Genomic DNA, 71,378 nt, shown 5'->3' on the forward strand with positions numbered 1-71,378 from the left:
GGTTGTCCTGACCTGAAGAGGTCGGTCGCTTTGTCTGTCGAACATCCCGGGTCGGACACCTCGACCCACGGTATGAACAGTTGCCAATTCAATTCGTAGTGGACAGGGTAGGGTGGGAGTTGAGTCTCAACCCTATCCGATCAACCTGCATTCTATATATGTATATGTTATATACTTATATAAAAATATGTTTCAAGTGGATATTAAACCAAATACCTCTCGCTAAATACAAAAGATCCTTAGTCACTAAAGAGAAGATAATTAATTGATAATTTAGTACTTTTTTTTATATAAAATTCATTTCTATTTTAAATTATAATTAAGTTATATAATAATGTTGCCTTTTTTGGTAACCCAAGAGTAGGATCGGATATTTGTGGGTTAAGAACGGTAGGATTAGGGTGAATCCAAATCCTACCCTACCCATTGCTACTCCTAAAGTTGGCAAGTCGACCTGTTAGTCCGATTAATTTGAAAAAATTAATAATTAAAAAATTAAATAAAAATAAAAAATAGTCAAATTATAATATAATTTTTTGATTTTTTTTAATTTTAACTTCAATAAAATTATTTAAAATAATATCTATTAATAGAATAATATTTATTTTAAAAAACAAATCACATAATTTTAGCATATATAAGTGTAAAATAAATAAAATCTATAACAAAAAGAATAATATATATATATATTTAAAAATTATAGCATTGTTAATTTTTGTAATACTAATAACTCTTTTATTTAAAAAAATTGGTCTAATGAACTGTTCCATCCCATCATACCAAAATTTGCAAGTTTGGATGTACAGATTTGACGAAAATTTTTTTATTTGATAAATTTTAAATTTTAGTTTGGATTTTTCTTTTATTTGGGTGAATTTAGCAAATTAATTTGATAAATGATTGAATTTGATTCGTTTTACCATTTCTATAAATAATATTAGGTTGTTAACATTTTTAACTAATAATCTAATATTATTTAATTTTTTAAAATTATTTTATTAATTTTATATTTTTATTTTAAATAACAATAAAAAGATTATTTATACATATATAAAAAGTAATTATTAAAATTAATATATTTTTTATATAATTAATGTATATTATTTAATTTATTTTTAACAAGTATTTTATATTTTATCATTAATTGGTTGTTAGAGTTTAAGACTCTTGAAATGACGAACACTCAACTGAACCCTAACTAGATCCATTTTCTCCTATTCAGTTTGTAATCTCCGGCCACCGTCCCCGTCTTCTCACAGCCAGCCACCGTCCTCATCTTCTTCGGTTCTTCCTCTCTTCCAGCAAGTCGTCCGTTCCCATCGTCTTCCAGCAAGCAGCAACTCATTCTTCCACTCCCTGAAGTCGCTTTCAACTCTCCAATCCGCCAAGCTTTCCCGTCGCATTCCCATCGTCTTCCTCTTCTCGTCGCCGTCAGATTCACATCTTCCTCTCCTTCACGTTGTCCTCGCTTCCAGCCGTCGCCTTCCAATTTAGAGAAAGATAGAGATGGAGACAGAGACAGGAGAGAAGAGGGACACCACAACAATCAACAACGTCATGTGCCTCTTGAAGCACCCAGATGGAGCTCCTCTTGGTGCTCCCATGTACCTTCCTCAGAATGCTGGTCCACAACAACTTCAACTCATTGTCAATAAGATTCTGGACAACGTAAACCCGTCATTTTTCATATCCTACCAACAAAATATAAAAAATTGATTTGTTATTAAAATAATGTTCTCTTTGGTTAATTATTGTGTCTTTTATCCCCCTCCCCTTCCCTGATTTAGGAGGAGAAATTACCATATGCTTTCTATATTTCTGATGAAGAGCTCCTTGTGCCACTTGAAACCTACTTGCACAAAAACAAAGGCTAGTATCTACTCTCTCCTTTGGTTATCTTGCAACAAACTACTCTTTATTTAGGTTGATAGATTAGTTTGTTTTTTGTTTCTTATAATATGTGGTGTTGATGTAACATTCATTTTCAGTCTCGGTGGAGAAGGCATTGCCTATAGTTTGTCAGCCTCAAGCTATTTTCAGGATTCGCCCTGTTAATCGTTGTTCCGCCACTATTTCTGGTATGAATCATAGAATTTTATGTTATTTACAGCCTATAATGTTCTAGGTGAAATGTTTATTCACAAACAGATGTCTTGTGTTAATTCTATACAAAACTACCGTGATTTGGAACATGGTGATGTTTTGTGTGTCTTCTCTTTTTTATGTTTTGGTTCTTGATAATGATTTAGCTTAGTGTTCTAGTTGTCATATCCTCTGTTATACATGTTGCTGGAACTGTTTTTAGGTCATGCAGAAGCTGTACTTACAGTTGCTTTCAGTCCCGATGGGAGGCACCTAGCAAGTGGTTCTGGCGACACAACTGTTCGTCTTTGGGACCTTAACACGCAGACACCATTGTACACATGCACAGGTGTGATAATAAGTATGATATACCAAACATTCCTTGTTTGTACTTAGTTGTAAACTAGACATAATTAGATGATGTTTAAGCATCTTTCTCTCAGTATGAACAGAAGTAACCAGTTTAACTCAGAAAGAGAATGTAATGAAATTAAATTTAGAAGGTGGAATTGGAGTTAGCATACAATTGTATTCTTAGAAAGGAATTCTTGAAGCATTGTGTAGGCTAAATCTGAAAATGCTGCTGTTCTGTTTTTCATTTGTTGTAATTCAAAAAGTTGATATATTTTTTTATTATTTATTTATTTTTTAAAATAAGAAATTGCCATGTATCTATTGATAGTTGTTTTCATTGTACGCAGGGCACAAGAATTGGGTCCTTTGTATTGCGTGGTCACCAGATGGCAAGTATCTTGTGAGTGGGAGCAAGTCTGGAGAACTTCAATGTTGGGATCCAGAAACTGGGAAGTTGTCTGGCAATCCATTATCTGTAAACTCTTTAACTGAGTATGCTATTTACTATCAGAAAGCTTGCTTCATTTCTTTTCTTTGGTCTAAAATTTTCACTAAAAACATATTGAGATTGTGTTATTGAAGGTATATGTTATAAATTCTGGTACCATTCCTTTTGCTTCCTAACATGATACTGTTCTTGCTCATGTATAAGCTTATTTATGACTACTGCAACAGTTTACTCAATTATTTTTGTTTCTCCTGGTTAATTGAGAACATGATTCAAAACCTTGTCAAACTTTTGGAGAGAAAAACCTTTTACATTGTATTTAAATTAGAAGTATTAAGATATTCATCCTGATTATGATTTGTGGCACCCCATCCTCCCCGAAATAGCAAAAGACACAAGCAAAGGAAAAAAAGGAAAGCAAAATAGAATGTAAAAGAACATCATGCATTATTACTTCATGATTTCCCGAGAAAAATTGAAAAATAGAACTGGTAAGGACTAAGGAGATACTACAGATGCAATGGTTTTTTAGTTGGTGACAAATTTTGTTCCCTGCGTAGTACTATACTTATATAATGTTTCTTGGACAATGATATTTGAAGTATATATTAATGCAGGGCCACAAGAAATGGATTACTGGGATCTCTTGGGAACCCGTCCATCTTAGTGCTCCTTGCCGTCGTTTTGTAAGTGCCAGCAAAGATGGGGATGCTCGTATATGGGATGTCACATTGAGGAAATGTGTTATATGTCTCAGTGGCCACACACTCGCCATAACATGTGTAAAATGGGGTGGAGATGGCATGATTTATACAGGGTACTCTCTCTCTCTCTCTCACACACACACACTATTTCCAAGCTTTTATCTATATTCAAACTTTTAAATTGTACAGATTTGTACATTACTACAGTACTTTTAACAATACCCAAAGATCATTTAGTCAGAGGTTTTAGTATTTGTTCTTTTGAAAAAAATTATGCACTTTGGTAAAAGACTACGTCATTACTGTCCCCAACCTTCAGGGGCATATCTTTCAGACTTCCAGCTCTGCACTAGCATATGTTACAAGATTTCTCGTTTTTCTTTTATTTATTGGATGATATTTAGTTAGTTACTCTACATTACTAGTCTGCTGTTTGGAGCATAGCTATATTATTTTTATTATTGCAGTTCTCAGGACTGTACAATCAAAGTTTGGGAAACTACACAAGGGAAGCTAATTCGTGAATTGAAGGTGTTTAATCCCCTTGAGCTTCAGTACTTTGCAATGCACCTGAACTTGTTATATGCTTAGACTTGGCTATTATTATGCATCATCATTGGTTCTCATCTCATGTCAAAATTATTTTTCATGTGTTTTTTTTCTGCATATTAGAGTTAGCTGGTTGTTATTTTTACTTTTTTTGTTTCAATTAAAAGTTTGTTGATTGTATTAAAAGCTTGCCATCCCTTTTTTTTATTTTAGTGAATGAATTTGTGACCCACATTCCCTTTTTCGTATGAGTGGTTGATCTATGAAGCCTAAAAAGATGGGCTTTTAGACAATGTGATTGAATTGATTATTAGTCTAGTTTAGTCTCTTACGGCAAGTTCACCACTGTCATTTTTGTTGAAGTATTTATTGTAAAAGTTTAAATCTAATCCATTTTTAGTGTATATTTGTTTACTCAATTTAGAAGATAGACTTTTCATTTCAAGTAACTTATCCCTGTAGAATTCTTCACATGTTGGTATCTATTTTAGGGACATGGGCATTGGGTTAATTCGTTAGCATTGAGCACTGAGTATGTTCTTCGTACTGGAGCTTTTGATCATACTGGGAAACAATACTCATCTCCAGAGGAAATGAAGAAGGTGAGCACCTTTTGGGTTAATAATCATCCTAGCACATCAAACCATATTTTACTAATATGTCCACACCTGTCTGCTGCTGATGAATGTAGGTTGCTCTTGAAAGGTATAATAAGATGAGAGGCAATGCCCCTGAAAGGTTGGTTTCTGGATCTGACGATTTTACCATGTTCCTTTGGGAACCATTCGTCAGCAAGCACCCAAAAACTCGTATGACAGGTCATCAGCAGGTACAAATCTTTTCCTATGTATCAAGGAGAATTAAGCAAAATGAGCTTTTGTGCAACTGCTTTTTTTTCTTCTTTCCAAATTATAATTCTAATTTAATAAATATTTGCCGAAATCCATCCCTAATTATTTGTAGTATGTTAGTTGAATACTTGAAATTAGGTTTACCATTATGCAGGTTTAATGACAAACTCTCTATCTGTGTATATGCTTTCCAATTTTTCAGCTTAATGAAAATTGAACTTGTTTGCTGACAGCTTGTGAACCATGTGTATTTTTCACCTGATGGGCAATGGGTGGCAAGTGCATCTTTTGATAAATCCGTGAAGTTATGGAATGGCACAACAGGGAAATTTATAGCAGCTTTCCGTGGTCATGTTGGGCCTGTTTACCAAATCAGGTAAAACACAAGTGTATCCATCTTACTTTTACCTTGACAGTCTCCGAAGATATTTCCTTTTCAATTCAGTGTATTTGGGTTTTGTTCTACAGCTGGTCTGCGGATAGCAGACTACTTTTAAGTGGCAGCAAAGATTCTACGTTGAAGGTTAGTGAGATTTTCCTTGATATGGACATTATTTGTTAATTAAATGCATGAAACTACGTTTCAAATGAAATTTAACCTTCCATTATGTTTGGTGATCAAGGTTTGGGATATTCGGACTCGGAAGTTGAAGCAGGATCTTCCTGGCCATTCTGATGAAGTATGCATCCCGTTTCACATGCTTTATCTCAAGTTTATTTGTTTGTTTGTCTATTTATTATTATTATTATTATTATTATTATTATTATTATTATTATGGTGACTAGCATAGTTCTATCTTTTTGCTGCAAAGGTTTTTTCTGTTGATTGGAGTCCGGATGGAGAGAAAGTAGCCTCTGGTGGCAAGGATAAAGTGTTGAAGTTGTGGATGGGCTAAGGCCAACCTGGGATGAACATTTCTTGCGTGGATTTCTTGGAAATCAAGCCTGAATGTTAATACTTTGGAGTAGGGGCGTTTATGGCCTGGTCCGGCATGGCCTCGAATATTTAGGGGCTAATTTGGTGTGATTTCACCGGGTCTAGGATCGGATAAGGGTCTCAAAAATAGATCCAATCATTATTTTGGGCTGGCTCCGGGTCAAGGCAAACCTGGCTTCACTCGACTCATGTGTACCTTAAGAGAACTAAAAAAGATATATATATTTTTAATTAATTTCAATATTATATGATATCAATTATAAGCTTATTGTTTTATTTTCTATCACACTTGTTGAATTAGAAAATAGATAAAAAAAAAGCATCAAATTAGAATTTATGGACAAATTCAAGTTTAAATAAGTGTATCATAAATAATTTTTTTTATAAATAAGTGTATCATAAATAAATTTTTTTATAAATTATTGTTAAAACTTTAAAAATCCGGTTTTCATTCAGTTTGGATTTGATATAGTTGTGATTCAAAAATGTTCGGATTTTATCAGGTTTAGGGTCGGGTTAAGGTCTAAAAAGTAGACCTGGCGTATATTTAGGGTCTGTCTGAGTCGAGATAAATTCGGTTTTACCCAGTCTATGAACAACTCTACTTTGGAGACAGTTTTTACATTAGATTGACAACTTAGACAACTTGTATGATATGGATAGTTTAGAATTTAATGAAATTAAGTTGTATCAATTCAGTTTTGTTTATCTTTGAGACTCCTTTGTTTGGATTGTGAATTCCAAGATATTTTCAATTGGATACCTACGTTTCTAACGTAAGATAGCTTTGAAGAATCCGATTTTTTTTTTAATGTACAAAATACTTATTTGAAAGTGGATTAATTAAGTTTGGTTTGGTAAAATTTTTTAAAAAGGTGTTGTTACGGTGGGTAACCGGAGATGGATTGGACGGATGGTGTTAATTGGCCCAGATGTGTGGAGGAGGAAGTTTCCGTCTGAGTATGCAGCTCGGGAGGTTCCGTCCGACTTGTGCTCGCAAGTGAATGGGGGGTGGTACCTGCAAAGACACTCCGATGCCTAAGTTAGCAAGGGTGTGAGCAGGTCTAGAGAGTATTGGGCTTAGAAATACCTGAGGAGTGTCAGTGTACTTATAGTGGTGAGCCAATAACCACCGTTGGAGTAGTGCCGTATCTTTAGGATGTTAACCGTCCCATTATCTTAGGGAGGTTAAGATATGGCTTTGTGAAGTGGTTAGAGAGATTTTAGGGGCGGTTACTCATTTAAATGAGTGTTTATCTGCCAGCTAATCTCATGTCCGACTTCTTTAGAGCAAGTCGTAGTGAACACCGACTTCTTGTGTGAAGGTCGGCGCTTAGAGAGGCCTAATCTATTGGATTGGGCCTTTTAGTTGGACCTGGGCCCTTAACATTGGGCCAGGGTATGAACAGTCCCCCTACTTGAGCCCAAGATCTTTTTTAAGGCTTGGGTTCAAGTATTTAACTCGGGTCCGTAGCCGACTTTCACGGGTTTCGAAACCGACGTGATTTTCGCGACCTTTTGTTTCTGACAGTTACGTCAATTCAAGCGTCGTGTCCGTTGAGGAAGCATTTAGGGATTGAGGGCTTTGGTAACGGTGCAATCTCATTAATGACTGCCTCGTTTTTACCATTATGCCCCTTAGTATGTTTATAAATACTTTCCCTCTCTTTCCTTCTTCCGTTTCTGCAATCTTTCAAACTTCTTATCTCCTTGTTCGTGCTGTATTCTTGTGCTTGAAGATTTCTGCCTTTCCCAACCTTCATTTCTCGGATAAAGGTTAGTGTTCACTTTCTTCATGTTATGCCTTATGTTTGCATGCTTTTGGTTTTTGCGGGTGGATAGGTTGATCTGTAGATTTTCGGTTTCGCATCCCTTCCCTTTAGGGACCGTATTTTTTGATTTTCTTTTTCTTTTTCCTTTTTGTAGGTTTCTGTCATTTTTCATTATATAAAGAAAAATGGCCTCTGTAGATGTTCTTTCTCTGTGGGTTGATGACACTGTCCTTGGGGAGGAACCCTTGGTCGATGCTGAGTTTATCACTCATCTTCGTACTCATCACCGGCTTTGTACTTCGGAGGAGGACGAGCCAAAGTATGAGTTGATAGTCCCGGGTCCGGAAGACCGGGTTTGTTTTGGGAGGGCCGATGAGGCGGCCCCTCATTTTTTCTTTATGTATGAATGTATGATCACCCGCTTGGGTGTTTTTCTTCCCTTTTCTGATTTTGAAATATCTGTCCTGCACCACTGTCGAGTTGCACCTACCCAACTTCACCCCAATTCTTGGGGTTTTCTGAAAATCTATCAGTTTGTTAGCCATGCCTTGGACTTTCCGACCTCCTTGAGGATTTTCTTTTTTCTTTTTCATATGACTAAGCCCTTTAGTGGGCTAAATAACAAACAACAATGGGTGTCTTTCCGAGCCATACAAGGTCGGAGAATTTTCACCCTTTTTGACGAATCTTTTCATGATTTCAAGAATTATTTCTTCAAAGTGCAAGCTGTAGAGGGTCACCACCCTTTTTTTCTGGATGAGCATTCCTCCCCTCGCTTTCCCCTTTATTGGTTGGCGGCCTCCCCTTGTGAGAAGTATGGTCTTGATGACCTTGACGAGGTGGAGGCGGCTATTGTGGGGTTTTTCCGAGAAGCGTGGGGGCGGGCCCCGTATTTAGATACGAGGAAATTTCTCCAGGGGACGCCGACTTTTATTCGGTCACAACTAGGTAGTGCATGCATCTCTCATTCCGACTTGTTTCTGCCGGTTTGAGTTTTTACCGACTTGTAATTTTTGCTAGTTGTTTCTTTTGCAGATATGGCAAGGAAGAATGCTCAGGAATCTTACCAACGAGTTCAGGAGGCTAAGGCAAAGTCCCGGGCCAGGTCTGGTGGTGCCAGGGCGATCGCCTCTCCTCCTCCTCCTCCTCCTTCTCCTAAGAACGTGGGTACTCCCTCTCGGCCCATTATAATTTCCTCTTCAACTTTGTCCCGGCCACTCCCTTCTGCCCAACTTCTTCCTGAGCCGGAGAAGAAGAAGCGCAAGACTTCAGAGTCTGGCTCTTCTTCTTTTGATGGTGGGGTTAAGGCGGATGCTCTTGCATTCGTCCGAAAGAACATCTATCCTTTTATAAGTATGGATGATGTTTCTGTTCGAAACCACCTCACCACCATGGCCGAGGAGAGTTTTAGGGCTGCAGGTGTTTGTGGCAAACTTTTAGATCTTTTTGAGAAGACTCCCCTCAGCTCTTTGGGGGTAACCTCGAAGGTTGAGGAGTTGGAGGGGAGGCTTCTTGCTTTCCAAGATCAAGAGAGGGAGTTAAAGGAGGAGGTGGCCAAGTTAAGGGAGGAGAGGGATAGCCTCCGGGAGAAGGAAAGTAAGCTGCGGGCCCAATGTACTATGGAGGCAAATTTAAGGAAGACAGCACAGGATAGTTACCAAAGTTTATTTCAGGATCTTGTGGCTGTGAGGAAGGATTTGTTGAATTCTCGGAACGCATACGCCGAGTTGGAGGACTCTATCGCTGATGGGGCCGAGGAGTCTTGGAGAATTTTCCTGGAGCAAGTCAGAGTTATCGCTCCCGACTTGGACCTTTCTCCTTTACATCCTGATAAGGTCGTCATTGACGGTGTTATCGTGGATCCTCCTGCCCCCAAGGTTGTTTCCGAGTCAGATTTGAAGACTCGGGGGCAGAGGATTATCGAGTCTCCTCCTCGTCCCAAAGACGCTCCGAGTTCTTCAGTTGTTCCTCCGACTTCCTCTTCAGCTTCTCTTCCTGGTCCTGGTGGCGCTCCTCCTGGCTCTGGTGGTGATGATTCGTCTACTCCTCTGCAGAAGTAAATTATTTTTTATGGCTATATGGGGGCTCGGCCTGTGAGTCCCCCCTTTTTTTAAACTTATTTATATGTTGCTTGATGATGTTTGAACAATCTTTTTTGGCCTTTTAAGGCCGTTAACAAAATATTTTGTCACGTGCCCTTTTTGAATAAGGGTTTAGATTAACAAAATAAATACCTTTTTTTGGATAAGGGTTTAAGTTACCTTGTGCGTGTATGCTTTTCTAATTTTCTGAATTCCCTTTGACTTTTTCTTGAAAACCTTTTGGCTTGTTTGTCTTTCGGACTTTTTCGTTTAAGGACTTTTTGGGACATCCTTTAAACTTCTTCCTAGGTTTTTATATCTCTTTTGTTATTCCTCGTACTCAACTTTTGTTTTAGCGAGTTCCTATGACTTAGGTTATTTTTGCGATGCGTTTTTCTTCTACTCGGTTCTACGCTCCGATTTAGGGATCGGTGTGTTTCCGAGCTTTCCTACTCGGAATATCGTTCCGACTTATGAGTCGGATTTGTTTCCGAGTTTTTACGATCGACTCATATAACCTCTTTACACCGACTTGTACCTCGTCGTTTTATCCTGACGACCATCTAGGTCGGTTCATGGGATTTTCACGTTTTGTCGAGCTTAAGTCGGCGCGTTTCGTAAAATGACTTAGAAAAATAAAGAAGGGTATTATAAGAGATATTATGAATGAAAAAGATCTTTATTAATTGGGGAGGTACCTTCTTTTGCTACTAAGGGTCTTGATAGCCTATTTTTCCCTTAGTCTCTACTATGATGCCTCGTTAAAAACCCTTCTCCAGAAAAAACCCTTTTTGGGAAAAAAATCATGAAGTTGGGAAAAGAGTACATCAGGGAGTAGAGTTCGCTTTTAACTGTAGTACCTTTTCATATTACAAGCATGCCACGACCTTGGTAGTTCAGTGCCGTTTAGGTCGGTTACTTTATAATAACCTTTTCCTAGGACTTCATTGACTTTGTATGGTCCCTTCCAATTTGCGGCGAGCTTTCCTTCTCCCGATTTGTTGACTCCAATGTCATTTCTGATTAAGACCAAATCATCTGGAGCAAACGTTCTTCGAATGACTTTTTTGTTGTACCTTGTAGTCATTCTTTGTTTCAACGCAGCTTCTCTTATCTGGGCACCTTCTCGGACTTCGGGGAGTAAGTCGAGCTTTTCTTTGTGTCCCTGTATATTTCCGACCTCGTCATGGAGAATTACCCTTGGGCTTTGCTCATTGATTTCTATTGGAATCATGGCTTCCACGCCGTAGACTAGTCGGAAGGGTGCTCCCGTGGCGGATTGGGGTGTTGTCCTGTAGGCCCATAGCACTTGAGGGAGCTCTTCAGCCCAAGCCCCTTTTGCTTCTTGCAATCTCTTCTTTAGCCCCGCTAGTATGACTTTGTTAGCTGCCTCGGCTTGCCCATTGGCTTGTGGGTGTTCTACCGAGGTAAACTGATGCTTGATTTTCATACTGGCCACTAAGCTTCTGAAGGTAGCATCGGTGAATTGGGTTCCATTATCCGTAGTGATGGAATAAGGTATCCCATATCTTGTGATGATATTTTTGTAGAGAAACCTGCGACTTCTCTGAGCGGTAATGGTGGCTAATGGTTCTGCTTCTATCCACTTTGTGAAGTAATCTATTCCCACGATCAAGTATTTAACTTGTCCTGGCGCTTGGGGAAAAGGACCTAATAAGTCCATTCCCCATTTTGCAAAAGGCCATGGAGAAGTGATACTAATGAGCTCTTCTGGTGGAGTCACGTGGAAATTTGCATGCATCTGACACGGTTGACATTTTTTCACAAATTCTGTGGCATCTTTCTGCAAGGTCGGCCAGTAGAATCCAGCTCGGATAACTTTTCTGGCTAGTGACCTTGCTCCGAGATGATTTCCGCAGATCCCGCTATGTACTTCCTCCAATACCTCAGTGGTTCTTGAGGTCGGTTCGCATTTTAACAATGGTGTCGATATCCCTCTTCGGTAAAGGACATTTCTTACCAAAGTGTAATGCTGTGCTTCCCTTCGGATTCTTTTGGCTTCCTTTTCCTCTTTAGGGAGGATGTCGAATTTCAGATATTCGACTAAGGGATTCATCCACCCGAGGTTCAAACCGACTACTTCAAGTACCTCTTGCTTATCTTTTATTACTGAGGGTTCCTGGAGGGTTTCTTGGATCAGGCTTCTATTGTTTCCTCCCGGTTTGGTGCTTGCTAACTTGGATAGGGCATCTGCTCTGCTGTTCAGATCCCGAGTTATGTGTTTTACCTCGGTTTCTGCAAAGCGCCCAAGGTGCTCCAAAGTTTTTTCCAAGTACCTCTTCATATTAGGGTCCTTTGCCTGATACTCTCCGCTTATTTGGGAGGTCACCACCTGTGAGTCGCTGTATATCATCACTTTTGTAGCACCGACTTCTTCTGCTAATTTTAGCCCAGCAATCAAGGCTTCATATTCTGCCTGATTATTTGAGGCTGGGAATTCAAATTTTAGAGAAACCTCAATCTGGGTTCCTCTTTCATCTACTAATATTATGCCTGCGCCGCTTCCCGTTTTGTTAGAGGATCCGTCTACATAGAGTTCCCATGTAGTCGGCTTTTCCTCTTGGTCTCCTGCGTATTCTGCTACGAAGTCGGCGAGACATTGAGCTTTGATTGCTGTCCGAGTTTCATATTTTAGATCGAATTCGGAGAGCTCTATTGCCCATTGAACCATTCTCCCTGCAACATCCATCTTTTGGAGGATTTGCTTCATGGGTTGGTTTGTGCGGACTCTTATTGTGTGAGCCTGAAAGTAAGGTCGTAGTCTTCGTGAGGCTATCACTAAGGAGTAGGCAAACTTTTCAAGTTTGTGGTACCTTAGTTCAGGGCCTTGTAGGACCTTACTGATGAAATAGACCGGGTGCTGTCCGACCTCGTCTTCTTTTATCAGGGCTGACGAGACAGCTCTATTTGCTACGGATAAGTACAAGACGAGGTCTTTCCCTGGTACTGGTCGGGTTAAGATAGGAGGTTGGCTTAGAAATTTTTTGAACTCTTGGAACGCCTCCTCACATTCCGGAGTCCATTCAAATTGGCATCCCTTTCTTAATAAGGAGAATAATGGAAGGGATTTTAGTGCCGATCCTGCCAAGAATCTGGAGAGGGCTGCAAGTCGGCCATTGAGCTGTTGGACTTCTCTCAAACAAGTCGGGCTTTTCATTTCTAGGATGGCTCTACATTTATCGGGATTGGCCTCAATCCCTCTTTGTGTTAGCATAAATCCTAGAAATTTTCCTGCCTCTACTGCAAAGGCGCATTTTGCCGGATTTAGTCTCATCCCATGCAGCCTTATGGTGTCGAAGACTTGTGAGAGATCGGATAAGAGGTCGACTTCTTCCTTGGTTTTTACTAGCGTGTCGTCGACGTATACTTCCATTAAAGTCCCCAGGTGAGAGGAAAACACTTTATTCATCAACCTTTGATATGTGGCTCCTGCATTCTTTAATCCGAATGGCATGACCACGTAGCAGTAGTTGGCTCGGGGTGTGATGAATGATGTTTTTTCCTGGTCGGGCCCATACATCGGGATTTGATTATATCCCGAGTAGGCGTCCATGAATGATAAGTATTGGTACCCCGAGCTGGAGTCCACTAGGGTATCAATACTTGGTAGGGGAAAAGGGTCCTTAGGACATGCCTTATTTAGGTCGGTATAGTCGACGCACATTCTCCATTTACCATTCTGTTTTTTGACTAGCACTACATTGGCTAGCCATGTTGGGTACTTGACCTCTCTAATAAAGCCGGCTTCCAGGAGCGCCTGTACTTGCTCTTCTACTATTAGGGCTCGTTCTGGGCCGAGCTTGCGTCTTCTTTGCTGTACAGGTCGGGACCCTGGATAAACCGAGAGCTTGTGGGACATGAGCTCGGGGTCAATCCCGGGCATGTCGGAGGCCTTCCAGGCGAAGAGATTGGAATTATCTCTTAGGAGCTTAGTCAACCCTTGTTTTAGAGTTTCCCCTAGGCTGGCTCCTATGTGAGTGTTTTTCCCTTCCTCTTCACCAACCTGAATCTCCTCGGTTTTTCCTCCCGGTTGTGGTCGCAGCTCTTCTTTAGCCTTTGTACCGCCGAGTTCTATTGTGTTAACTTCTCTGCCCTTTCCCCTTAGGTTTAGGCTTTCGTTGTAGCACTTCCTTGCTAGTTTTTTATCTCCCCTTACCGTTGCTATTCCTGCTGAGGTCGGGAATTTCATGCAGAGGTGAGGGGTAGATACCACTGCTCCGAGTCGATTGAGGGTAGCTCTGCCGATTAGAGCATTATAAGCTGACCCCACATCGATGACTATGAAGTCTATGCTCAGAGTTTTTGATTTTTTCCCTTTTCCAAAAGTAGTGTGAAGGGGTAAAAATCCTAGTGGTTTTATTGGCGTGTCCCCTAATCCATATAGGGTGTCGGGGTAGGCTCTTAGTTCTTTCTCATCTAACCCTAGCTTGTCGAAAGCAGGCTTGAAGAGAATGTCCGCCGAGCTTCCTTGGTCTACTAGGGTTCTGTGGAGATGGGCATTTGCTAGGATCATAGTTATTACCACTGGATCATCGTGTCCAGGGATTATTCCTTGCCCATCTTCTTTTGTGAATGAAATGGTGGGGAGGTCGGGTGACTCTTCCCCGACCTGGTAGACTCTCTTGAGATGTCTTTTGCGAGAGGATTTGGTGAGTCCTCCTCCCGCAAATCCCCCTGAGATCATATGGATATGTCTTTCTGGGGTTTGCGGTGGTGGGTCTCTTCTGTCCATATCATCTCGCTTTCTCTTTCCGTGACCGTCCGACCTCTCTATGAGATATCTATCAAGCCGACCTTCTCTAGCCAGCTTTTCTATCACATTCTTAAGGTCGTAACAGTCGTTAGTGGAGTGACCATATATTTTATGGTACTCGCAGTAGTCGCTGCGGCTTCTCCCTTTTTTATTTTTAATGGGTCTAGGGGGTGGCAGTCTTTCAGTGTTGCAAATCTCTCTATATACATCCACTATAGAAACTTTCAGGGGAGTATAAGAGTGGTATTTTCTTGGCCTTTCGAGACTGAGCTCTTCTCTTTTCTTGGTTTCCCTTTCCCTCTCTTTTGTTGAGGGGGGAGCCCAGGTCGTCCGCTCAGGTCTCTCAGTTTGGCGTTTTCCTCCATGTTGATGTACTTTTCAGCTCTCTCTTGTACATCACTTAGAGAAACGGGGTGTCTTTTAGATATGGACTGTGAGAAGGGACCTTCTTTGAGTCCATTGACTAGCCCCATTATGACTGCCTCTGTGGGCAGGTCCTGGATCTCCAAACATGCTTTGTTGAATCTTTCCATATAGGCTCGTAAAGATTCTCCGACCTCCTGCTTTACTCCCAGGAGGCTCGGTGCATGTTTCACCTTGTCTTTTTGAATTGAGAACCTCATCAAAAACTTCCTTGAGAGGTCTTCAAAACTGGTGATCGATCTTGGGGGAAGGCTGTCGAACCACTTCATCGCTGCTTTCGATAAGGTGGTCGGAAAAGCCTTGCATCGAGTAGCGTCGGAAGCATCAGCTAGGTACATCCGACTTTTGAAGTTGCTTAGGTGATGCTTTGGATCCGTGGTTCCATCGTAGAGGTCCATATCAGGGCTTTTAAAGTTTCTCGGAACTTTTGCCCTCATTATGTCCTCGCTAAAAGGATCTTCTTCACCTAAGAGAGACTCTTCTTGGTCGTCGCGGGAGTTGTGACTCTTGAGGGAGGATTCCAGCTTTGAGAGTTTCCTTTCTAACTCTTTCCGCCGTTCCATCTCCTCTTTTAGGTACTTCTCTGTTTCCCTTTGTTTCTCCCGCTCTTGTTCTAACTGCTCCAGACGGCTGTGGACTAACCCCATTAGCTCGGTTATGTGGGATGGTCCGCCTTTTTCCGATTCTCGCTCGTCTGAGGGGTTTGCCTTCGGGTTTTTTACCCCGGAGGTGCCTTCTCTCGGCTGATCGTTAACCTCTTGGTGGAGGGTTAAGTCCGCATTGTTATTACCTGCGTCCAGATTCTCTTCTTCGGAATCTGTTTCCGCATGGACTTCTTCGTGGGATCTATTCGCCATCAATGAATGATCTCTCGGGTCCCCGGCAACGGCGCCAATGTTACGGTGGGTAACCGGAGATGGATTGGACGGATGGTGTTAATTGGCCTAGATGTGTGGAGGAGGAAGTTTCCGTCTGAGTATGCAGCTCGGGAGGTTCCGTCCGACTTGTGCTCGCAAGTGAATGGGGGGTGGTACCTGCAAAGACACTCCGATGCCTAAGTTAGCAAGGGTGTGAGCAGGTCTAGAGAGTATTGGGCTTAGAAATACCTGAGGAGTATCAGTGTACTTATAGTGGTGAGCCAATAACCACCGTTGGAGTAGTACCGTATCTTTAGGATGTTAACCGTCCCATTATCTTAGGGAGGTTAAGATATGGCTTTGTGAAGTGGTTAGAGAGATTTTAGGGGCGGTTACTCATTTAAATGAGTGTTTATCTACCAGCTAATCTCATGTCTGACTTCTTTAGAGCAAGTCGTAGTGAACACCGACTTCTTGTGTGAAGGTCGGCGCTTAGAGAGGCCTAATCTATTGGATTGGGCCTTTTAGTTGGACCTGGGCCCTTAACATTGGGCCAGGGTATGAACAGGTGTCTTGTTTTGTATTTGATAAATTAAAAAATTTATGTGCTTGTGCTTACTATTTTTGAAAACTATTTTATAGATAATGACTTTTGTGAACAATGTGAATAATGGGTTCAAGAATTGACCTAATAAAGTAAAAAAATACTCTATCCCAAATTACCTTATAAACCCTAGCATTAGGATTTGCACACCTAGTGAATTGAACATCTAACTAATTGTATATGAGTAAATCGAATCAAAAGGAATAACAACCAAACAACTAAGAATTAATACAATCATATACATACCTATTGAATTGAACATCCGATATATCTATTATTTCACATTATTTAGTATTTTCATTGTTTTTCTATACTTTTCCTTTTGAAAATTAAGAATGTTTTTGAAAGTATTTAAAGGGAAAATTTTTAAAAAATTGATTTGTGTTTACCAAAATAAATATAAAATTTACAAAAATACATAAAATACAACGTAATTATATAAATACACAATTAGTCACATCTTTGATATTGAGAAAGATTCTAAAATTTGAATACATCTTAAATACTGAGTTTTCAATTTGTGTTCGAAGAGTTAAATAGGATTTCAATATCCGAGATACATGCAAAAATAGAATATAAATTTAGTACCCGAGATACGTGAAGAATACCTTATTGAAGTCTCAGTATCCAAAATATGCTCATGCAATTTATTCAAATAATTTTAAATTTTAAAATTATACAAATATACCTGTTTATACCTGACCCAAAACATAAGTCAGGCCCAATAAAGCTGGAAGGCCCAATAAAAAGAATGACCTCAACCGACCATCCGACCTCCTTAAGGAGATCGGATCTGGCGAAAACAGGCGGCTTACACTCATCCAAGTAAGTAACTGTCTCCCTAAATCTCTCACATTCTTCTAGAAGAGAGATCTCAACATACCCTAAGATAAAGGGACGGTTATTCACCATAAGAAGTAGAACTACTCCAATGGTGGTTATTGGCATATCATCTATAAATACAATGACACCTCTTAGGTATCTTTAAGTCTCAATAAACTTAAACCTGCTTAACCCCTTGCTGACTTAGGCATTGGAGTGTCTTGCAGGTACCACCCCCTGCCTTTTCAAACACACAACTCGGACGGCGGCTCCCTGACGTAGGACAAGTCAGAGACCACCTTTCTTGGACGTTTGGGCCTCACCAACAAACCCAATCATCGTCCGATTTCAGGTAACCATTGAAACATTGGCGCTGTTGCTGGGGATTTGGGAACCAACGCTTAATGGCGGATGACTAGCACGAAGACGGACGTATCACGTCCGAGTCAAATCAAGAATACCAAGTTATGGTCAACAATGACCAGGCCCTAATAATACCTTCCCCAAGGGCGGAGGGACCGCATGGCGAAGGCCCCTCGGGTGTTCAAAATCAGAGAAGAATCCCCTCTGAGGTCCACCAACCGGAAAGGGAGGAATAACCTCATTCCACCGACTTCTTGATGCTGCTACATGGCTACCAAGATCGACTCGAGCAACTAGAGCAAGAGCTAGAGCGACAGTGTGAAGCGGAGAGGAGTTTAAGGAGAGAAATCAAGCGACGAAGAGAGCTGAAAGACAAGCTCTCGAAGCTGGAATCCAATTTTCGGAATAAAGATTCCCACACAACTCGGGAAGATTCCCCCCTTGGGGGGAGAAGATCCCTTCACAGAGGATATCATGTGGGCACGAGTTCTTAGAAACTTTAAAAGCCCAGACATAAATCTCTACGATGGGACCACTAACCCGAAGCATCACCTCAGTAATTTCAAAAGTCGGATGTATTTGGCCGATACCTCAAATGCTATTCACTGCAAGGCCTTCCCGACGACCCTGACGAAAGCAGCCATAAAGTGGTTTGATAGCTGCCCCCTAGGTCGGTCAGCAGTTTCGACGACCTTTTGCGCAAGTTTCTCACTTGATTTTCAATCCAAAGAGACAAGGTCAAGCATGCACCCAGTCTACTCGGGATAAAGCAAGAGGTTGGAGAGCCCCTGAGAGACTACATGGAGTGATTCAACAAAGCATGCTTGGAAATCAAAGATCTACCTACAAAAGCGGTAATAATGGGACTGATCAATGGGCTCCGAGAAAGACCTTTCTCCCAATCTATATCAAAAAGACATCCAAATTCTTTGAATGATGTACAAGAACGAGCCAAAAAATACATCAATATGGAAGAAAATGCCAGACTACGAGAGCCGAGCTGGCGACTAGGACACCTTCACCAGCCAAAGGAAAAAGAGAGGGAGCCCAAGAGAAAAGAAGAAGTCGGACCTGAGAAGCCTAGAAGGTACCACAATTATACACCATTACGAGTTTCCCTCATGGATGTTTATAGGAAAATTTGTCACACCGAGAAGCTTCTTCCCCCACACCCTATCAAAAATAAAAAGGGCGGAAGCCGTAGTGAATATTGCGAGTACCACAAGCTGTACGGGCATTCCACGAACGATTTTTATGACCTAAAAAATATGATTGAAAAGCTGGGCAGGGAAGGTCGGATGGACAGATATCTCATGGAAAGGTCGGATAATCACGAAAAAAAGAAGAGAGACGACGAATACCTCAACCAAAGAGGTATGCCCCCACAGACTCCAGAACGGCACATTCACATGATATCAAGAGGATTCGCTGGAGGGGGGCTGACCAAGTCGTCTCAGAAGAGACATTTAAAAGAAGTCTACCAGATCGGGAACGATGGGCCCGACTTCCCAACAATATCCTTCACCAGAGAAGATGGGCAGGGGATTGTACTCGGGCATGACAACCCAGTAGTGATCACCATGATCCTTGCCAATGCTCACTTGCACAGAACTCTAGTGGACCAGGACAGCTCAACCGACATATTATTTAAGCCAGCATTCGATAAGTTGGGATTAGATGAGAATGAGCTAAAAGCCTATCCAGACACCCTCTTCGGGTTAGGAGATTCTCCCATTAACCCATTGGGCTTCATCTCCCAATATACAACTTTTGGAAAGGGATTGAAGTCCAAAACTTTAAACATCGACTTCATCGTCGTAGATGTGACTTCGGCTTATAATGCATTGATTGGGAGGACAACCCTAAACTGGTTAGGAGCAGTCGTCTCCACTCCTCATCTTTGCATGAAATTTCCAACGAAAGATGGAATTGCCACCATCAGAGGAGATAAAAAATTGGCAAGAAAGTGCTATAATGAGAGCCTGAACCTCCGAAAAAAGGGGTAAAGAGGTCAATGAAATTGAACTCGGAGGACTTCGAGAAAGGGAAGAGCTACAACCTCAACCCAGAGGGAAAACAGAGGAGGTCCAGATTGGATAGGATGTCGGAAAGAATACCAATATAGGAGCCAGCATAAAGGCAAACCTGAAGCAAGAACTTGTAAAACTCCTACGAAAAAATTCAGATCTTTTCACTTGGAAAGCCTCCGACATGTTTGGGATAGATCCCGAGCTGATGACACATAAGTTAGCAGTCCACCTGGGATCTCAACCGGTTTAACAAAGAAGACGGAAGCTCAAACCAGAACGAGCTCAAGTAGTCGGAGAGCAAGTACAAGCATTGATAGAAGCCGGGTTCATCCGAGAAGTCAAGTACCCAGTGTGGGAAGCAAACGTGGTGTTGGTAAAAAAGCAAAATGGAAAATGGAAGATGTGCGTCGACTATACCGACCTCAATAAAGCCTGTCCAAAGGACCCATATCCTCTAACCAACATCGACGCTCTGGTGTATTCCAGCTCAGGAGACCGATATCTGTCATTCATGGATGCCTATGCGGGATACAATCAAATCCCGATGTACAAGTCAGACCAGAAGAAGACCTCTTTCATCACGCCCAGAGCAATCTACTACTACGTGGTCATGCCATTTGGATTGAAAAATGTAGGGCCACATACCAAAGGTTGATGAATAAAGTGTTTGCACCTCACTTTAGAAGCCTAATGGAGGTATACATAGATGACATGCTAGTAAAAACCAAGGACGAGGCCAATCTCCTGACCGACCTCTCACAATTCTTCGATACCATAAGAAAGCATCAGATGAGGCTAAATCCTACCAAGTGCACATTTGCAGTAGAAGCTGGAAAATTTCTGGATTTATGCTAACACAAAGAAGAATCGAAGCTAACCCCGATAAGTGTAGAGCAATCTTAGAAATGAAGAGTCCGACCTACCTAAAGGAAGTCCAACAGTTGAATGGCCAGCTTATAACCTTATCCAAATTCCTAGTAGGATTGGCCCTGAGATATTTGCCCCTTTTTTCATTGCTTAGGGTAAGGATGCCACTTCGAATGGACTTCTAAATGCGAAGAAGCTTTTTAGGAGTTTAAGAAATTTTTTAGCCATCCTTCCATCCTTGCTAGGCTAAAAGTTGAAGAGGGGCTCGTATTATATTTAGCTGTCGCCAAGAAGGCTGTAGCGTCGGCTTTAATATGAGAAGATGAAGTCGGATAGCATCCCATCTACTTCACCAGCAAAGTGTTGCAAGGCCCTGAGTTAAGGTATCAGAAAATTGAAAAGTTTGCATATGCTTTAATTGTAGCATCCAGAAGGCTCCGACCTTATTTCCAGATTCATACCATAAGAGTCCGAACAAACCAATGCATGAAGCAAATCCTTCAGAAAATGGATATTGCGGACAAAATGGTTCAATGGGCTATAGAGCTATCTAAGTTTGATTTGAAATATGAAACTCGGACAATAATCAAAGCTCAATGTCTCACCGATTTTGTTGCAGAGTATACAGGAGGCTAGATGGAGACCTCCATGACTTGGGAACTCTATATAGACGGATCCTCCAATAAGGTCGGAAGTGGAGCATGCATAATATTGGTCAATGAAGAAGGTACTCAGATAAAGGTGTCTTTGAAATTTGGGTTTCACACTTCAAACAACCATGCCGAATATGAAGCTCTGATCGCAGGGCTAAAACTTGCTAAAGAAGTCGGTGCTACCAAGGTAACAGTCTTCAGTGACTCCCAAGTAGTAACTTCCTCAAATTAATGGAGAATACCAAGCAAAAGACCCTAATATGAAAAGGTACTTGGAAAAAATACTTGAGCATCTTAGGCAATTCCTTGAAACCGAAGTCAGGCACACAACTCGAGAACTCAACAGCAGAGCCGATGCTTTCTCCAAGTTAGCAAGTACCAAGCCTGGAGAAAATAATAGGAGTCTGATACAAGAAACTCTCCAAGAGCCCTCCGTTATAAAGACAGACAACAAGTTGGACATCCTACCTATTTCAGGCCTAAACCTCGGGTGGATAACTTCTCTAGTCGAATATCTGAAATTTGACATCCTTCCCGAGGAACAAAAGGAAGCCCAAAAACTTAGAAGGAAAGCGCAAAACTATACTTTGATGTAAAATGTCCTTTATAAAAGAGGGATATCTACACCATTGCTAAAGTGCATCTCGACCTCTAAGATAGAGGATGTCCTGGAAGAAGTGCACAATGGTATTTGTGGGAATCACCTCGAAGCGAGGTCCCTAGCCAGGAAGGTGATCCGAGCTAGGTTCTTCTAGCCAACTTTGCAAAAGGATGCCACTGACTTCGTTAAAAAGTGCTAACCTTGTCAGATGTATGAAAACTTCCACATTGCTCCCCCGAAGAGCTTATCAGCGTGACCTCTCTCTGGCCCTTTACGAAATAGGGATTGGACCTACTCGGACCTTTTTCCCAAACTCTATGACAAGTCAAATATCTAATTGTGGGAGTGGATTACTTCACCAAGTGGATAGAAGCAGAGCCACTAGCTACCATTACGGCACAAAGAAGTCAGAAGTTCCTCTACAAGAATATCATTACCCAGTTTGGGGTCCCTCACTCCATTACCACGGATAATGGTACACAATTCATCGTTTCTACATTTAGAAATTTATTGGCCAGCATGAAGATCAAGCATCAGTTCATCTCGGTGGAGCATCCTCAAGCCAATGGACAGGCTGAGGCTGCCAATAAAGTTATATTGGCAAGATTAAAAAAGCGGCGGCAAGATGCAAAAGGAGCTTGAGTTAAAGAGCTCCCCCAAGTGCTACAAGCTTATCGAGCTACACCTCACTCAACCACTGGAGAAATACCTTTCCGACTTGCATATGGAATAGAAGTCATGATCCCAGTAGAGATTAATGAGCAGAGTCCAAGGGCAAGATTTTATGATGAGGTCAGAAACATCCAGGCCAAAAAAGAAGAACTCATATTACTTCCATAAGTCCGAGAACAAGCTCAGATAAGAGAAGCAGCGTTAAAGTAGAGGATGACTACTAGATACAACAAAAAAATCATTCAAAGAAGTTTCGCCTCAGACGACTTAATCCTGATACGAAATGACATCGGAGTGAACAAGTCAGGCGAAAGAAAGCTCGCTGCAAATTGGAAGGGACCTTACAAGATAGTTGAAGTCTTGGGAAAAGGTTATTATAAAGTGTCCGACCTGAATAGAGTCGAGCTACCAAGGTCATGGCACGCTTGCAATATGAAAAGATATTATAGCTAGATGCGAACCTCGCTGCCTGATGTACTCTTTTTCTTGACTTCATGATTTTTTCCCGAAAAGGGTTTTTCTGAAGGGGGTTTTAACGAGGCATCATGGAGACTAAGGGCAAAAAATCTTATTCCCTTAGTAGCCAAAGCATCTATGTAAAGTTTCATTTAATTAACAATAGTGCTTCTTTTTCTTAAAAATTTCATTATTACTACTACGATACGCACTGACTTAAGCTAAGAAAAGTGCGAAAATCCGTTGACCGACCTATGTGGTCGGCAAGATAAAGCGACGAGGTACAAGTCGGTGTAAAAGGATTATAAATGAGGATCATAAGAACCGAGGATAAGATGGCCAAACGACTTATATGTTGGAGAGCCCCTGGGCATAACAAAATGCATCGTGAAAATAACCTAAGTTATAAAAACGATTCAATAAGAAACTAAGTTGAACGTTTACACTAAGTAATGGAAAACAAAAGGACTATCTAAGTAAAAGCTTTCACAAAAGCTTTTACGAAGCCTATCCAAAAACATTAATTAGCACGCAAACAAATCATAGAACCAGCAATCATAAATGAATAAACCTTTTTTTCACAAAAATAGCTACATTGTTAAAAGTCCTATTAAAGGGACTAAGCATCCCAAAAAGACAAATAGTAGCAGTTGTTAAAAATCCTTTTTAAAGGATCAAGAGTCAGAGACTAGTACAAATACCAAAAATATTCATAAAAGAGTTTATAAAAAGAACCCACAAGCCGGGACTTAACAATAAATTCAAATAGGGCCAATAAGGGGATTCGGATCGACAGCAGGAGAGGAGGTCGTCTCAGAAGTAGAAGTTGGAGGGGTCGGAGGAGCCTCTTCGACAACAGAAGTGGGAGCAGCCTCAGGCTGAGCGGATGAACTCGCCAGGAAACTCTTGGATAAACCAGCCTTACGAGGAGGAGACTCAACCAGGCGCTGTCCAGCCGTCTTTAGCTCAGAGTCGGTGGGTGGACGAGGAGGAAAAACAATCTTACCCTCAATAACAACTTTGTCTGGGTGAAGGGGTGACAGGTCCAAATCAGGAGCAAGAACTCCGACTTGCTATTTTAATACCTCAAACACCTCCTCAGTGCCTTCAGCTACAGATTCCTCCAAGTCCTAGTATCCCTCCCGAAGCCGCTCCATTTGCTCCTTCAGCTCTATGTTCTCCGAAAATATCCTGACATAGTTCTGCTCGGCTTTTTCCTTTAAGCCCTCAGCCATGGCACAAGATGCCATAGACAGCCTCTCCCTCTCACGGGATTAGGAGAGTTTGACTTCAAGCTGAGCATTCTCCTCCTTCAACCTCTTTTCATTTTCTCGAAACATGGCCAATTGGCCCTCAAGAACCTCCAAAGAATGCTGGGTAGCACCCAAAGGAGTCTTCTCCAGTTCTTTGAGGAGAGAGGTACAAACCCCAGAAGTACGTATCCTTCCTCGGATCAAGACCTGAAGGTGAGTTTTGATAGAATCATCATCTATAGCAATAGAGCTATGGGGAAGAATGTGCTTCTCACAAAACTTCACCCCGTTAAAACTAACGTCTCCGATATTGGAAACATTGGCTTCCAAGGTCTTATGCTTTTTTGAAACTGGCTCCGAGGAGGGAGGAAATGGAGGAGTAGGGACAAAAAGAGGAGGAGCAGGAGGAGGAATAGAAATAGGGTTTATCGACCTCGGCTGAGAAAGAGACATCCCCAAATCTGACTTTTGAGGAGAAGGAGTAGCTGATGTTTCGCCTCTTATGACTGAGCAGCTCGGGCATGGGCACAGGCATTTCTCTTGGCCTCCTAGACTTTGAGATAGGCCTTTGATCCACTTTTCATTTTTTTTGAAAGAAAAATTGAAAGACGTTAGCATACAAGTCGAAAAAAATCGAAAATAGCTAAAAAATCAAAATAAAAAATCTATCTAACTCGGTCCGGATATAACTCGTAGTTTCGAAAAGAAATTTCTTGGTGTCAAGGTTTGGAGCCTGTCTCCAAACCTCTCGAAAAAACTCAACCAACAGCCACAAAGAAACAATCCTCTAAAAAAATAAAGCACAACAACTTTGAAAGATTTCAAATGCATGCAACAGCAAAATGACAGTAAAGATACATAAATTCTCTCAACAAACAGTTAATTCGTCAATCAGAACACATAAACATAAGGAGCATTATAAAGACAGGAAAAAGTTGAATGAAACTAACCTTTTTTGAAGAAGGAAGAGAGGGAAGTCTAAATAGAGAAAAAGCGAACGTCTTGAAACACTGAATGTCTGGAGGCACCAACACTTGGAAATAAGGAAACATAGGAAAGAAGTGCGAAAGAGAGAAAGAAACTCACAGAGAAAGACTAAAAAGGAGAAAGAAAAAGAGGGGGAAGATATTTATAAGGTACAAGGGGCAAAAAGTAAAATCCCACTCATTTAAAGAGTGCACTGTTACCAATGTAACCACACCCCACATGTTAAATTGAAAAGCCAAAGGACACGACGGTCTGAAATCATGTCGGTTTCCGACTCGACAAAGAAGCCGACCTGAATGCCTTTGACTTCGCTAATACTTGAACCCGACCCAAAATAAGAGATCAGATTCAAGTAGGGATACTGTTTATACCTTGTCCCAAAACATAAGTCAAGCCCAATAAAGCTAAAAGGCCCAATAAAAAGAATGACCTCAACCGACCATCCGAGTAAGTAACCGCCTCCCCAAATCTCTCACCTTCTTCTAGAAGAGAGATCTCAACAAACCATAAGATAAAGGGACAGTTATCTACCATAAGAAGTGAAACTATTCCAACGGTAGTTATTAGCACATCACCTATAAATACACTGACATCCCTCAAGTATCTTTAAGTCCCAATACACTTAAACCTGTTTAACCCCTTGCTGACTTAGATATTGGAGTATCTTGCAGGTACCACCCCCCACCTTTTCAAACACACAACTCAGACGACGGCTCCCTAATGTAGAATAAGTCGAAGACCACATTCCTTAGACATTTGGGCCTCACCAACAAGCCCAATCATCATCTGGTTTCAGGTAACTCGAAACAATACCTATTCATTATTAAATTATTAATTAACTACAAAGATGGTTATTTAAATAACCAAAATGTTACTTCAACCAACAGAAGGATGAATTTGACAATTTTTTATTTTTAGTTTTTTATAGTTTTTTTTTAACGAGTTAATCACTATATTAATCTAACTTAATTTGAATTTGACAATTATAATTACACTCAAATCATAAATATGTAAAGAATATAAAATATATTAAAGAACAATGTTTATTTTATTTTTAATTCTTTTTATGAATGAAATATCGTTTTTATTTACAATATTTGAGATAAATTTTAAAATAATTTTTGACATTTAATAGTCATATTCAAGCTTTTAATGTTTTAAAATTGTCTAAATGTTGTCTTATTGTTAGTGATCTAGTAGAACAATATTGAGATGATTTTAAATAAAATTAAAATATTGGGGACAATAACAATAATAGGATAAAATAAATTTTAACAAAATTTATTTACTTTACGAATTTAAGAGTAATTTATTTAAATATTATTAAAAAATATTGAATAATTATGTACAGTTAAAATATTGATATTATTAAAAAATTAAAATAAAAATTTATTTAAAGTTAAAGATAAAGTTTATTTAAATTAAACCTCAAAAAAATTTAGTATATTATAGACAAAAATGTATAATTTATATTTTAATGTATATGTATCATCTTTTGTTTCTTTTTCGAAAATTTATCTACTAGTCAATTGTCATTCTACAAGTATTTTATGATGAGTGAAAATTTTGAATTCGTAATTCAATTTTCTTTTATTCATAGTTATCAAACTTGGCTTGACTCATCTAGTTCGACTAGGAACCCGGTCACCTAGTCGGGTCGAGTCACTCATTTTTTTTGTCAGGTGGATTGGATAACCTTCGATCCTAGGCACCCCATTGGATTGGACAACCCAATTCTAAATACCATACAACACACCTACACATTCCTCTTACACTTACTAATTTTTTTTTATCGCAATTAGTAGGATTTAAACCCGAAACCTTTGAAATGAGATATGCCATATGGGCTACAAACGGTTTGACCCGACATGTTTATAAAACCCGGGCCGGGTCATGTAATTTTTTGTTTTTGTTTTTTAATTTGGAATAACCTAGTTTCACATGAAGCTTCCCACCACCCTCTCTCTCCCTCTCACAAACGGCACACCACCCTGGCTCTGAAGCTACCCACCGCACCCCCATCTCTCTCTCTCTCTCACTCTCACTCTCAGCTCACTTCGGTTCACCGTCACCAACCGCACGCTCGCTCGCGTCTCGCCGCTCTCCTCCGTCTGTGCTCGGCTGCTCGCGCCTCCCTCCGCCAGTGAGTGCTCGAGCTGTGCGTGTTTGTTGCTGCTCGTCGTCCGTGGTTGTGTCTGCTCGATTCTGCCTCTGTCTCACTCGAGTCTCGTCTCAGTCTCGTTGTTCGTCTGTCTAGTCGCCGGCGTCTCAAGGTCTCTCGGCCTTCCCTGGGCGTCTCGTCGCCGGCGGCAGAAGCAACTCGTGTGTTGTCGCTTGCTTCGTCGCCTTCCGCTGGGTGGTCGCCGAGTCTCTGTGGACCGTGGACCGTTGGTGAGTCCCTGCATAATTGCTTCCCTTGTTCTCTCCTCTCCCGATTTCCCTTCTGCGTGTATTTTTCCATGTTGCTGATCTAAATGTTGTTGTAAATCGTGACTGAACTAGGATATGTTAAATTTGTTGCAGTAAGTTGAATTTGTTGCTGAAAATATGACTGAGCTTACTTTTTTTTTGTTGATGAGAATCATCACTGGACTGAATTTGTTGCTGATTATCGTCACGAAATCTTGTATTTGTTGTTGTTTTGCTGAAATAATCACTTAGCCAATTTTTTTGTTGCTGTAAATCATCTTTGGAGTTAAACTTTTTGTTGCTGAAAATTATCATAGTTGAACAGCCTGTAATTCATCACTGCACCTTGATTTTGTTGCTAAAAGTTGAATTTGTTGCTGAAAATATCATTGAACTAATTTTTTTGTTGCTGAAAATCATCACCTTGTTGAATTTGTTACTGATTATCATCACTGGAGCTTGAATCTGTTGTCTTGCTGAAATAATCACTTAGCTAAATTTTTTGTTACTGTAAATCTGTAAATCATCTTTTGAGCTAAATGTTTTGTTGCTGAAAATGATCATAGTTGAATTTGTTGTTGAAAATGAGGTTCATGCTCTTTGCAACTCAGAATAAAGTTGTTCAGTTAAAGTGTTGTTCCCATGCTCTCTGTTTTTTTTTTTGGCTAGAATTTAAAAAATGTCTTCATCACAACTCAGTTGCTATTATGAATTATTTTTGGTATTGATTTGTGAAAAATGCACAAATGTAGATATAGATGCAAATCAAAATGAAGAAAATGTTGGTCAAGCTTCAAATTTGTCCTATGAAGATATAGATGCCGACTTTGAGATCACCCCTTTAATTTGATTTACTGGTTGTGTTATTTTAGTATTTTGTATTAGTGACTAATTTATTATCTCTTTTAGCATCATTAGTTATGTCTAAAAATTGATACTTGATTGTTATTAATATGTTTGTGAAGATAGGCATTTTAAGTTTTAACTTTTGATTTTAATTTTATTTGTATAATTTTACATTTTTATGTAATTATGACTAGGTCAACCGGGTAAATCAGTGGTCCACCGGTAGAACTAGTGACCCAGTGACCTGGTTGTATGACCGTGTCAATTACTGGTTCAGTTCTGATAACTAATTCTCAGGGACTTCCCTTCTCACGGTCTTTGGGAGCAAAGCGGAAAGGAAAAGGAAAGTAGATAGAGAGAGAGAGGAAGAATGTTAACATAACAGTAAGTGTGAAATGCTCGGAAAGAGTTATGCAGAAACTGCTGCGCCCAACTTGTTGTTCAGCCCCCATCCTCTCTCTCTCTCTGGGAGGCACGGCGACATCCACAGGGACTCTGACTCTCCCTAGCTCCTTTACTCCCATTACTACTCTCCCTTTCTCTCTTTCTATCTCTCTGTCTCTGTCCTCGTCGCCACACAAATACATAGCAATGGCAACTGCTGCGCCTTCATTTGCATCTTCACTGGTGAGCCTGCCCCCCACCACTTCCGCCTCTCGCTCCGCTAGCAAGTCTTTCCCTCTGTGCACTCTGCCGTCTTCCTTTTCATCCGCCATGCCAAGGTGTCTCTCTCTAACCCACAAACACACTGCCGCTAGGGCACCCATCCACCGCCTTCCGTGGCTGCTCCCTCGCTGTGCCTCCTTGTATTCCGCCTCCGAGGGAGAGGGAGAAGACACAAAGGAGCACAAGCCCGTTAGTCCAAGACTCAACCGGAGGCAGAGGGCTTATTCTTCTTCCTCACCCATTCTGCCAAATCCTGATTTGTTGGCTATTCCCGGTGTCGGTCCCAGAAATTTGAGGAAGCTAGTTCAGAAAGGCATTGCTGGTGTTGCTCAGCTCAAACAACTATACAAAGATAAGGTATTTCACTACTTCCTTCTTTTTCTTTTTCTCTCCCTTATGATATTTTGTATTTCTAATTTCTGATTTCTGTACCCTTTAGAATATTTCGTTCAATTTGGGCCCTTCTAGAAAAAGTAAAAAAAAATCTTGAAATTTGCTTCGCTGAGGATGATAGTATAGAATAAGTACTTATGATGGTTGGAGCATCCCCATATGGCAATATACATCTGAAATCCAATCACTTTATGGTAAAGTTTTGTAGTTTCTGTACTAAGTACTGAAGCGTTATATATGCTTGTGACGTTAAATTTGGCTAATTGCTTCCCTGGAAAATGTTGACAATTTTCTTTGTTTTCTTGGGTAATATGCTGCAGTTTTTTGGGAAATCTAGTGATAAGATGGTTGAGTATCTGCAGAGTTCTGTTGGAATAATCCACAAGAACCATGCTGAAAGTATAACTACTTTCATTAAAAAGAGTGTTGATGAAGAGTTGGAAGACAATTCCTCCTCGGCTGCTGTGCAGGCTCTGCAGAAGAAACGCCTTACATTCTGTGTTGAGGGTAATATCAGTGTTGGCAAGACAACGTTCCTTCAGAGAATAGCTAATGAAACTATTGAACTGCGTGATCTTGTTGAGGTAGTTCCTGAACCTATTAGCAAGTGGCAGGATGTAGGACCAGATCACTTCAATATTTTGGATGCCTTTTATGCGGAGCCACAAAGGTATGCCTACACCTTTCAGAACTATGTATTTGTTACGAGGGTCATGCAGGAAAGAGAGTCATCTGGTGGAATCAAGCCTCTTAGATTGATGGAGAGGAGTGTTTTCAGTGACAGGATGGTGAGTACTCATTACCTCTTTAAGTATTCTCTTTATTTTCTTGTTCTTTCAGGCTTTTTTTGGTTGATGGTATTTTAGTGTTCTTCTGTTTTTTGGAAGTCAGCTATTTGGTTTAATTCAAGAATGTAATCCTGTTTTTAGATTTTAAGGGCTTATGCATTTTAGGGTTTATGCATTTTAGTGTTCTTCCAGTTTTTGGAAGTCAGCTATTTGGTTTAATTCAAGAATGTAATCCTGTTTTTAGATTTTAAGGGCTTATGCATTTTTACCCTTACTGTGAATTAAAGGTTTTTGTACGAGCTGTGCATGAAGCCAATTGGATGAATGAAATGGAGATCAGTATCTATGACTCATGGTTTGACCCTGTTGTCTCCTCCTTGCCTGGCCTTATTCCAGATGGTTTTATCTATCTTAGGGCAAGTCCTGATACTTGCCATAAGAGAATGAAGTTAAGGAAGAGAGCAGAGGAAGGTGGAGTCTCTCTGGACTATCTCCGTGACCTACATGAAAAGCATGAAAGCTGGTTATTCCCCTTCCAAAGTGGCAATCATGGAATATTATCAGTCAATAAGCTTCCCCAACATGTTGATAACTCCTTGCACCCTGAAATTAGAGACCGTGTATTCTATCTAGAGGGTGATCACATGCACTCAAGCATTCAGAAGGTACCATACTTGTAATGGAATCCATGCCTGAGTTTGTGATTCGTTATAATAGGCTGGTTTAATTGTTTTCTGTGCAACCAGGTTCCTGCATTGGTTCTGGACTGTGAACCCAATATTGATTTCAGCAAAGATGTTGAAGCAAAGAGGCAGTAAGATAATCGTATCTTATTCAGTTATTCTAGTATTTATTTAGATTTCTGTAACATGGACTAATCTTATGTCACACCACTTGTATTATATTGGGACCCGTTTCACCATTACATTTTTTTCTATTCTTATTTGTTTAACTATTTTAATAGAACTATTGTTAGTTCAATGTTGCTAATTCTAGAACCATTCTTGAATGGGTCAACCTTTTTGATTGGTTGCATTACCGGTTTTGTATTTGTTCACATATCTTCATTCTTCATTTGGAAATCCTTGACGTAAAGTTTCGCTGGTCATTTATAGTGGCTTTGGTGTGTGGAATGTTGCATTTTCTTTAATATACTGCGAGAGTGAATCCCTAGTTAACCAAGAAAGGTATCTGTGATTCTTTATGGCAAATGGTGAATGGTTAGGAAGAAGACTTACGTAAAAGAATATACTGTACTAGTCTATGATCCTAATGTGTTATAATTTGTTTATTTTGCTTTTGGGGCAGGTATGCACGGCAAGTTGCTGAATTCTTTGAGTTTGTTAAGAAAAAGAACGAAGTTTCGTCCAACGAAGGTACGCGAGGTAAGCAAAATGGTGAAGCTGAAGCAGATGTGCTGATGCCCCATGAAGGTGCTCTGTGGCTTCCAGATGGAAAGCCTTTTCCACAGGGCGCGCAGACACCGTTGGACTTCAGGAGAGCGATGTCATTCATGTCTGGCTAGTGAGTAGTGATGGCTTAACCTTTTGAGGTCCAAGATATACTAACCAGTACCACATATGTGCGTGGTGTTTCTGTTTCATGTAAAGATTTTAACTCCGAACCTTGACTGATGTAGGGATGGTTGTAGTTAGAAGTAGTTTTTATGGCCCCGCTTTGCTAATATACGGCTTGGTGCAGATTGTATGTGTTTCTTCGATTACGAAGTTGGTCGTTATGATGTATCATTTTCTTGAGCTTATTGTTTAAGTTTTTCTTGCTCCTTGTGTTTTTTAATTATCTGTTCTCTGAAATCCTGATTGTTACATAACTTTGTGGCGTGGTTTGTTCGAATTTTGGAAACATGCCGGTTTGGCGAAAGGGTTCGTTACTTAACTCTTCACACCCACGTGAGGTAATTTGTTCTTTCACCCTAACCTACTTTTGGGTGAAAAACCTTTTTAAAACTCTATCCTATCTTACCTGCTGGTTGAGAATCTCAATTTTAAATTCTAAAGTTCTAAATTCTATTCTATCCGACCATCTAAAAAATTTTCAAGTAAATATAAAATTTGACTATTCCAAATTTTATACATATTAATAAAATAAAAAATAAAAATTAAGTTTAAATTAAAATTAAAAATAATAAAATTTTAAAGAAATCTAACTTAAAATTACAAATAATATGGTCATCAACTAGTTTAGTGGTTATTTCAAATTTTTATAAGAAAATTGTGAATTTAACATTCATTTTTTTCATTATATACATAACTTTACATATATATTATATAATATATTAGGGATACGAGTAGGGTTATATCCTGAATCCGTATGCTACCTTACTCGGAAATGGATTCTCTTCAGTTTTTTTAATACTTGACAAGATACAGTGTGATTTTTCACCTTTAATTCTATAAGTGGGACCAGAAATAAATAAGAGAGAGAGTAATGAATGGTTAGATTAAGCACTGGATATCATTCAGTTTTTTTTTTTCACTGGAAGATCCACTCCCACCTTTTTTTTTCACTGGAGAGGATCCACTCCCACCTTACTCGCAGGCAAACTCGCACTGCATCCTACCCTACCTGCAGCGAATTGGGTGGATAACCCTACTCGAACGGGTTGGTCCAGGTGCCGCAAATAGAGTATATATTGTCAACCATGCGAATAGGGTATATATTGCTAGTCCTACCTATATCCTAGTTGTAGCTGACTTTTTTTCCTCATCTTAACGCAAACCTATGTATAGCTTACACCAGTAGGTTCTACGCAGTGACCTTTTAGTTTTAGGTTCTACAGTGATAGTAGTGAGGCAGCACTAGAAAACCAACTAAGACTTCGTTCCTTTCAAGATAGTCTTTTACTGGGTTTTAATTCCCACTTAAATGCCCTATAAATATAATCTAATAGGGATAGTAGTTTGCAACTTTTCATAAGCCTTAAGTTCTAGTTTAGTAAAATTTGTATTTTTAAAAGTAGATTCTTAAAATTAGTGTTCAGAGGCATTTTTAAAATGTATAAATTCATTTTTATGGATACTTTAAAAAGTATCTTAAATTGTTAAAAATTGAAAGCTGAAAGCATATTTGTGGTAGATTGTGGTAGATGAGTTTGCATGTATTATCTCGAACTTGAGATTTGTTTAAGCGAATTCAAACCGTTTATCACTTAGACCAATCTCCGTTGATCGTGTAGTCTTTTCGATTTATAAAATATAAAATAATTTTTTTTGTATTTTTCTTTTGTCATGTACACTGCTCATTCGCACACTACAAGGTTTTTAAACTACATCCAGCCTTAGCCTTAGATGAAAATGTGTTATATATATATATATATATATATATATAGTGGCAGAGCTTGAAACAAAATTTTGGGGAGCCAGATAGAAGATAATTGTCAACATACTTTTGATATGGACCCATTTAAAATAAACTCGTATAATTTCATCTCTCTAATTTGGGTGATATTGTCAAATTTAAAACTGTTTTCTAGGGTCTTATTTCAAAGAATTAAAGTCAAACTCATCAGATGCAACTCTTTGAACTTTTGAAGGTTGTATTTCACTTTTTTGTGATTCATTAAAGTAGAAAAACTATCTACAGGTGTTGATATATATTATAAAAGTTATATGTTATCATTCTTGAATATTAGCCTTCCTTTTAAAAATGCATCAATTCTTTGATTTTTCATGATTATTTTATATAAAAATTGAATATATATCCTATAAAATATGTAAAAAAGAAATTAGAAAGACAAATATTAAAATTTATAATATTTATTAATTTTTTATTAATTATACAAATACAATAATATCAATACTGAATATTCTAATATTTTTTATCATATAAAAAATTAAATTAAATAAATAATAAAATATAAAATAATAATAAATTACATAAATAAAAAATATCTAATTTTTTATATTTGAACTCAAGTAGAGGGAGTGTTGCTTATTGAATAGAGAGCTGCGAAATGCGAATACATTTAGTTCAGTCCAAATCCAACAAAATTTGAATGTTTAAAACTAAAAATTATTGTGCAATAAAAACAAGAGATGAAGATTAAATTTTGGTATTTTAAATCATAGTAAACTATTTAAGCCAACTAAATTATTTTTTATTTTATGAAAAAGTACTGTTAATTTTTTTAACAAAAGTTTGGGGGAGGGACCTTGTCTTAGCTAAGCACCGTCCCTATATATATATATATATATATATATATATATATATATTTTGGTCAGTATGTGTGTTATCTAAATTAGGTCTCAAACTGCAATATTTGTATTTCTCAAGAGTCTTTCCAAAAAGTTGTATCAAATTGGGCTGTTATTAGATATTTTGTCCCCATCCATCGCATCACTATTCGTTGGGCTTTGAAGAGTCTGTTAGCCCTTTCATTTATCTAATGGTTATATTATCTCTTACGCCATTAAATTTGTGGTTGAGTTTGGGAGAAATAAATCTTCTCAATTTTTTTAACAATTAAAAAAGTAATATATAATTTTTTACGATTAATTTTATAAGTAGGACAAAAAAAACATGAAAAAAAGAGCAATAAAAAGTTAAAGATCACACTTTACTCTGTCAATTTTTTTTAATAATTGAGAGAATCTATTTCCAGCTTTGGGTAACAAATTACCATCGACAAAATTTGTTATCTCTTAGACAGTCATACCCAGATTCAAATCCTAAAAATGGTAGGGTTGTAGTTGGTGTATGTGGGTAAGTGAGCGTATGTGAGTAACAGTGTATGACTTAAAAAAAACCACTAATTAAATTTAAATTTTTTAAAATGAAAAATTTGATAAAGGATTTAATTATTTAAGGGTACATATTAGAATTTACAAGTGATGGTAATTAGTGGCTAAGAGAATGGGAGTTGAATCATGGTCCCTTTTTTTGCTTGAGAATGTTTTCTACCTTTTAGAGAACCTTCAGGAGATTTTTTTGCTTTTTGTCTCGTCACTGATCAAGAGACTTTTTCTTTTTGTCTCGTAACCGATGAGGAGATATTTTTTAATTTTGTCTCCTATGCAACAGAAACAGTAATGGAGTAGAAGAGAAAGAGAGATTCACACTAAGAAGTATTCTGGTTCAGCTGCTAAGTGCAATGCAGCCTACGTCTAGTCTCCATCACAACAGTGATGAAATTTCACTATAATCAACCTGATTACAGACACCAATTCTTTCCTAGGAACTACCCTTCCTATCCGGGACAAGTCCAAAATCTATCCCCAATCCTGAACTTGACTTGGTCACCTACCAAGCTTTTCAACTGCTAAGTGCTAACCCAACTTGCAAGGGAATTCCCACAGAATCATGATACACAACACATAGATGTACAAAGGACCTCTAAGACACCTATGGCCTTTTCTTTAATTTTGTACACTCTGTCTTTTTTTACTCACTAACTTTTTCTTACAAATCTCACTGTTTGCCTTTTTCACCATGAGACTCTGACAGACAAAACTAAAGAAAATACAAAATGAAACACATTGAAGAAGAAGATCTTCTGTTAGCTTGGGAAGTTATGAGAACTCTATGCTTTCTCTCCTTGTCTCAAGCCTTGGCCGTTTACCCTTATTATAGAAGGGGAAGCTTCCAAGGTTGAAACGGTTCAACCGAGCCAACTTCTTCTTCTTCAACATCAAAACCAGTTCGCACAGAGAGAGGAGATAGGGAACCGAAAGCTAAAACCAACATGCAATTACCTCTCTCTCATTCCTTCTCATCAAACTTCATCAATCTGAGCCTTCCATCTTGACTTGGTCCCCAAGAAAGATTTCTGACCCTTGATGAACACTTGATCCTTGACAACTCCATCTGCTACACTTCTGCTTCCTCCTTTACGTAGCTACAGTAGCTACCCTCTGTGATGGATGAACAAAAAGTAGAAACGAGCTTCACCTAACGGATCTTCCTCTCTGGCCAAAACAGATTGCAACCATTTTTGGCATGGTGATCTTGAGGCTTCTTCTCCACTTCTTACCTTTAGTGGAAAAGATCTCAGCCACGCCATATTGTAGATCTTCCTTTTACAAGGGCCATCATCACCTTGGTCGCTTGCTTCTTCATAGCTTCTGTGCTTCTACCTCTGATAGCTTGCATCTTCAAGCTTTTTTCCTGTCAGTGAAGTGATCGAAACTAGAGAGAGAAGAGAGAGAAGAGAGAAAAGCTTTTCAATGGAAGTAAACGAAGAAATTAAAATGAGTTAAATTTTCACTTTCCAAAAACCCATGCTTTGTAATGTGTGAGAGTAATAAAAGCCATCAAATCAATTTTGAAATTTCTCTCTCATGTTACCAATGCAATTAAACCAAGTTAAATGAATTTGAATTCCATTCATTAGTGGGAGTAGGTAACCATGGAAAGCATGCATCATTGCTTTCTTTCTTCTTCCAATTTTCGGACCAAGCCTTGTTGGTCTTGAAGCAAAGATTAATTGGGCTTGCTCATTAATTTTTTTGGCCCAACTAACATAATATCATATAGCATTTTTGCACAAAGCTGAATATTATCATCACGTTGGGCTTGTTTAATTTTCGGCCCAGTCACAAAATCTGCATACAACAAAATTATTAATCAACAAAATCTGCATACAATTTTATATTTTAATCCTTTTTAATTAATGTTTGATCATCATAATAATTTGGAGTTTTCCAAACTCCATAATTTTCTCTTTGATGACAAATATTATTAAAAATGAATTAAAAAAGGGCAAGGATTAAGAGTACTCCCTTGAAGGTTTTGGATCCTCCCCTTTCCTTTGTCACATAGATTCCCCTTAATATGTGCCATTTTATTAGAGGAAGCATTACCTGTAACATTCTTAAAACCAAGCTTAAAGCTATAATGTATTCAACATGTGGAATATTAAAAAATGTTATACGGAAGATGTTATACGGAACAGAAAATTCATTAAATTCTTGGCATCAGCAATGGTTTGGACATGGTTTCAACGTCCCTTGCCACTAAATACCTGTTCTCGCTCTTTGGCCGCCTTTGATAACCGAGATGCGATAGTCATAAAGATTTGGGATTTAGAGTTTGGGGTTTGGGGGGTTTGGGGTTTAGGGTTTAGCCGCACGCCCTCTGAAATGGATCGACCAAACAGTGTCATTTTTTCAGTGCGGGTTTACTAGGGTTTTCTAGGATTTTTAAGGCTTTCTTGGATTCTTTAGGGTTTTCTAAGGTCTTCTAGGGTTTTTACGGTTTTCTAGGTTTTTTAAGGATTTCTATAGTTTTTTAGGATTTTCTAGGGTGTTTTAAAAAATTTCTAGGGTTCTCTAGGGTTTTTAAGGTTTTCTAGGGTTCTCTAGGATTTTTTAGGATTTTCTAGAGTTTTTAGGGTTTTCTAGGGTTATCTAGGATTTTCTAAGATTTTCTAAGGTTTTCTAGGGTTGTTTTGGGTTTTCTAGAGTATTCTAGGGTTATCTAGCATTTTCTAGGATTTTTACGGTTTTCTAGGTGTTCTTAGGCTTTTCTAGGGGTTTCTATAGTTTTCTAGAATTATCTAGAATTTTAAAGATCTTTTAGGGTTTTTCAGGATTTCTAGGGATTTTTAGTATTTTTTTGGGTTTTCTAGGGTTATCCAAGATTTTCTAGGGTTATCTAGGGTTTTCTAGGGTAATCTAGAGTTTTCTAGGGTTATCTAGAGTTTTCTTAGATTTTCTAGGGTTTTTCAGGATTTTCTTGGGTTCTTTAGGGTTTTTTAGGATTTTCTAGGTGTTCTAGTGTTTTCTAGGGTTTCCTAGAGTTTTTAAGATTCTTTAGGGGTTTCCTGAGTTTTTTAGGATTTTTAAAATTTTCTAGGTTTTTAGGAGTTTTTAGGGTTTTCTAGCATCTTTTAGGGTTTTATAGGGTTTACTTAGGGTTTTTAGGGTTTTCTAGGGTTCTCTAGGGTTCTCTAGGATTTTTTAGGGTTATTTAAGATTTTCTTAGATTTTTTGGGTTTTCTAGGGTTTTCTAGAATTTTTTAGGGTTTTTTTTGTTTTCTAGGGTTTGCTAAGATTTTTTAGTTTTTTCTATGGGTTTTGTAGGGTTTTAGGGTTTTTTGGGTTTTTAGAGTTTTCTATGATTTTTAGCGTTTCTAGGGTTTTCTAAGGTTATCTAGGATTTTCAAGAGTTTTTTGAGATTTTCTAGGATTTACTATGGTTATCTTGCATTTTCTAGGGTGTTTTAGAATTTTCTAGGATTTTTTAGGATTATCTAGGGGTTTTTAGGCTTTTCTAGGGTTTTTTATGGTTTTCTAAGGTTTTTAGAATTTTCTAGGATTTTTTAGGGTTTTCTCGGGTTTCCTAGGATTTTCTAGGGTTTTTAGGGTTATCTAGGATTTTTTGGGGGTACTTAGAGTTTTCTAGAGTTTTTAGGAATTGAGTAAAGTATTGCTTTTGTCCCCAACGTTTGGGGTAAGTCCTATAATTGTCCCTAATATTTCATTCGTCCTATTTATATTGCCAACGTTCCAAAACTGATTCAATATTACCCTCCCGTTAACTCCACTAACGGAACACTAACGAAGCTGCCTACGGGGACTCTTAACGTGGGTAACCCCAAACGTGTGTATTGACACGAGTCTCCCTTCGCGCGTAATATTTTCTTTTAGCATACAAAACGCTTGCATTCAGAGGAGAGAAAGAAAAACGTAACACTTCATATTCCACACTCCCTGAACCCTATCATGTTTTTCTCCTCTGTTCTTCGCGCTCAATTACATTGGAAGAATTTGGATTGAAGCGAGTTCGTGTTTTGGTATTCCTTACACAGGAGAGCATTGCCCCGTCTTGGTACTAAAAACTTTGAAACGGAATAGAGTGAAAAGGTATGTGCAATTTATGTTTGATTTTTGTTTGAAGGGAATAGTTCATGCAAGTAAAGAGGTTAATACATAGGGTTTCTGTGATTGCAATATTAATGTTGTTAGGGTTTGGGGTTGTTGATGTTAGTAGAATGTTTTTATTTACACTGCCCTACACATTGATTACCGTTGTTTTATGATGTTTGAAACTTGTAATAGGAAAAGTAGCGGAAGATATGAGTCATTTTAGTGTAAAAATTTATCACTAGGGGATGTTTCGGCTTGAAGGAGGTGCTGTTAGATATTTGGGTGGGGAGACGTCCATTGTAGACTACTGTGATGAGGATGAATGGAATTTGATTAAGGTGTATGAAATAGTGAGTAGACAGGGATATTTGAAGAAGGATATCGCTGCGATGTGGTTTAAAGCTGTGAATGGTGGGTTAGAGGAAGGATTGCCCATGCTTAAAAATGACAAAGATGCAATGGATATGGCAAGAATTGGGGTGAAGGATGATATGGTTGAAGTTTATGTTGTTCACAAGACAAGTGAAGTAGGAGAAGATGTGCAACCTGGATAAATTACTGCTCTTGCTGAAAAAGGTGATGAGGCTGGGCCTGACCCAATTATTGTGAATGAAGGCCCTGGTGTTGGGCTTAGTTCAAAGCTATCTACTAATGGGCCTACTGAAGTGGAAGAGGTTGGGCCCATGAGTGAGGGATCATGTGAGGTTGTTAGGAGTTCTGATGCTGTTGAAGAAGAAGAGGAAGGGAGTGAGACCTCTGATGATGATGACTATGAACCTAGGGGAGTGAAAGTTCATGGAGTTCTGATTCAATATCTGAGAATGCATCAGATCACACTCTTGGTAGTCTTGATTTTGGTGACAGCGATGATGACAGGGAGGGAGCTGAAGGTTTAGTTGATGTGAACATCATAGAAGAGGGGAAAAAAGAGTCTACACCTAGTCAGTCCCAGGGTCAATCTTCACAACTAGCTGCACAAAATCTTGGAAAGGAAAAAATTGTAGGGGGATTTAGTGGTGAGAATGTAGGTTATAACAATGAGGATTTCCTAGATTTTTCGTTTAATGATTATGAGGATGACATGGGAAAGGGGTATCCGATTTATAGGCCGTTGAAGAACATGAGTGAATAAAATTGGGAGGTGGGAACTTTGTATGTGTCAAGAGAAGAGTTCAAAGACTGTGCCACTGCATATGCTGTCAGTAGTGGGAGGGGTCTTAGATTCTCAAAGGTGGATCTCAAGAGGGTTAAAGTGGAATGTGTGGAGGGATGTGAGTGATACACATATTGTGGAAAGATGAAGCATGAGAGAAGTTGGCAGTTGAAGCTTGGAATCATGCATGCAAAGTAGCTGAGTAAATTTTTTTTGAACAAAATTGCTGAGAACCCGAAGATTAAGTTAATCACACTAATGCAGAAAGCATATACAAAGTGGAATGTGAAGTTGACGAAATCTAAGGCCTCCAGGGTCAGATAGTTTGCTCTTGATGAGTTGCAGAGGGACATAGATAGAGCGGTATAGAAGGTTGTATGACTACTGTCATGAGTTGCTGAAGACTAACCCTGGGTCATCAGTGTATTTGAAAGTCTAGAGGCCACCTGAGTTTGCTTTTGAAAGACCAGTGCTAGGGGTGGATTTAAGACCCAAGTTTGAAAGGATCTATGTGATGTTGGATGCCTGTAGGAGGAGTTTCATGGCTTGTAGGCCCATGATTGGGTTGGACAGCTGTTTTCTGAAAACACCCTATAGAGGTTGGCTCCTGACAGCAATGGGTTGAGACCCAAATGATCAAATCCTTCCGATTGCATATGCAGTTGTCGAAGCTGAAACCAAGGACTCTTTGACATGGTTTCTCCAGCATCTATGTGATGACTTGGGAGTTGGCAAAATTAGGAATTGCACCTTCATGTCTGACCAACAGAAAGTACATGTCTTTTTCTCTGCACCTTAATATACAAGTGTTGTTAGCATTTAAGAATCTAAATTCAACCTTTTTGTATTCAAAACAGGGATTAGTGCCAATTTTTTAGGAGCTTCTGCCTTGGGTAGACCATAGGTTTTATGTCAGACTTCTGTATGCAAATTTCAAGAAGAGATATCCAGGAATCTAGTTGAAGATAATGATGTGAAATGCTGCCAAGGCAACTTTTCTTCAAGAATGGCAAAGGAGGGTGAGTGAGATACAGAAGGTGGATCAAGGAGCATACAACTATCTAATGGAGATTCTGACAAAGTACTGTTGTCATCACAGGTTTGTCTGTAGACCTAGGTGTGACACTTTAGTAAACAATATGTGTGAAGTGTTTAATTCTGTTCTGGTTGAGGCTAGGTAGAAGCCAATAGTCACTATGCTAGAGGATATCTGGGTATACATAATGAAACATTATGCTGACAATAGGGACAGGATAGTGCCTTATAACAGAGAGGTGTTACCCCAAATTAGAATTAAGGTAGAAAAACAGACAGAACTAAGTGGGAATTGGGTGAGTGTGTATGCTGGACGTGATAAATATGAGGTCGTTAGCATCCAAGGAGGGAAGGAAAAATTTGTTGTTGATCTTTAGGCATCACGAGTGCTCATGTAGGAAGTTCCAACTGTCTGTTATGCACAGTGCACATGCAATGACTTGTATAAGAAAATGTGCTTCAACGTGGATAGCTATGTTGCTGACTACTATAAAAAGGCTGCATACATCTCCTACTACCAACATATTGTCTTTCCTATTAATGGACCCAACCTTTAGGACAGAACTCAATTCGAGGATGTGTTGCCTCCCATCTATAGAAAACCTATTGGGAGGACAAAGAAGAAGAGGGCATGAGCTGCTAATGACCAACCAACTAGGACTGGACTATCTCGTGAAGGACAACAATAAAAGTGTCCTTATTGTTTGTGCTCTGGGCATAACAAAAGGAGTTGTCTAAAGAAGCGCAAAGTCACTCCAAACCCTACTATAAGACTATGTCATTAATTATTTATTGTTGTCCTTACTTTTGTCTTCATCATTTGCTTCATTGAATTATCTGCTCATCTTTTTTGTGCGCAGGTTAACAATGTTGCTGATTCTACATCAAAGGGGAGGTCACGGAGAGGGGTCAAAAAAAGTGCCAGACTCTCTGCCAAGACTGCTTCTAGTAAGGCTACTGCGAGTGGCAATACGAAGCAGAAGGGAAACAACAAAAAACCACCCTCACACCCGAAGAGAAAGCCAGCTGTCAGCACTCAGCAATCACAAGCTGTTTCAGAAAGGGCTAAAATGGATCATTCACAAACTGCTTTTGCACCAGCCCCAACAACTCCAATGGTTCTGCCAAGCCCAGTGAAGAGGGTCACCTAATCCCAGCTCAGGTTCATCGCCAAGACTCCACCAAAAGCATGGAAGAATGTGGAGTGATTTTCTATGACTTGTGAATTTCTGTGACTTGTGATGCATTTTGTATTTTGCATTTTGTATCAGGTTAAAAACTATGGTTGTTGATTTCACTTTTTGTATTTGGTGGTGCTGCTACTTCATAAACACTGTTTAGCATCTAAGTTGATTTATATTTCCAGTTCTTGGACATCTACATGACATCTATGTTGGTTAAATTGTGAACTATTGCCATACTAAGCCTAATATTGAGGTTAATACTTTATGCTATTCCTGGGTCTCTGTTTCAGTTAATTATATCTGCAAATAATTACTTCAATAATGTACCATGAGAATGTAAATTGAACATATAAAATTGGTTAACAAAGAATTTTCATTCAAAATCATTCAATCAATAGATTACATTTGATCCAAGCTAATCCCTACAGCCACACCCCAAAATACAGACAACATATTGCCAAGACATTACACTAGCGACTATGTTATGCAACCTTATTGCAAAGAAACATATCATTTCTTGTCAATGACATTTTTTCACACAGTAATATTATAGCACATGTCCATCCAACCAGAGCAACTACTACTGCAATTGTCAACATCCTCTCAACTGTTGTCACTTTACCCTTCAAGCCTGTGATTTTTCTTTTCAATCAAGCAACTTGTGGCTCTTGCTCTGACTCTGCCCGCACAAAGTACCAACACTCTTCTCCAATCTAGGCCAAAACCAAAAGAAAATTCCAATCAGATAATCAAATAACAGTCATACCCAGCAATTACATTTTCTACTTACCCCATAGTTAACACAGCCCCAGAACCTTCGTCCCGGATCCTCTGCCGTTGATGAAGTCACAAGCACTGGACACTCCCTATAGTAACAAGTTGTTCTCCGTCGACGGCCTTGGCTGCTGTTTCGACCCAAAGCACTACTGCTACGTGCCGCCTGGGAGCCTTGCAAAGCCATGGAGTCAACAACGACAGCAACAGAGACGGCGATGGTGAGAAGACAAATCAAGAGGGGCTATCTCAAATTAGGGTTTCATTACCCTTTTAAATTAAAATATCTTTTTTTATTTCTTTTTTTCAATTCTCAGTAACGGTCACCAGGGGAATAGTTTACCACAGTGGACAAAGGCGTCCACGTAGGCAGCTCCATTAGTGTTCCATCAGTGGAGTTAATGGGAGGGTAATATTGAATCCGTTTTGGAACGTTGGGGACATAAATAGTACAAATAAAACGTTAGGGATAGTTATAGGATTTATCCCAAATGTTGGGGACAAAAAAATACTTTACTCTTAGAAATTTTTAGGGTTTTCTAGCATTTTTCAGGATTTTTTGGAGTTTTTAGGGTACTCAGTTTAGGATTTTCTAGAGTTTTCTATGGTTTTCTTGGATTTTCTAGGGTCTTCCAGGGTTTTCTAGGGTGTTTTACGGTTTTCTAGAGTTTTCTAGAGTTATCTAGAATTTTCTTAGGTTTTCTAGGGGTTTTAGGGTTATCTAGGATTTTCTTGTGTTTTTTAGGGTTTTTTATGGAGTTATCTAGGGTTTTTTAATGTTTCCTTTGGTTCTTTAGGGTTTTCTAAGATTTTCTAGGGTTTTTAGGATTTTCTAGAATTTTCTAGGGTTATCTAGGATTTTCTAGAGTTTTCGAGGGTTATCTAGAGCTTTCTAGGGTTTTCTAGGGTTATCTAGGATTTCTTAGAGTTTTCTAGAAATTTTTCGGATTTTCTAGGGTTTTTAAGATTTTTTAGAGTTTTCTAGAGTTTTCTAGAATTTTCCTATGATTTTTAGAGTTTTTTTATGGTTTTCTAGGGTTTTTTAGGATTTCCTAGGGTTTTCGACTATTCTCTAGGATTTTCTAGGGTTTTTAGAATTTTCTAAGGTTATATAGGTTTTTCTAGGGTTTTAGTATTTTCTAGAGTTTTCTAGAGTTATCTAGGGTTATCTAGGTTTTCTAGGATTATCTAGGATTTTCTAGGGTTTTTTTTTGGTTTTCTAGGATTTTTTTAGGGTTTCTAATATTTTTAGGATTTTCTTGAATTCTTTAGGGTTTTCTAGGAGTTTTTAGGATTTTCTAGGGTTATTTAGGATTTTCTAGGATTTTTTAGGGATTTCTTAGGGTTTTTAGGGTTTTTTAAGATTCTCTAGGATTTTAAAGGGTTTCTAGGGTTTTCTAAGATTTTTTTTAGGATTTTCTAGGGTTCTCTAGGGTTTTTATGAGTTTCTAGGATTTCTAGAGTTTTTAGGGTTTTCTAGGTTTTTTAGGGTTTCCTAGGGTTTTCTCGGGTTTTTTGTGTTTTCTAGGATTATATAGGGTTATCTAGGATTGTTTCGGGTTTTCTAGGGTTCTCTAAGATTATCTAAGATTTTCTAGAATATTAAGGATTTTCTAGGGTTATCTAGTATTTTTTAGGATTTTTAGGATTTTCTTGGGTTCTTTAGGGTTTTCTAGGATTTTTTAGAATTTTCTAGGGATTTTTAGGATTCTCTAGGGTTTTCTTGGGTTTTCTATGATTTTTAGGGAGTTTTAGGATTTTCTAGAGTTTTTAGGATTTTCTAGGATTGTTAGTGTTTTCTAGCATTTTTAGGATTTTCTAGGGTTTTCTAGGATTATCTAGGGTTTTCTAAATTTTTTTTGGGTTTTTTAGGGCTTTTCAGGGTTTTCTAGGGTTTTTAGAGTTTTCTAAGGTTTTTAGGGATTTCTAAAAATTTTTAGTGTTTGCCAAGGTTTTTTAGTGTTTTCTAAGATTTTTTTAGGTTTTTTTACGTTTTCTATGATTTTTTAGATTTTTTTGGTTTTCTAGAGTTTTCAGGGTTTTCAGGATTTTCTAGGGTTTTTAGGGTTATCTAGGATTTTCGAGGATTTTCTAGGATTTACTATGGTTATCTAGGGTTTTCTAGGGTATTTTAGGATTTTCTAGGGTTTTTTAAGATTATCTAGGAATTTTTAGGGTTTTCTAGGGTTTTTAGGATTTTCTAGGGTTTTTAGAGTTTTCTAGGTTTTTTAGGGTTTTCTGACATTTTTTAGGATTTTCTAGCATTTTTTAGGGTACTTAGTTAAGGGTTTCTTGGGTTTTCTAAGGTTTTCTAGGATTTTCTAAAGTCTTCTAGGATTGTCTAGGATTTTTAGGGTTTTCTAAGATTTTCTAAAATTTTCTAGAATTTTTAGAGTTATCTAGGGTTTTCTAGAGTTTTTTAGAGTTGTTTAGAGATTGCTAGTGTTATCCAAAGTTTTCTAGGGTTTTAATGTTTTCTTGTGTTCTTTAGGATTTTCTAGAATTTTCTAGTATTTTTTAGAGTTATCTAGGATTTTCTAGGGTTTTCTAGCATTTTTAGGGTGTTCTAGGATTTTTTAGGATTTTATAGAGTTTTCTAGGGTGTTTCAGGGGTTTTTAGGGTTTTTCCAGAATTTTTAGTGTTTTTTTAGGATTTTTTAGCGTTGTTAGGGTTTTCTAGAGTGTTTAAGATTTTTCTAGGGTTTTCTGGAGTTATTTAGGGTTTTCTACGGGTTTTGGTATTTTTTAGACTTTTCTAGGGTTATCTAGGGTTTTTTAGGGTTCACTAGGGTTTTTAGGGTTTTTAGGGTTTCGTAGGATTTTCTAGGGTTTTTAAGATTTTCTCGGGTTTTCTAGGGTTTTCTTTAATTCTTTAGGATTTTCTAGGGTCTTCTAGGTTTTTTAGGGTCTTCTAGATTTTTTAGGGTTTTATAGGATTTTTAGGGTTTTTAGAATTTTTAAGGATTTTTTAGGATTTTTTGGGATTTTAGGATATTCTAGGATTCTCTAAGATTTTCTAGAATTTTGTAGGGTTTTCTAGGATTTGCTAGGGTTATCTAGGTTTTTCTAGCATTTTTAGGATTTTCTAGGGTTATCTAGGGTTTTCAAGGGTTTTCTAGGGTTTTTAGGATTTTTTTAGTTATCTAAGGTTTTCTAGTGTTTTTAGGATTTTTTTTAGGGTTTTTTACAGTTTTCTAGAGTTTTCTAGGGGTTTATAAGATTTTCTAGTGTTCTTTAGGGTTTTCTAAGGTTCTCTAGGATTTTTTTAGGATTTTCTAGGGTTTCTTAGGTTTTAAGTATTTTTAAGAGTTTTTTTCGTTTTTCTAGGGTTTTTTAGGGTTTTCTAGTGTTTCCTGCAGTTTTCTCGGGTTTTTAGAGTTTTCTAGGGTTATCTAGGGTATTCTAGGATTGTTTAGGATTTTCTGGGGTTCTCTAGGGTTATCTAAGATTTTTTTGTGGTTTTTTAGGATTTTCCAGGGTTATCTAGTATTTTCTAGGGTTTTTAGGATTTTCTTAGGTTCTTTAGGGTTTTCTATAGTTTTTTAGGGTTTTCAGGCGTTTTTAGGATTTTCTAGGGTTTTCTAGGATTTTTTAGGACATTTATGGTTTTCTAGGATTTTTTTTTTGGATTTTTTAGGTTCTTCTAGGATTTTTTCTGGTTTTCTAGAGTTTTTAGGATTTTCTAGGATTTTTAGGATTTTTTAGGGTTATTAGGGTTTTTTGGATTTTCTAGGATATTTTAGGGTTCTTCCGAATTTTTTGAGAGTTTTTTAGGATTTTCTAGGTTTTCTCGAGTTTTTATGGTTTTCTATTGTTTTCTAGTGTCTTCTAGGGTTTTCTAGTATTTTTTAGCGTTTTCTAGGGATTTTTAGGATTTTCTAGGGTTTCCTAGGATTTTGTCGGCTTTTAGGGTTTTTTAGGGTTTTCTAGGATTTTTAAGGTTTTCAAGGATTTTCTAGGGTTATCTAGGATTTTCTAGAATTTTTTAGGGTGTTTTAGGGTTTGCTTGGGTTCTTTAGGGTTTTCTAAGATTTTTTAGAGTTTCTAGGGTTTACTAGGTTTTCTAGTGTTTTCTATGCTTTTCTATGATTTTTAGGGTTTTCTAGGATTTTTTAAGATTTCCTAGGGATTTTTAGGGTTTTTTAGTATATTTTAGGGTTTTCTAGGGTTCTCTATGATTTTTTAGAATTTTCTAAGGTTATCTAGGATTTTCTAGGTTTTTCTAGGGTTATCTATGGTTTCTAGGATTTACTAGAGTTTTTAAAAATTTTCTACAGTTTTTAGGGTTTTCAAGTGTTTTTAAGATTTTCTAGGATTTTTTTCTAGGGCTTTTTAGGGATTTTTAAGGCTTTTAGAGTTTTCTAATATTTTTTAGGATTTTCTAGGGTTCTCTAGGATTTTCTAGAATTTTCTAGGATTTTTTAGGATTTTCTAGGGTTTTTAAGGTTTTCAAGAATTTTCTAGGATTCTCTAAGTTTTTTAGGATTTTTAGGGTTTTCTAGGGTTATCTAGGTTTTTTTTTTGGATTTTTTAGGATTTTCTAGGGTTTTCTAGGATTATTTAGGGATTTTAGGGTTTTCTAGAATTTTTAGGATATTCTAGGTTTTTCTACTATTATCTAGGATTTTCAAGGGTTTTTAGGGTTTTTTGGTTTTTTTTAGGGTTTTCTACATTTTTTAGGGATTTTTAGAATTTTCTAGGGTTCTTTAGAGTTTTCTTGGAGTTTTTATGAATTTCTAGGGTTTTTCAGGTTTTTTAGGGGTTTCTAGAGTTTTCTAGGGTTTTTAGGATTTTCTAGAATTTTTTAGGGTTTTCTAATGTTTTTAGAGTTTTCTAAGGTTTCCTAGGGTTTTCTGTAATGACCTAACTTCCAATACGTCATAATCATACTAAAAGTAAGGCATTATTAACCTATTTTCATTACTAACTGTTTTATATTGAGTCTGTAGTTCGATATTGCGTTTCAATCTTGAATAAAATACCAAAAAATTGCTTTTAATTCATTAAAAATCATACGTCAAACATCACCAAATATTAATAATAACATAATTACAAATAATAATAAATCTTATACAAGTAACTTAAAATAAAACTCATATGTAACACCTATCCACATCACTCTCAACCATATTTCATTCATCATGAATTTTGTCATCAATATCATAATTAACGTCATCAATCTCAGTCATCACCCCACAACACTATAACCAGAATCATCACCAGATCTCAAACAACCCAATTGTCACTAAATCCTACCTCAATTTCAAGGACAACCCTCAAACAATTCACTAAGTTCACCTCCAAACCAATACCACATATATTTCATCATTTTTCTTAAAATAACTTTCTTCCTCTTAACTGTTATGTTCAATTTCATTAAAAACCTTAAACTCACCTTCCTATTCCCAAATCCTTAAATTTATACTCAATTTACTATTTTAAGGTAGTTTACTAGTTAATCAAATCTCGTTTCATCATTAGAAAACAAATGAGTTTTAAAACCACAAGTTAACCAAATCATAAAAATCTAAGTCTCTTTAATAATCTTTAAAAACATTCAAAACATACTTCTTTTATTAAAGATACTTAAATCAAAACCATCTTCGAAATCACAATCAAAACTTCTTCGAAATTCTTAGAAAAATTTCTCCTGTACCTCCCCTAAAAATTGGTGTTTGCCACCCATTATGGGTCCCCTCTTTTCAACTTCGGCTCAATCAAAACCAACATTTCAAATTAACATTTCCAAATCCATTTCGAATAATCAATAAAAACCATTTTCAAACCAAGGTTCAAAATCAACATATTCAATCATTTTTTGCTAGAAACTTAAAAAAAATGACAAAACAATAATCAATTCAGCCACAATTTCAATCACAGCAGAAAATCATTTTCAACACAGAAACTAATTCACTTGCATTACTCCACTACAACTCCCTTCCCCTTTTGTTCCATGGCAGCAGTGGCAACAATTCCACGACGGTAATAGTAGTTACAGCAGAATAGAGAATTCAAATTGAATAGGTATCCAAGGTGGACACAGCCCTTAGAATTTCAAAACAGCACATATACTAGAATTAAATCAAAACAAACGTGGCAATCATAATAAAATGTGCAAATGGAACGTAATCAAAGAGAAGAGCAAACCAGAATTGAAGTATCGATATTAAACTCATCAACAGCAGCTTTAACAGTTTTCTGATATCCTTAACACCATCATAATGGTCCTAGCAACAAACACAAAAAATAGAGTAGCAGTGCTAAACAGAGACATAGGTTCCCTTAGCTAGAACAGGAGAAAGATAAGGAACAGGATGGAACCAAAGCAAGAACTAAAGCTTATAGTCTCAATAATGAAGGAATTGGAACCGAATCAGTAACTTTAACGACAACTCTATTGACGAGAACAGGCGCAAAAGCAACGATTCTGACCCCAATTGATGGCAGTGACGGAGGTTGCGTCTTCGACGGCGATGGCTAGAACTCCGATTGGCAGTAGGACTTGGCAGCGGCTCGGCAGGAGTGGTACGACGGAGCTCCCACAAAGCCCCCTGTTCTCTCTCTATCTGGCGGCGACGGCTTCTCCACAACGGCAGCTCCCTCGCGAACGCGTCTCTGTCCCTCTCCTCTGTTCGCGATTCGCAGTGGTGATGACGTGTGGCTCAACGGCGGTAATACGTGGTGAGTGCGATGGCGAACAAGGATGATGGCGACGCACGAGGCTCCTCCCCCTGGCTCGCGTTCCTCTTCTCCCTCTCTTCTCTTCTCGGCGATCACGACGGTACCGTGGCAGCGGCGCGACAAGCTGAATGGTGATGGCACGGTTCCCTCCCCTTTTTTTCTCCGCTGGCGCCCTCTTTTTCTCTCTTCTCCATCTCTGTGTGTGTGTGTGTGTGTGTGTGTGTTGGTGTTTTAGAAAGGGGAAGGGGTAATGGCGGCTGGGAAAGGGAAATCAGATTTTTTATTAGGGATTTAGAATTAGGGTTCCCAATTTGGGAATTAGGATTAGGGGTAGTTCAGTCATTTTACTAAAATTAGGAGTAATTGAAAGCCAAAAACTAATTTTTAATCCTAATAATATTTGTAAAAATACTATTTAATTATAAATTTATAAATTATTTTCAAATAAATACTCTAATTCAATAATTAGAGATAATATAATTAATTTTCTTTATTCATAAAAATTAAAATATTAAATTCCAAAATCTCAATTCTTTAAATCAATTTATCCAAATTCTTATTATTTTGCAATTACTAAATTTTATAGTTCAAATATAGAAAATTATCCAATAATTATTAAATTAAAGAAAAATTCAAATTTAATTATCGAAATTTGATTTAATTAGCTTTAATTAAATAATTTCTAAAATTAAAGTCCTTAATAAATAAATAAATTAAAATTAACTCATAATAAGGCTTTTCAAAAATTTTGGGTCTTATATTTTCTCAGATTTTTAGGGTTTTCTAGGGTTATCTAGGATTGTTTAGGGTTTTCTGAGGTTCTCTAGGGTTATCTAGTATTTTTTAGAGTTTTTAGGATTTTCTAGGGTTATTTAGCATTTTCTATGGTTTTATGGGTTTTCTTGGATTCTTTAGGATTTTTTAGGATTTTTTGAATTTCCTAGGATTTTTTAAGATTCTCTAGGATTTTCTAAAATTTTGTTAGGATTTTCTAGAGTTTTTAAGATTTTTTAGGGTTTTCTAGGGTTTTCTAGGGATTTCTAGAGCCTTCTAGGGTTTTTTAAGGTTATCTAGGGTTTTTTAGGATTTTTTTGGGTTTTCTAGGGTTTTTCAGGGTTCTGTAGAGTTTTTTAAGGTTTTCTAAATTTTTTTTGGCTTTGCTAAGGTTTTTTAGTGTTTGCTAGGGTATTTAAGGATTTTTAGGTTTTCACGGATTTTTAGAGTTTTCTAATGTTTTTAGGGTTTCTAGGGTTATCTAGAGTTTTCGAGGGTTTTCTAGGGTTTCCTAGGATTTACTATGGTTATTTAGGGTTTTCTAGGGTGTTTTAAGATTTTCTAGGATTTTTTTACGGTTTTTAGTATTTTCTAGAGTTTCCTAGGGTTTTCTAGGGATTTTATAGTTTTCTAGGTTTTTTTAGGATTTTATAGAATTTCTTAAGATTTTCTAGGGTTTTTAAGTTTATCTAGGGTTTTTAGGGTATTTAGGATTTTTTAGGGTACTTATTTTAGAATTTTCTAGGATTTTCTAGGGTTTTCGAGGATTTTCTAGGGTCTTCTAGGTTTCTCTAGGATTTTTTAGGGTTTTCTATAGTTTTTTAGGATTTTCTAAGGTTTTCTAGAATTTTTAGGGTTATGTAGGATTTTCTAGGGTTTTTAAGAGTTTTTTAAGGTTTGTTAGGGTTCTCTAAGGTTTTTTAGGGTCTTCTAGAGTTTTTTAATGTTTATCTGGGTTCTTTAGGATTCTCTAGGATTTTCTAGGGTTTTTTAAGATTCTCTAGGATTTTCTAGGGTTTTCTAGGATTATCTAGGATTTTTCAGAATTTTCTAGGGTTTTCTAGGTTTTTTTGTGTTTTTTAGGGGTTTTAGGGTATTTTAGAGTTTTTTAGGGCATTTTAGGATTTTTTAGGTTTTTCTAGGTTTTTAGGATTTTCTATGTTTCTCTAAGGCTTTCTAGGATTTTTTAGGGTTTTCTAGGGTCTTCTAAGGTTATCTAGGTTTTTCTAGGATTCTCTAGTGTTTTCTAGGATTCTTTAGGATTTTATAGGGTTATCTAGTTTTTTTTTGGATTTTTTAAGATTTTTTAGGGTTATCTAAGGTTTTCAAGGATCTAGAGTTTTCTCTGGTGTTTAGAGTTTTCTATGATTTTTTAGGGTTTTTAGGGTTTTCTAGGGGTTTTAAGGTTTTCTAGTGTTCTTTAGAATTTTCTAGGGTTTTTTAGGATTCTCTAGGATCTTCTAGGATTTTTAGTATTTTCTAGAGTTTATTAGGTTTTTCTAGAATTTTTTAGTTTTTCTAGGATTTCCTTGGATTTTCTTGGGATTTTAGGATTTTCTAGGGTTATGTAGGATTTTCTAGGGTATTCTAGGGTTGTTTAGGATTTTCTGGGGTTTTCTAGGATTATCTAGGATTTTTTTGGATTTTTTAGGGTTTTCTACGATTTTTAGGGTTTTCTATGTATTTTTAGGATTTTCTAAGATTTTCTAGGGTTTTCTAAGATTTTTCAAGGTTTTTCTAGGGTTTTCTTAAGGTTTTCTTAGGGTGTTTTTAGGGTTTTTCTAAGGTTTTCTAGGGTTTTCTTAGGATATTTTAGGGTTTTTCTAGGATTTTCTAAGGTTTTCTAGGAATTTCTGTTTTTCTAGGTTTTTGCAGGATTTTCTAGGGTTTTCAAATATTTTTTAGGGGTTTCTAGGGTTTTCGAAGATTTTTCTAGGGCTTTTTAGAGTTTTTTAGTGTTTTTCTAGGGTTTTTTAGGGTTTCCTAGGATTTTCTAGGGTCTTCTAAGTTTTTCTACGATTGTCTAGGTTTTTTTACGATTTTTTAGGATTTTTGAGTTTTTTTTTTCTATGATTTTTTAATGTTTTTCTAGGGTTTTCTAGGGCTTTTCCATGGTTTTTTACAGTTTTCTAAGTTTTTCTAGATTTTTCTAAGGTTTTCTTAGGGCATTCTAGGATATTTTAGGGATTTTTAGGATTTTTTGGGGTTTATAAAATTTTTTAGGGTTTTTTAGAATGGGTTTTTAGTATTTTTTAGAGTTTTTTAAGGATTTTTTTAGGATTTTCTAGGATTTTTAGGGTTTTCTCGGATTTTTAGAGTTTTCTAGGGTTTTTAGGATTTCTAGGGTTTTCTAGGATTATCTAGAGTTTTTGAGAGTTTCTATGATTTCCTAGGATTTAATATGGTTATCTCGGGTATTCTAGGGTGTTTTAGGATTTTTTATGGTTTTTTTAGGATTACCTAGGGATTTTTAGTGTTTTCTATGGTTTTTTAGGGTTTTCTAGAGTTTTCTAGGATTTTCTATGGTTTTTAAGATTTTCTAGGGTTTTTAGGATTTTCTAGGGTTTCCTAGGGTTTTCTAGGGTTTTAGGGTTATCTTGGGTTTTTTACGATTCTTAGGATTTTCTAGGATTTTCTAGAGTTTTTTAGCATTTTTAAAGGTTTTCTAGGATTTTTTAGGGTACTTAGTTTAGGATTTTCTAAGATTTTCTGTAACACCCTAATATTCAAATCCTTATGCTCGAGTCATAAGTCAATGATATTACGGTGGTACGACTCTCAGGTGGATTTTTAATATATAAATATAGGTAATTTTGAAAGGAGTATAATCGAGAAGCCTGAAAAGAGTAGAAATAAAATCGCGAAGACGTATCACTCACGTTTCGACAACGAAAAGATAAAATGTGAAGCCGAAAGCGATATATGGACAGGGCATAAAGGAGATAAAGAGATAGACAACAGATAGATATATATAACATAAGTAATAGCCACTAGTCGCGACCCGCGAAGTTTAGGCCGGCTAGGGTACAGTATGAAAGTAACTGACAACAGTACATCCTAATCTCTCCCAAAGGAAACATAAGAGCCTCTATAGGCAAGTTCCAAAAGAGTTCAACACATAATATAATCTTTTCAAAACAAAGGTGGAGAGATTCTAAGGAAAACACAAAGTAGAAAAAATAAATATCTTCGCCGTCTCTCAGACGAACCGCAGCTCACTTCTGAGCATCTGAACCTGTATCTGAAAAACAAGAGATATATACGGAATGAGAACCCCGGGCCCATGGGTTCTCAGTACGGTAAAAGTGCCAAATAAATACAATGCACTGCAATAAAAACTCACTAAGCATCCTAAACTCCTTTTCACCAAGTATCCAGCCTAGATTCTCACTAATCCATAAATGGGCATCTGTCATAAGGGGATACTAAATCTAGTTCATGTTACACATGTTTCCCAACTCGCTGATTCTTCCACAAATCAGACTCAGAATCATAAGCAAAACCATCACCAGTTGTTCTGCCTCAGCAACTCTATATCAATACATCATACCCTCGCCTGGAGCTAGTGAAATCACATCACTGCATCTACCCAGGGGGCTTAAATTATCTCATTCAAAAATCATCATCATCATGCAATCGCATTATCAATTCATCTCATCAAGAACAGCCACCAACATCCACCGACACCAACATGAGGGATCTCTCAGTTGTACAAACACAAGCAATACAGACAAGTAATACACAAATAAGGTACAAGTAGAACAAGTAGCACGTAATCAGGTAACATAGCATATATGACATAGAAATCCAAAACAAATAGGCAAACCCAAACAATTCAAACATATGCAAATGATGTATGCCTGCCCTATGGCTGATGATATCATCTGTCGGTTATATAGCCAACCCGACATGTCCTGGTAGCTAACCATTGGACAGAAACACCCCTTGCGGAGCAAGTAGGTTTGAGCTACAACCCCCTTGCTACTACCCGCTCAGCCCAGAGCCAGTGGAACAACCACTACTGCGGCTACTACCCAGGCGGGTGTTTAACAGCTCAACCTGGAGCGAGTGGATTCACCACTACTACCGCTACTACCCAGGCGTCACAATCTCTGACCTGGAGCAAGTGGGACGAACCACAACCCTTGCTACTGCCCAGGTATCTCAAGCATTAACCCGGAGCAAGCGGGACGAACCACAACCCTTGCTACTGCCCAGGTATCTTAAGCATATATTCATTCAATCTCAATTCAAATTATCAATCCTCATTGTTATCAAATCTCAAACATTAACCTGGAGCAAGTGGGACGAACCCCAACCCTTACTACTACCCAGGTATCAGAGTTACATTCATTCAAAACTCCATAATTAACTCATTTATCATAAACATCCTTTTCCGTCTCATACCCGGAGCAAGTGGACAACGCCACTGCCTACTACCCGGGGTTACACATCACATTTCAACATTTTCTATTATTATCCATTCAACACATTCATTCATTAATCATATATGCATTTATACTCAGCCATAATCAATAATGGCTTTGCCGTGACCCGGCAATAACTCAGCCATCCGGCTCATGGTTCAATCAAGAACCAGCCATTTATCAATAGATATAGCCCTTCGGCTCATGGCATACACGGTACTCCTACCGTCATCCTCCATATCTCATATAATCATTGTTGATCACCATTGATCATAACTTTTCCCCTTGCTTCACTCGCAAGTTACCACATCCCCTAGTTCCTTTCTCATTACTAAGCATATCATAATGATTTAATACATAAGGGGTGAGATCGGAGGCTTAGAAGTATGAGATTTGGCTCTTAGAACTTAAAAATCAACTTTGGCATGAAAGCAGGGCCACGCGTACGCGTACTCCACGCGCACGCGTGGATGCCCACAAAGCTCATCAACGCGTATGCGTCATACACGCGGACGTGCGGATTGAAACACAGCCAGACGATGCGTAAGCGTCAGCCACGCGTACGCGTGGGTGCATTTGTGCCCCAGGCACAAAACTGGCACAACTCTGGCACAACTCTCGGGAAAATGGCTGGGCATTGGGTGCAGCGCATCGACGCGCACGCGCACACCACGCGCACGCATGGATGGTGCCTTCTCGAAGAACGACGCGTACGCGCCAAGTGCGCCTACGCGTGGAGGGTCATTCTGCTAAAATTTTCTAAGTTAAAAGCTGCAGAATTCACAGATTCAACCCCCAATCTTCCGACGGACATAACTTTCTCATTTTAAATCGTTTTTCACCCGGTCTTCGAACGGTATGGACATCCCGGATCCAATTTCATTTCTAAACAGATTTGGCACAAAACAAAGATCCGTAGTCCAAGTTATGTCCCGTCAAAGTATGCCCAAAAACCATGTTTTTCATATAAAACCACAAAGTGCCATTTTCAAAACAAGCCATTTTCAACTCCTTTCAAAATCAACCAAAACATGCCAATTTCAACCCTTTTTGAAACCAATAAAAATATACCAAAATCAACATCAAGCCTCCTCAACTCATACATTAACACTTTACCACGAATCACAAAACCATCATATAACCATCTTTACCCATTTCAAGCAAATGGCTAAATTACAAACATATCAACATGTCATACATCCTTCCTCATCTCAATTTCCAACAATACTATCTCCAATCAACCATCATTATACATAATCAATATCATAATCACTATCACGTGGTTTCACCCACAAATCAACCTTAATCATTCCTCAAGCATATATCACAATATATATACCTCTCATGCATCATTATACCATCAAGACATCAATAATCATAATCACATATAAGACCTCATAATATTTCTCAACCCAAAACCAAACATACTTCATCTACATAATTTCACCATTCAACTCCTCAAACCTTATTATTCAACAATCAACCCAATCATTCGCATATTCATTATATGAAATTCATCCAATCACTTGTGTCATCATACAATGCACACATCAACTTACCTCCCTTACCTCTTTCCGGCCTCCGGCCCAAAATTTACGGCCTCCGGCCCAATTTTACAATTTAAATGCATAAACCACAAATTAATACTCATTACCCAATACATCAAATTTTCAATACACCAAGCATACAAGGCCACACAATTCTCAACCTAATCATCAATTCACATTACATACCAACTATGCATATTAGCATCAACCATTTACACAATCCAAACTTAATCCTAGGGGCATCTAGCCTAGGAATTCTCATCACACCACACGGTACTTAAATGAAACTTAAACCGTACCTCTTGTAGCCAAATCAATTGAGCCTCTTCTTTGGAAGTCTCCACCAACCTTAGCCCCAAGCCTCACCAGAGCTCCTCAAGCAACACCAATCTCCCAATTGTGCACCAAGATCATCAAATACACTAACATAACCAATATCACATACATACATCAACCTAGGGCTCATAAAAATCACAAATCACAAGGGTTTGCGCACTTCTTACCTCAGCCCATATGAAGTAGGGATAGAACCCACTTGGAATCCATGTTGGAGTATCCCTAAACACCCAAAATCATAAGATTTCAACACTAACTACCCAAAAACGTGTAACAGTGGGAAATTTCGAAAACTGGGCAGAGATGAATGGAATACTCACCACAAAACTTAGATAGAATTGTAGAGGATGAGAAGAGCGACGCGTGGCCGCAAACGGCTCGTCAATCGGAGCTCTGTAGCTCAAGTTATGGTGGTTTGAAGATCAAAGAGAGTTAGGTTTTCTCTCTTCTCTTCTCTCTTCCCAATTTCAGCGCTCAACACCCCTCCTTTAGGGCAAAATGAGCTGAAATGCTCATAACTAATGTTTATATATGTTGGGTCTTGGGCCCACTTAGGCCCGGTTCACTTATTTTTGTCCGTTGGCCCAATTTTGGGCCAAAACCTTTAAGATTAGCGCTCCAAATCGCACTTTAAATATTTCTACCTCCCCTAATTATAATTCCTCATTTCTTAATCCTATTTACTCATAATCAATTTTCTTAGCTGCAGTACCAGACAGGTCTCAGCCGGTACTGCCGGTCAAAATTCCACTGCGCGCTTTTACGTAGAAAACTATGTCTTCCGACTTGGAAAAACTCACTGAATCCAAATATCATATTTAAATCATCAAATTCCAATTGCCAAATCTTCCAAGCATATTCTCTCCTATTTAATTTATTATTTAATTAATTTCGGTTAGACCGGGTATTACATTTTCTAGAATTTTCTAAGGTTTTCTAGGGTTCTTTAGGATTTTTAGGGTTTTCTAGAGTTTTCTAGGATTTTCTAGGATTTTCTAGGGTTTTCTAGGATTTTCTAGGGTTTTCTAGAGTTTTTTAGGGTTTACTAGGGGTTTCTAGGGTTATCTAGAGTTTTCTAGGATTTTTTAGGGTTTTCTAGGATTTTGTTTGGGTTTTCTAGGGTTTTGTCAAGGTTTTATAGAGTTTTTTAGGGTTTTCTAGAGTTTTTTAGGGTTTGCTAAAGTTTTTTAGTGTTTTCTAGGTTTTTAAGGTTTTTAGGGTTTTCTAGGGATTTTAGGGTTTCTTGGATTTTTAGAGTTTTCTAGTGTTTTAGGATTTCTAGGGTTTTCTAGGGTTATTTAAGATTTTTGAGGGTTTTCTAGGGTTTCATAGGATTTATTATGGTTATCTAATGTTTTCTAGGGTGTTTTACGATTTTCTAGGATTTTTTAGGATTATTTAGGGGTTTTTAGGGATTTCTAGGGTTTTTTAGGGTTTTCTAGGGTTTCCTATAATTTTCTAGGATTTTTAGGGTTTTTTTAGGTTTTTAAGGGTTTCTAGGTTTTCCTAGGGTTTTCTAGAATTTCTAGGATTTCCTAGTATTTTTTAGCATTGTTTGGGATTTTCTAGCGTTGTTTAGATTAGTTCAGGGTTTTCTAGGATTTTCTAAAATTTTCTAGGATTTTCTAGGGGCTTCAAGGATTCCCTTAGGTTTTTTATGGTTTTCTAGAATTTTTAGGGTTATCTAGGGTTTTCTAGGGTTTTAGAGTTTTTTAGGATTTTCTAGACTTATCTAGGGGTTTTTAGGATTTTCTAGAGTTTTTTAATGTTTACATGTGTTTTTTAGGATTCTCTAGGATTTTTTAGGATTTTCTATGATTTTCTAGGGTTATCTAAGGTTTTCTAGAATTTTCTAGGGATATCTAGGGCTTTTTAGGCTTTTCTAGGGTTATCTAGAGTTTTCTAGGATCTTCTAGGGTTTTTTTAGTGTTTTCTAGAAATTTTTAGGGTGTTTTAAAGTTTTCTAGGGTTTTTAGGATTTTTTAGGTTTTTCCTAGGATTTTTAGGGGTTTTTTAGAGTTTTTAGGGTTTTTTAGGGTTTTCTTGGATTCTCTAGGGTTTTCAAGGGTTCTCTAGTATTTTCTAGGGTTTTATAGGGTTTTCTAGGGTTATCTTAGTTTTTCTAGGGTTTTCTAGACTTTTCTAGGATTATCTAGTATTTTTTAGGGTTTTCTAGGATTTTTATGGTTTTCTATCAATTCCTAGGGGGTTCTCTAGGGTTTTTAGGACTTTTTAAGGTTTTTAGATTTTTTAGGGTCTTCTAGTATTTTTTCGGGTTTTTAGGATTTTCTAGGGTTTTCAAGGAATTTCAAGGGCTTTCTAAAGTTTTCTAAGATTTTTAAGGGTTTTCTAGGGTTCCAAAAGTTTTCTAGGATTTCTTAGGGTTTTCTAGAGTTTTCTAGGATTTTTTAGAGTTTTTAGATTTTTTAGGGTTTTCTAGTATTTTTTAGGATTTTCTAGGGTTATCTAGGATTTTTTAGGGTTTTCTAGGGGTTTCTAGGGTTATCAAGGGTTTTCTAGGGTTATCTAGGATTTTTAGAGTTTTCTAGGATTTTCTAGGGTTTTTAGGGTTTTCTAGAATTTTCTAGGGTTGTCTAAGGTTTTCTACGATTTTTTAGGTTTTTCTAGGGTTTCCTATAGTTTTCTAGGATTTTTTAGGATTTTTTATGGTTTTCTAGGATTCTCTAGGGTTTTCTAGGTTCTCTAGGATTTTTTAGGGTTTTCTAGGGTTTTTAGGGTTCTCTAAGATTTCCTAAAATTTTTAAAGGTTTTTAGAGTTTTCTAAGATTTTTTAGGGTTTTCTAGGGATTTTCTAGGATTTTTTAGGGTTTTCTAGGATTTTTCACGATTTTTAGTATTTTCTAGGGTTTTCTAGGATATTTTAGAATTTTCTAGGGTTTTCTAGAATTTTTAGGATTTTCCAAATTTTTATTGTTTTCTACGTTTATCTAGGATTTTAAAAGATTTTCTAGGGTTTTCCAGGGTTTTTAGGATTCTCTAGGATTTTCTAAGATTTTTTAGAGTTTTGTAGGGTTTTCTAGGGTTATCTAGGGTTTTTTAGAATTTCTTAGGGTTTTCTATCATTTTCTATGGTTATCTAGGGTTTTTAGGATTTTTCAGGGTTTTCTAAGGTATTTTTAGGGTTATTAGGGTTTTCTAGTGTTTCCTAGAGTTTTTTGGAGTTTTCTAGGTTTTTTAGGATTTTCTAGGTTTTTTAGAGTTTTCTAGGATTTTCTAGGGTCTTTTAGATTTTTTTAGAATTTCTAGGGTTTTTAGGATTTTCTTGAGTTTTTTAGGGTTATGTAGGGGTTTTAGGTTTTCTAGGGTTTTTTAGAGTTTTCTGGGATTTTTTAGGGGTTTCTAGGATTTTTTAGAGTTTTTAGGGTTTTCAGGTTTTTAAGGATTTTCTAGTGTTTTCTATGGTTTTTAGTTTTTTCTAGGTTTTTCTAGGATTTTCTAGGGTTATCAAGGGTTTTCAAAGGTTTTCTAGGGTTGTCTAAAATCTTCTAGGATTTTTGATGCGTGAGCATCTTCCCTATATTTTCCTAGTGAATTTGCATTTAATTTATTAAGTTTAATCAATAATTAATTATCTTTTAGCCACTATGGATGTTACTTTGAGTCGTGTGCAATTCTGTTTATTTTAGGTAGCATTTGGCTAGATTTGATGTAGTTTTCCGCAGAAAAAGAGAAGAAGGCGAATGATGCTGTCAACCCTGACCTCTCTGCACTCAAACCTGAATAACTCGAGCTATAGAGGTCCAATGGACGTAATTTCAGTGGCATTGGAAAGCTAACTTCCAGAGATTTCCAACAATATATAATAGTTCACACTTCTCTCCCACCAATTCGAGCAAGGCTGCGCCTAACTTGAGATTTCTCAAGGTAGGCGCAAGACAGCATCAACAACACGCAACAATGAGCGTGACTCCAAGTAAGGCGCACTAAAACTTGAGTTAGGCGCATGCCACAACAAAAGCATGTCACATTGATTTTGCTTCACTCAAGTAGGGCGTAGCAACACAAGCCTTGTAGCTCCAATCACTGTATACCTCAAGTAAGGCGTGGCTTGATGCCAAGTTAGATGTGCCTCCCTACGAAGTAAGTGGTCCCCATTTATTAATTGAAGACGCGCATATTGCTTTAATTAATTCTGATTTAAACTTTATTTTTATTTAAAAATAGGAAAATATATTATTTAGTTTAAAACAATATAATTTAAATTTATTAGGATTATATATAAAAGGAAAAAGAAACTTCTCTTCTGGAAGGATTCCATCTCATTCCAAAATTACAGTTTACCAGAATCCTAGTTTTCACTCTTTTCCATGAGCAACTAAACCTCCACTGTTAAGGTTATGAGCTCTGTCTATTGTATGGATTGATTCTGTTCCTTGTTTTTTCTATTTTAATTTATGTACTAATTTATATTTCAAGAATTGTTTTCGTTCTTTATTTTATGAAATTGGGTGGAACGGAAGTATGACCCTCTTTCTAATTGAGTTCTTGTATAACTTAAAAAATCTCTTTACTTGAACAACAGCTTGAAAACATATTCTCCTAAATTTCTAATTATCTAGATTTAACGGGATACGTGACATATAATCCTCTTATATTTGGGTAATTAGGATTTCTGTGGCATATAACTAGAATTGAACTTCACCCTCTAATTGGAATTAATTGACCAAGGAATTGGCAGTTGATGAATTTTAGAGGAGACTAAAAAGGTCTAAGGAATTAGGGTTTAGTCATATATAGTTTGCCAGGAATTAAATCTTGCAATGATTAAAATAAATTAATAAGAAAAGTCAATCCAGAAAATAGATAACTCTGAAGCCTTAACTGCTTTCTCCATATTTTATTCCCAAATTATTTATTGCCTGTCTTTTGATATTTTGAGTTTCCTGTTTAATGCTTTTTGAACTCTCAAATACCATTTTCTGTTTGTCTAACTAAGTAAATCACTTAACCATTGTTGCTTAGTCCACCAATCTTCGTGGGATCGACCCTTATTCACTTGAGGTACTACTTGGTACGACCCGGTGCACTTGCCGATTAGTTTGTGGTTGTAAATTCTGCACCAAATTTTTTGCGTCGTTGCCAGGAATTGATTGTGATTGACAACTACTAGTTATTTGATGGCTTAGATTAGATAATTTTTACTTTAATTAATTTTTTTTAGTATTATTCATTTTCAATTTTTTTATTTTTATTTTTCTTTATTTTTTTTCCTTTCTTTGTTTTCGTTCACTCTCCCCACCTCTGTTTTCTTTTTATTTTCTTTTACCTTCGTTTCCTTTTTAATTTTTATTTCACTTTCGTTTTGTTTATTTCATTTTTTTCTATTTTATTAGTTTTATTTGATCCATTTTTTCTTTTCTCAAACTTTCTTTCGTCCTTTTTTATTTATTTTATTTTATTTCATTTTTGTTTTCCTTCTTTATTTATTCATTTTTTTATTTTTATTTTTTTATTTTATTAGTCTTATTTAAATTTCAGCTTTCACTCTTAAAATTTTGCTCAATTATTTTTTTATTATTTTTGAATTTAAGTTTGGTGTTACTTAGTAATTTTATTTTAATTTACTTATTTATATTTTTTATAAAAAAATAAAAATATTTCAAAAGTTTTAATTTTTTGTTTATTTAGTTGCTTTATTTTATTTCTTTTACATAGGTTATCTCATTGGGAATTCTCTGCACTCTGACGTAGAAATTCCTACTTTTTTTTGTTTTCTGTTTGTTTATGAGCAGGAACAAAGATAAGAAACCTCTTTTAGATTTTGATCTTGAACCCGAAAGGACTTTCAGGCGGCGTTTGCAACAAGCAAGACTTTACAAGGTTGCAGAGTTCACTATGGATCACAATAATGTTGTTAATGCCAATGTGGCAAATCCGGATGGGAATGAACGACTTAGGAGAGTGCTTGGCTCTTACACCGCTCCTACTGTAGATCTTTATGGAAAAAGCATTGTGGTGCCTCCTATAGCTGCAAACAACTTTGAACTGAAGTCACAACTAGTCACTTTGGTGCAACAAAACTGTCAATATCATGGACTCCCTTGGGAAGATCAAAATCAGTTTATCTTTAATTTTCTGCAGATTTGTGATACTATAAAACTAATGGGGTGAATCCTGATGTGTTCAAACTCATGCTCTTCCCATTTGCCTTGAAGGACAGAGCAAATCTATGGTTAGATTCCCAACCCAAGGAGAGTTTGGATACTTGGGACAAGATTGTTACTGGGTTTCTTACTAAATTTTTCCCACCAAAGAAGCTGACTAAGCTTAGGGTAGAGGTTCAGATGGTGAAACTCTTTATGAAGCTTGGGAGAGATACAAGCTACTGACTAGGAAATGCCCTCCGAACATGTTCTCCAAATGGACCCAACTAGATATCTTTTATGAAGACTTGGGTGAGATGTCCAAGATGTGCTTAGATAATTCTGTAGGTGGTTCATTGCACATGAAGAAGACACCGGAGGAGACTATTGAGATTATTGAGTTGGTTGCTAGCAACCATTATTTATACTCATCTAATAGGCATCTTATGAACTTTGAGGATCTTCAGAAGAAAGGTGTTATAGAAGTAGAAGCTCTTAATACTATCCTTGCTCAGAATAAAATTTTGAGTCAGCAGATGAATTTAATTACTCAACATTTGAGTGAAATGCAAGTTTCAGCTATCAACACCCAAAATCCACCTCAAGAGGTCTGATGAGCGGATAATTTGTACACTTTTTGGCATTGTTTTTAGTATGTTTTTAGTATGATTTAGTTAGTTTTTAGTATATTTTTATTAGTTTTTAGTTAAAATTCACTTTTCTGGACTTTACTATGAGTTTGTATGTTTTTTTGTGATTTCAGGTATTTTCTGGCTGAAATTGAGGGACCTGAGCAAAAATCTGATTCAGAGACTGAAAAGGACTGCAGATGCTGTTGGATTCTGACCTCCCTGCACTCGAAGTGGATTTTCTGGAGCTACAGAAGCCCAATTGGCGCGCTCTCAACGGCGTTGGAAAGTAGACATCCTGGGCTTTCCAGCAATATATGATAGTCCATACTTTGCTCAAGATTTGATGGCCCAAACCGGCGTTCAAAGTCACCCTCAGAATTCCCAGCGTTAAACGCCGGAACTGGCACAAGAATGGGAGTTAAACGCCCAAACTGGCACCAAACCTGGCGTTTAACTCCAAGAAGAGTCTCTACACGAAAAATGCTTCATTGCTCAGCCCAAGCACACACCAAGTGGGCCCGAAAGTGGATTTTTATGTCATTTACTCATCTTTGTAAACCTTAGGCTACTAGTTCTCTATAAGTAGGACCTTTTACTATTGTATTTGACATCTTCTGATCTTTGAAATCTTTTGATCTTTAGATCTTTTGATCACTTTGGGAGGCTGGCCATTCGGCCATGCCTAGACCTTGTTCTTATGTATTTTCAACGGTGGAGTTTCTACACACCATAGATTAAGGTGTGGAGCTCTGCTGTACCTCGAGTATTAATGCAATTACTATTGTTCCTCTATTCAATTCCGCTTGTTCTTGTTCCAAGATATCACTTGTTCTTCAACTTGATGAATGTGATGATCCATGACACTCATCATCATTCTCACCTATGAACGTGTGACTGACAACCACCTCCGTTCTACCTTAGATTGAGTGAATATCTCTTGGATTCCTGATACACAATGCATGGTTGATCGCCTGACAACCGAGCGCTCGCCTGACAAACGAGCCAGCCATTCCGTGAGATCAGAGTCTTCGTGGTATAGGCAAGAACTGATGGCGGCATTCAAGAGAATCCGGAAGGTCTAACCTTGTCTGTGGTATTCTGAGTAGGATTCAATGATTGAATGACTGTGACGTGCTTCAAACTCCTGAGGGCGGGGCGTTAGTGACAGACGTAAAAGAATCACTGGATTCTATTCCGGCCTGATTGAGAACCGACAGATGGATAGCCGTGCCGTGACAGGGTGCGTTGAACATTTCCAATGAGAGGATGGGAGGTAGCCACTGACAACGGTGAAACCCTTGCATAAGCTTGCCATGGAAAGGAGTAAGAAGGATTGGATGAAGACAGTAGGAAAGCAGAGAGACGGAAGGGACCAAGCATCTTCATACGCTTATCTGAAGCTCTCACCAATGATATACATAAGTATCTCTATCTTTATCTTTATGTTTTATTCATCATCTATACCCATTTGAGTCTGCCTGACTAAGATTTACAAGGTGACCATAGCTTGCTTCATACCAACAATCTCCGTGGGATCGACCCTTACTCGCGTAAGGTTTATTACTTGGACGACCCAGTGCACTTGCTGGTTAGTTGTGCGAAGTTGTGGTGATCACGATTTTGCCACACCAAGTTTTTGGCGCCGTTGCCGGGGATTGTTTCAAGTATGGACAACTGACGGTTCATCTTGTTGCTTAGATTAGGTATTTTTTTTTTCAGAGTTCTTAAGAATGAATTCTAGAGTTTCATGATGATCTGTTGAAGTCTGGCTGGCTGAGAAGCCATGTCTAATCTTATTGGACCGAGGTTTCAACTTATCATCACAAGAGCTTGTTGATTTCTATCAATCTTGCTGTTGGAGCAATGATCTGCTGAGGCTTGGCTGGCCATTGGCCATGTCTAGTGTTTTGGACCGAAGCTTTCTTTGAAAGCTTGGCTGGCTGTGAAGCCATGTCTAATTCCTGGACCGGAGTCTTAGACTAGCATTGCAATGATTCCTGGAATTCAAATTAAGAATTCTGAAACCTTTATTTTCTATTTTCATATAATTTTCGAAAAAGCACAAAAAAATTACAAAACCATAAAAACCAAAAAAGATTTTATGTTTCTTGTTGAGTCTAGTGTCTGATTTTAAGTTTGGTGTCTTGCATGCATTGTTTATTTGATCTTAGTTCTATTTTCAAGTCAATAGTACAGGGAACTGAAGATTCAGAACATGCAGCAGAGGAATTACACAGAAAAAGCTGGGCGTTCAAAACGCCCAGTGAAGAAGGACAGACTGGCGTTTAAACGCCAGCCAGGGTGCCTGGTTGGGCGTTTAACGCCCAAAAAGGTAGTGCATTGGGCGTTAAACGCCAGAATGTGCACCATTCTGGGCGTTTAACGCCAGGATGGCACAAGGGGGAGGATTTTGTTTTCAAAATCAATTTTTTTCAAGTTTTCAAAGTTTTTCAAAATCAAATCATATCTTTTCAATCTAATGTTTTCAAAATCAATTTCTTTCCTTTTTCAAAGATACTTGCTATCAATTAATGATTTGATTCAACATTTCAAATGTGTTGCCTTTTCTGTTGAGAAAGGTTTAATGTCTGAATCATATCTTTTCTTGTTAGCCAAGTCATTAATTTTTAAAATCAAATCTTTTTTTTAAAAAATTGTTTTCAAATAATATCTTTTCAATCATATATTTTTAAAAAAAACCATAACTTCTCAATCAAATCTTTTTAATCACATCTTTTTCAAAATAGTTTTCAAATCATATCTTTTTGATTTCTACTTTCACAATCTTTTTCAAAAATTACTTGATTTCTTTCCCACTCTTGATTTTCGAAAATTAATTAAAGTTTTTCAAAATGTTTTTTTTAAATCTTTTTAATTTAATTTTCGAAAATTTCTTCCCCTCTTCCCACATCCTTCTATTTATGGAGTACCACTCCTTCTCAATGCACAATTCGAACTCTATCTAATTAAGTTCGAATTCTTCTACCTCTTCCTTCTATTTTTCTTTTCCTCTGACACCTCAAGGAATCTCTATACTGTGACATAGAGGATTTCATATTTTCTTGTTCTCTTCTCTTTCATATGAGCAGGAACAAAGACAAAGGCATTCTTGTTGAAGCTGACCCTGAACCTGAAAGGACCTTGAAGCGAAAGCTAAGAGAAGCTAAGGCACAACTCTCTGTGGAGGACCTGACAGAAATCTTCAAAGAAGAAGAAACCATGGCAGCCGAAAACAACAACAATGCAAACAATGCAAGGAAGGTGCTGGGTGACTTTACTGCACCTACTCCCGACTTCTATGGGAGAAGCATCTCTATCCCTGCCATTGGAGCAAACAACTTTGAGCTTAAGCCTCAATTAGTTTCTCTAATGCAACAGAATTGCAAGTTCCATGGACTTCCATTGGAAGATCCTCATCAGTTCTTAGCTGAATTCTTGCAAATCTGTGACACTGTCAAGACTAATGGGGTTGACCCTGAGGTCTACAGACTTATGCTATTCCCTTTTGCTGTAAGAGACAGAGCTAGGACATGGTTGGACTCACAACCTAAAGAAAGCCTGGACTCATGGGAAAAGCTAGTCAATGCCTTCTTGGCAAAGTTCTTTCCACCTTAAAAATTGAGTAAGCTTAGAGTGGAAGTCCAAACCTTCAGACAGAAGGATGGAGAATCCCTCTATGAAGCTTGGGAAAGATACAAATAATTAATCAGAAAATGTCCATCTGATATGCTTTCTGAATGGAGCATCATAGGTATTTTCTATGATGGTCTCTCGGAACTATCCAAGATGTCTTTGGATAGCTCTGCTGGAGGATCTCTTCATCTGAAGAAGACGCCTACAGAAGCTCAAGAACTAATTGAAATGGTTGCAAATAACCAATTCATGTACACTTCTAAAAGGAATCCTGTGAACAATGGGACAAATTAGAAGAAAGGAGTTCTTGAGATTGATACTCTGAATGCCATTCTGGCTCAGAACAAGATGTTGACTCAACAAGTCAATTTGATTTTTCAAAGTCTGTCTGGAATGCAAAATGCACCAAGCAGTACTAAGGATGCTTCATCTGAAGAAGAAGCTTATGATCCTGAGAACCCTTCAATGGAAGATGTGAATTACCTAGGAGAACCCTATGGAAACACCTATAATTCTTCATGGAGAAATCATCCAAATTTCTCATGGAAGGATCAACAGAGACCTCAACAAGGTTTCAACAACAATAATGGTGGAAGAAATAGGTTTAGCAATAGCAAGCCTTTTCCATCATCTTCTCAGCAACAGACAGAGAACTCTAAGCAGAACCACTCTGACTTAGCAACCATGATCTCTGATCTAATCAAAACCACTCAAAGTTTCATGACTGAAACAAGGTCCTCCATTAGGAATTTGGAGGCACAAGTGGGACAGCTGAGTAAGAAAGTTACTGAACTCCCTCCTAGTACTCTTCCAAGCAATACAGAAGAAAATCCAAAAGGAGAGTGCAAGGCCATCAACATGGCCGAATTTGGAGAGGAAGGAGAGGAAGTGAACGCCACTAAGGAAGACCTCAATGGGCGTGCACTGGCCTCCAATAAGTTCCCTAATGAGGAACCATGGGAATCTGAGGCTCAAAATGAGACCATAGAGATTCCATTGGACTTACTTCTGCCTTTCATGAGCTCTGATGAGTATTCTTCCTCTGAAGAGGATGAGTATGTCACTGAAGAGCAAGTTGCTAAATACCTTGGAGCAATCATGAAGCTAAATGACAAGTTATTTGGTAATGAGACTTGGGAGGATGAACCCCCTTTGCTCACCAAAGAACTGGATGACTTGTCTAGGCAGAAATTACCTCAAAAGAGACAAGATCCTGGGAAGTTTTCCATACCTTGTACCATAGGCACCATGACCTTCAAGAAGGCTCTGTGTGACTTAGGGTCAAGTGTAAACCTCATGCCTCTCTCTGTAATGGAGAAGCTAGGGATCTTTGAGGTACAAGCTGCAAGAATCTCACTAGAGATGGCAGACAACTCAAGAAAACAAGCTTATGGACTTGTAGAGGATGTTCTGGTAAAAGTTGAAGACCATTACATCCCTACTGATTTCATAGTCCTAGAGACTGGGAAGTGCATGGATGAATCCATCATCCTTGGCAGACCCTTCCTAGCCACAGCAAAGGCTGTGATTGATGTTGATGGAGGTGAACTGATCATTCAAGTGAATGAAGAATCCTTTGTGTTTAAGGCTCAAGGATATCCCTCTGTCACCATGGAGAGGAAGCATGAAAAGCTTCTCTCAACTCAGAGTCAAACAGAGCCCCCACAGTTAAACTCTAAGTTTGGTGTTGGGAGGCCACAACCAAACTCTAAGTTTGGTGTTGAACCCCCACATTCAAACTCTAAGTTTGGTGTTGGGAGGTTCCAACATTGCTCTGAGAAAATATGAGGCTCCATGAGAGCCATCTGTCAAGCTACTGACATTAAAGAAGCGCTTGTTGGGAGGCAACCCAATGTTATATTTTATCTATTTTTCTTTGTTATTTTATGTTTTTTGTAGGTTGATGATCATGAGAAGTCACAAAAACAATTGAAAAAGCAAAAACAAAATGAAAAACAGGAAGAAAAACAGCACACCCTAGAGGAAGAACCTACTGGCGTTTAAACGCCAGTAAGGCAAGCAGATGGGCGTTTAACGCCCAGTCTGGCACCATTCTGGGCGTTTAACGCCAGAAAGGGGCACCAGACTGGCGTTAAACGCCAGGAAAGGGCAAGAACCTGGCGTTAAACGCCAGAAATGGGCACCAGCCCGGCGTTTAACGCCAGCTTTGGCACAAAACGCAAATTTTCTTGCCACCTGGTGCAGGGATGACTTTTCCTTGACACCTCAGGATCTGTGGACCCCACAGGATCCCCACCAACCCCACCACCCTCTTTCTTCTTCACCCATTCACCAATCACCTCAACACCTCTTCCCCAAAAACCCTTCACCTATCAAATCCCATCTTTCTCTCCACCACTCACATCCATCCTTCATAAAACCCCACCTACCTCACCCTTCAAATTTAAACCACTTTCCCTCCCAAACCCACCCATACATGACCGAACCATGAGCCCCCCTCTCCTATATAAACCCTTCTTCACTCCTTCATTTTCACACAACCTAAACACCACTTCTCCCCTCCTTTGGCCGAAACATAAGCCTCCTCCATCTCCTCCATTTTCTTCTTCTACTACTCTCTTCTTTCTTCTTTTGCTCGAGGACGAGCAAACCTTTTAAGTTTGGTGTGGTAAAAGCATTGCTTTTTGTTTTTCCATTACCATTTATGGCATCCAAGGCCGGAGAAACCTCTAGAAAGAGGAAAGGGAAGGCAAAAGCTTTCACCTCCGAGTCATGGGAGATGGAGAGATTCATCTCAAGGGTGCATCAAGACCACTTCTATGAAGTTGTGGCCATGAAGAAAGGTCAACTTTGATCAAAGGTTGGACCAAGTCCTCATAAACATTTGTGAAGAGGGCGCTCAATGGAAGAAAAACTCAAGAGGGAAGCCGGTTCAACTGAGAAGGCATAACCTCAAGCTCATCACTAAGAAAAGGATGGAGCAAATAAGAGACCCCTCTCATCATGAAATCCCTGAGATGCCTCAAGGGATGCACTTTCCTCCACAAGACTATTGGGAGCAACTAAACACCTCCCTAGGAGAACTGAGTTCCAACATGGGACAACTAAGGGTGGAGCACCAAGAACACTCCATTCTCCTCCATGAAATTAGAGAAGATCAAAGAATCATGAGAGAGGAGCAATAAAGATAAGGAAGAGACATTGAGGAGCTCAAGCACTCCATAAGACCATCAAGAGGAAGAACAAGCCACCATCACTAAGGTGGACCCGTTCTTTAATCTCCTTGTTCTTTATTGTCCTGTTTTTCGAAATTTTCATGCTTATGTTTGTCTATGTTTGTGTCTTATGATCATTAGTGTCTTAGTGTCTATGCCTTAAAGCTATGAATGTCCTATGAATCCATCACCTTTCTTAAATAAACAAAGTTCTTAATTGAAAAAGAGAAGAATTGCATGAATTTTGAATTTTATAACAGTTTAATTATTTTGATGTAGTGGCAACACTTTTGTTTTTTGAATGTATGCTTAAACAGTGCATATGTCTTTTGAATTTGTGGTTCATGAATGTTGGCTCTTGAAAGAATGATGAAAAAGGAGACATGTTACTGAGGATCTGAAAAATCATAAAAATGATTCTTGAAGCAAGAAAAAGCAGTGAATACAAAAAAAAAAAAAGAAAAACGAAAAAAAAAGGAGAAAAGAAAACGAAAAAAAAACGAAAAAAAAAGAAAAAAAAGAAAGAAATAAAGTTGTGATCCAAGGCAAAAAGAGTGTGCTTAAGAACCCTGGACACCTCTAATTGGGGACTCTAGCAAAGCTGAGTCACAATCTGAAAAGGTTCACCCAATTATGTGTCTGTGGCATGTATGTATCCGGTGGTAATACTGGAAGACAGAGTGCTTTGGGCCACGGCCAAGACTCATAAAGTAGCTGTGTTCAAGAATCATCATACTTAACTAGGAGAATCAATAACACTATCTGGATTCTGAGTTCCTAAAGAAGCCAATCATTCTGAATTTCAAAGGATAAAGTGAGATGCCAAAACTATTCAGAAGCAAAAAGCTAAAAGCC

At 37.8% G+C, this 71,378-nt stretch overlaps 3 protein-coding genes and 1 non-coding gene across 5 annotated transcripts; 3 read left to right on the forward strand and 1 right to left on the reverse strand.

Annotated features, from left to right (window-relative positions):
- Positions 1-1,162: 1,162 nt before the first annotated feature.
- Positions 1,163-6,182, forward strand: LOC130945115 (notchless protein homolog). The gene is made up of 13 exons (XM_057873801.1): positions 1,163-1,668; positions 1,788-1,869; positions 1,989-2,078; positions 2,306-2,431; positions 2,784-2,911; positions 3,502-3,701; positions 4,056-4,119; positions 4,629-4,739; positions 4,829-4,966; positions 5,222-5,364; positions 5,457-5,511; positions 5,612-5,668; positions 5,801-6,182. The coding sequence occupies exons 1-13, from the start codon at positions 1,507-1,509 to the stop codon at positions 5,882-5,884; spliced, it is 1,440 nt and encodes a 479-aa protein (XP_057729784.1). The 5' UTR covers positions 1,163-1,506; the 3' UTR covers positions 5,885-6,182.
- A 12,299-nt stretch (positions 6,183-18,481) lies between these two features.
- LOC130975851 (uncharacterized) lies at positions 18,482-19,627 on the forward strand. Its single transcript, XM_057900580.1, has one exon. It carries the CDS (start codon positions 18,482-18,484, stop codon positions 19,625-19,627), a length of 1,146 nt encoding a protein of 381 aa, XP_057756563.1.
- A 7,461-nt stretch (positions 19,628-27,088) lies between these two features.
- LOC130970503 (uncharacterized) lies at positions 27,089-32,024 on the forward strand. 2 transcript variants are annotated; one of them, XM_057896612.1, is made up of 6 exons: positions 27,089-27,531; positions 28,590-29,418; positions 29,775-30,242; positions 30,530-30,907; positions 30,989-31,056; positions 31,551-32,024. In XM_057896612.1, the coding sequence occupies exons 2-6, from the start codon at positions 28,807-28,809 to the stop codon at positions 31,765-31,767; spliced, it is 1,743 nt and encodes a 580-aa protein (XP_057752595.1). In that variant the 5' UTR covers positions 27,089-27,531; positions 28,590-28,806; the 3' UTR covers positions 31,768-32,024. The 2 variants fall into 2 exon arrangements, with proteins under 2 accessions (XP_057752595.1, XP_057752604.1); XM_057896621.1 differs by having other exon boundaries at positions 28,693-29,418.
- Positions 32,025-67,338: 35,314 nt separating this feature from the next.
- LOC130951722 (small nucleolar RNA R71) lies at positions 67,339-67,446 on the reverse strand. The gene has a single exon (XR_009074079.1). It is a non-coding gene; the product is annotated as a small nucleolar RNA R71 (small nucleolar RNA).
- Positions 67,447-71,378: the final 3,932 nt, after the last annotated feature.

This window comes from Arachis stenosperma, chromosome 1 (assembly GCF_014773155.1).
Source record: "Arachis stenosperma cultivar V10309 chromosome 1, arast.V10309.gnm1.PFL2, whole genome shotgun sequence".
Lineage (NCBI taxonomy): Eukaryota > Viridiplantae > Streptophyta > Magnoliopsida > Fabales > Fabaceae > Arachis > Arachis stenosperma.

Coding starts and splice junctions, on each gene's coding strand:
- LOC130945115 (XM_057873801.1), top strand. CDS start 1,507: ATGGAGACAGAGACAGGAGAGAAGAGGGACACCACAACAATCAACAAC. Junction 4,740..4,828: donor CTCCAGAGGAAATGAAGAAG/GTGAGCACCTTT, acceptor TGATGAATGTAG/GTTGCTCTTGAAAGGTATAA. Junction 5,669..5,800: donor TTCCTGGCCATTCTGATGAA/GTATGCATCCCG, acceptor TTTGCTGCAAAG/GTTTTTTCTGTTGATTGGAG.
- LOC130975851 (XM_057900580.1), top strand. CDS start 18,482: ATGGGACTGATCAATGGGCTCCGAGAAAGACCTTTCTCCCAATCTATA.
- LOC130970503 (XM_057896612.1), top strand. CDS start 28,807: ATGCAGAAACTGCTGCGCCCAACTTGTTGTTCAGCCCCCATCCTCTCT. Junction 29,419..29,774: donor AACAACTATACAAAGATAAG/GTATTTCACTAC, acceptor AATATGCTGCAG/TTTTTTGGGAAATCTAGTGA. Junction 31,057..31,550: donor GATGTTGAAGCAAAGAGGCA/GTAAGATAATCG, acceptor CTTTTGGGGCAG/GTATGCACGGCAAGTTGCTG.